At 49.2% G+C, this 70,177-nt stretch overlaps 2 protein-coding genes and 1 non-coding gene across 3 annotated transcripts; all 3 read left to right on the top strand.

Moving 5' to 3' along the window:
* The first annotated feature begins 12,201 nt into the window (after positions 1-12,201).
* Positions 12,202-28,634, top strand: Rbm34 (RNA binding motif protein 34). The gene is made up of 11 exons (XM_051168967.1): positions 12,202-12,264; positions 12,347-12,518; positions 13,132-13,271; positions 14,918-15,149; positions 17,284-17,343; positions 19,973-20,016; positions 23,234-23,317; positions 23,451-23,514; positions 25,222-25,261; positions 26,790-26,908; positions 28,130-28,634. The coding sequence occupies exons 1-11, from the start codon at positions 12,215-12,217 to the stop codon at positions 28,406-28,408; spliced, it is 1,284 nt and encodes a 427-aa protein (XP_051024924.1). The 5' UTR covers positions 12,202-12,214; the 3' UTR covers positions 28,409-28,634.
* Positions 28,635-33,455: 4,821 nt separating this feature from the next.
* On the top strand, positions 33,456-42,491 carry Tomm20 (translocase of outer mitochondrial membrane 20). Its single transcript, XM_051168842.1, has 5 exons — positions 33,456-33,711; positions 38,299-38,345; positions 39,987-40,068; positions 41,589-41,731; positions 42,213-42,491. The coding sequence occupies exons 1-5, from the start codon at positions 33,591-33,593 to the stop codon at positions 42,255-42,257; spliced, it is 438 nt and encodes a 145-aa protein (XP_051024799.1). The 5' UTR covers positions 33,456-33,590; the 3' UTR covers positions 42,258-42,491.
* LOC127209715 (small nucleolar RNA SNORA14) lies at positions 34,425-34,558 on the top strand. The gene has a single exon (XR_007833226.1). It is a non-coding gene; the product is annotated as a small nucleolar RNA SNORA14 (small nucleolar RNA).
* Positions 42,492-70,177: the final 27,686 nt, after the last annotated feature.

Genomic DNA, 70,177 nt, shown 5'->3' with positions numbered 1-70,177 from the left:
GCCATTTTAAGATACTAAAAGTACCACGGGGATCACTGCATCATAGGTCAGTCAGGCCACAAACCAGCCTACTGAAGCCTTTCACCAACGTCAAGGATGTGCAGCACCACAGAAGGCAGAACTGACTTCAGTCTGGTTGGCCTATGGCACATATGTAGGGCGTCAGTCTGCTTGGGTTAGGGTAAACGGCTGCACACCATGGTTGCCCCCATGGCCAGCTATACAGGGCGTCAGTATGCTTTGGGTGAACGGCTGCCACACCATTTTCCAGGTTCTAGTCCTACGTTAAAATGCTGCACAGTTTCTATTCTGTACTTTAAATAGAAATTAAAATAGTTCATGAGATTGAGCCTGCTGTATATTTAATTCTTTTAAGATGTGTTCAATTTATCAGCAATTAAAAAATTGTTTTGTGGTCCCAGGATTCCTTGTATCTTCTCTGCTGCTGTCTGTCTCCTTGGTGCTTGGCATCCCTGCAATCATTTTAACAAGACTCTTTGCAAGGTGTGTAAGCACTCGAATACGCTTGCTGTGCACCTGCCTCATGACGGTAATGGGAATGTTTTCTGGAAAATGTTAAAGACTAAAAAGTGTTTTTAAAGTGCATGTGGCTTTAGATGAGTGGCAGAGCGCTTGTGCGGGACCCCTGGGTTCTGTCCCAGCTCGGTAACAAAGACATCTATAGGGGGTGTCATAGGAATACGAGTCCTTGCTTGTCCTACATGGTCTAGTGAGAGACTGTGACCCTGAGAGGACGCTGAAGGAAGAGGAGGAGGAGGAGCTGGGCAAGCATCCTTAAGGGCAATCCCAGCTCCGCGTCGTGAAGCCCTCGTCCCACTCGAGCGTCACAAGCAGCCCTGAGCACTGAGCTGCGAAGGTGAGAGCACACACAAATGGCAGCTGCTGAAGAATCAGAACTCCATGCAGAGCGATGCCAGCTGGTCTCTTCCGCCCAGTGGGTGGATGTATATGTGCTGGGAGCTGACTGCTACTAAGACGAGTCTCAGAATGACAAGTAAGAAAGCTACAGTGAGCTACTCAGTTATCGAAGAAGACAATTAAGATAAGCTTAGGGCAAGCATACCTGGTGTTTGCACAGTGCGCAGCAGAAGGCTTGTGCTTAGCCTTGCACGCTGTGGTCTCTAGTGGTGTGTGTTCTGTGCAGGCTGCATCTTTGTCTATTTGTATTTTGAAACTGGCATCAACTGCCTCCTTCCATTGTGTGGGTCCCTGAGGACAAGACTCACGCCACAGGCTTGGCAGCAGGCACCTCCACTCCTGAGCCATGCCTTCATGCACGCACATACATGGGCCACCTGTAACTCCAGAGCGAGGCATTGCTACTCAAGCCGTGTGTCTGATGTGCACTTGGACTGTCAAAGGAAGCTTAGCTTTCAACTAGTGCATAACTATGTAGTCATTTTACAAACAAGAAAATAGCATATAAAACATACTGGTGACCCCACAAGTCAATCCTGCAGCCATTCTTTCATATATTTCGCTATGTGGAAATGCCCTGGGCATTAGACGCAACTTACTTGTGTGACTGTAACCCGGCTTTCTGATTTCTCACTTGGACCACAACACTCTCACTTACTGTTATCCTCTGAAGCTGGCTCAACTCTTCAGGAATTGGTGATCGTTCTCCATGACATTAGTTTCAGTTTGCTTTGAGTCAGGGCTTCATTGCATGTCTTAGGCTGGTCTTGAATTTTAGCTCACAGTCCTGCCATCCTCCTAGCGTATACCCTGAATGTTGGGCTTACAGGCATGTGCCAGTATAAACCTTGCTTTTAAACCAGCAGAGATGGGGCTGAGGAGGTGGCTCAGAGGCACCTGCTCTCCTGGAAGACTTGCAAGCACATCAGGTGGCTCACGACCTCCCGGCAACTCCAGTTCCACGTGGTCGGATGCCCTAGTCTGGCTTCTGTGGGACTCTGACAGCTGAAGTCTGATGGCTCTTGCAATCTGCCTTATGCTCGGTCTCTGATGGTGGGCTCCCTTTGCTCAGCGACGTCCTCACTCCACCTGATCTGGACGTACTCCACCCTGTGCTGAGGAGATCCTAGCCTCCAGCAAATGACCTTTAGTCATACTTAAGTTATTCCCTCACACAGGATAATTAAGTGCTGTTTTCTCCTTGTGACGGGAGCCTGCGTTACTGCATGTAAATGAGGTACTGAACCACCTGGCACCCTTAGGCCCATCGAATGGACACATTCACACCCAACCCCTCCCCGCTGCCCAAGGTTTATAAATAAAGGCTGGCTGGTGTGCTCGATCTCTCTCAACTACTGTTTCCTCAAGAAATTGCATGCATATCAATATTAAAAGGGCTAACCCAAAGGATCAATCCCAAAAGAGGACAGAAACAGATACAGTTGGCTTTTCCAGCAGTTGGCCAATATCTTGTTTTTCCTAAGGGTACCAAAAAGATGTTTTTACCCCCAGACAGCAAGAAGTAATTTTGAGAACAGGACGCCCCCATTCCCAATAGGTGGGGTGGGTGTTTTTGGTAGGTTACCAATGTTTATTATTGTCTAGGTGGGTTAGTTATAAGTTAGTAAAAGTTACATTTAGGGATTTCTTTCTTCTATCCTTCTTTCTCTCCTATCTAGCATTTGGGGGAAGGGGGGAAGAAGGGGAGGATAAAAGGGGAGGATAGAGAATAAAAGGTAGATTATTGAATCTACTAGCCTCAAATATTTTACATTGGTATTGTAGATTGATGGAAATTTAAGACTACTTTATTCAACTTTTGCTTTATGTATTGTATATTGTTTGTTGAAAAAATTTAAACTGGAGCCGGGCATGGTAGCGCACGCCTTTAATCCTAGCACTTGGGAAGTAGAGGCAGGTGGATTGTTGTGAGTTCGAGGCCAGATTGGTCTACAAAGTAAGTCCAGGACAGTCAAGGCTACATAGAGAGACCCTATTTTGAAAAAAACTTTTTTTAATTGTATCTTGTATGTTGGTAGAAAAGCAAGATTATTCTTCAACATTACTTAATGTATTGTACATGTGCAACTCATTGAAAAGGTGATGTACAGTTCTAGTCTTGAAATCTAACTGTTGTAACCTGTTCAGGATGGTCAGAGATAAAGTTGGTAGTTAATCACCTATAAATCTTACTAGGTACTAAATTAGTTAATTACAGAATAAGCTTTTTCTAGTCTCTCATATATGTTAAGCAATAGTAAATAGCTAAAACAAGCCGTTTGTTTATCTAGAAATTAAGATAGTTGAGTTAAACATATGATAGTTATAACTAAATATATATATGAATGTGTATAATAGTAAATAGAAAGTTTGTCTTCAAACACTTCAGAGACCTCTAGAATATGGCATTTAAGAATAAAGGGCTTTTCTGACAGAGACACACACCTGCTCCTGACACCTCCAATCTAGTTCACGGGAGATGATGGGCATAGAAGAAATAAGTGTGGCAGAATGACCGCTAGACAGAAGTGCTGTCCCTGTCTCTACTGGTGACGGCCGACTGACAGCCCAAACTGTGATCATAGCAGAATGACCACTGGACAGAAGTGCTGTCCCTGTCTCTACTGGTGACGGCCGACTGACAGCCCAAACTGTGATCATAGCAGAATGACCACTGGACAGAAGTGCTGTCCTTGTCTCTACTGGTGACGGCCGACTGACAGCCTAAACTATGATCATGGCATGGCACTGGGTAACTGGCTGTGCAGCTTTGCAGAGACTGATGGGACCAATTCTTTAAGACCCCTGCTTCACAATTATGTCTTTCAGATATACTGGGCCAGAAGGCTGAAGACTGGATGCTCCAATGATAGAGAAAAACCTGTGACTGTCCAGGCAGTCAACTCTCTCTGTCCTGTCTTGCTTTTGGAAGTTGCTTCCCTGGGCTTCCTTATATCAGATAATATTTCCTTCTCGGCTCTCTGATGGCATTGAAGTCTAGATAGCCACAGTGTCACTATAAGCTTTAGTTTGAGAATTAAAAACATGTTTTGTGGTAGATAAATATAATTTCTAATAAAGAGTTTCTAGAAAACTTTGGACACTAGGAAAGGACTCGCTGCGAGAGGATAATGAAATATTTTCTCCAAAATTGTCAAATACAAAAGGACTGGGTTAGGTACACGTAACTTGTACCTGATGGTTCTGCATATATGTATATTTATGTACATAGTTCTTGTTTTTTTGCCTATTTTTATCTATATTTTTAAAATCGAAAAGAGAGATGTGTGAAGAGAATGTAACCTTGCCTCAGTCTGGGCCCAAGATGAAAAACTGAAAACAATCTAGGGATGCTTGACCCCACTGAGACGTTGTCTCTACAGACTGATAAAGATCCTAGGCAGATTCAGAGAGAGGAAGGATCGGCCCAAGACAAAAGGCAGGGGCCGCTGGGCACGGTATTATTGTATTGTATTGTATTGTATTGTATTGTATTGTATTGTATTGTATTGCCAAAGGACCATGGATTAGGAGAAGGAAGCTGGGAGGAGGGGGGAGAGAGAGAGAGAGACAGAGAGACAGAGAGACAGAGACAGAGAGAGAAAGAGGGAGAGAGGGACAGAGAGAGGGAGAGAGAGACAGAGAGAGAGAGAGAGAGACAGAGAGAGGGAGAGAGAGAGACAGAGAGAGACAGAGACAGAGAAAGAGACAGACAGAGAGAGACAGAGAGAGGTGAGAGGACAGAGAGAGACAGAGAGAGGGTGAGAGGGACAGAGAGAGGGTGAGAGGGACGAGAGAGAGACACAGAGAGAGAGAGAGAGAGAGAGGAGAGAGACAGAGAGACGACGAGAAGAGACAGAGAGAAAGAGAGACGAGAGAGAGACACAGAGAGAGAGGGAGAGAGGGAGAGAGAGAGAGGACAGAGAGAGAGAGAGACACACAGAGAGAGAGAGAGAGAGGGACAGAGAGCGGGAGAGAGAGACAGAGACAGAGAGAGAGAGACAGAGACAGAGAGAGACAGAGAACAGAGAGAGAGAGAACAGAGAGAGACAGAGAGAGAGAGAGAGAGACAGAGAGAGGGGGAGAGAGGGGGACAGAGAGAAGGAGAGAGAGAGAGAGAGAGACAGAGAGAGAGAGAGAGAGAGAGAGAGAGAGAGAGAGAGAAGACAGAGATAGAGAGAGAGACACGACATACAAACAGACAGACCAACAGATATGGGGAACTGGAGACAGAAATTGGATTTACCGGCCCACAACTTGGTGGGTTTGTGTGAGTTGGTGGCAGGTGACCAGCAAGTGACAAGCTTGGTGAATTCACTCAAGGTCGGTCCACAGACTGTGTGGTCTTTCTTCTGTCGGATAGAGGATCTGCTCGACCTCCTGAGAATCACGCCAGGGGAATTGCCCCATGGAGCTGATACCCAGAAGGTTTCATTCTTGTTCTTAATCTCCTTTCCCTCCTATTTAGGGTAGGTGGGTTGTAGGGAGGTTCATGCTTTTAATAAATTCCTAATAAAGTAGAATCATTAAGGAATTGGGGCCAACAGAGACCCGTCTCTAAAGTGCTCAGAACTAGGCATAGCTCAGTGCTGGGCTGCCTTTGCTAGCACACTTGCAGGGAGGCACCAGGTTGGGCCTCAGCACTGGGGATGGGGGAGAAAACACAGGATTCCAGTTTTAATTAGTCAGTTTTTCTGTGGAGGTCTGGGATCCTGGGGACCCTGAGAAGGCCCCGTGAGCCGACGCCTGCATCCTAACTGAGGGTGGTGTGCTGATCTGCCCTGGTGAGAGTCCGTTCCTTATCTGAGATGAGGCACAGCTTTAATGCTTCTAAAATGGTGCACTATTTTCTTGCTGTTCAATAGCTTTTGTGCCTGATTCTTGTGAAAGGATAAAAGGGTAGTATACTAGCGTTTCCCTTGTTTTGAGTCAGAAAGTCAGACATGTTTAACCCCATTGTACTTGGTAATACCACTGCCTGTTACTGAACAGAGCTTGATAGTATTGGATATAAAGGCATTTAATCAGATCATCAGTCTAATTAGCTCTTGGTTTAATTTTTTTCCAATTATTTTAAGTGAGAGGAAATGGCAAAAAAATAGAGGCATATTAAGCCCCTTTGTTCTGCATGGAGGCTTTCTGTATAGATTGTTATGTCTCAAAGAAACTAAGGACAATGTTCACCAAGGTGCCTACTTAACATGGGCAATGCAAGTACCCATTTGGCAAACTCCGCCCCCTACCTTAAAGTTCCCCAGCCCCCAGCTTCTCTTCCATACATAACCCGGCCATACCTGGAACCATCACGTCCTAATTTTTCATTCATAAATAATTTTTATAGAGCAATTATTTGTGTATCTTGCATAGGATAGCCAGGGCTCTTTCAGAGCTACGTGCCCTGGTGGCTGCACGCATGGACAAGGAGCTAGTGTACTTTGGTAGGTAGGACAATGCACAGAATATGTGTCTGTGTGTGTGTGTTGTGTGTGTGGTGTGTGTGTGTGTGGTGTGTGTGTGTGGTTTCACTGTGCAGCCCAGGCTGTCCTTGAACTTTCAGTGATCCTCCTGAGTACTGGGATTACAGGCACGTGCCAGACATGTATGGCCATAGCAAATAGTTCTGTTTTTAAAACATGAATGGATTTGAATAAATTTTAAGGACAGGTAAGCCGTTTCTCTATGCACAGTCTGTCTTTTCTTGGAGCCAACCATTAGGTGGCAGTCACACATTTCTAGGCAATAAGAGCCTTGAGAATTAGACGTTTGGGAAAACAAACCATTGAAGGAAATCCTAACATTTTTAAACTTCTTCATTATTGCAGCTAAATAAATGCCAACTCAATCTATGTAATCTCCTCTGCATAGTTAGCCGTTTGTTTAGTTAATGGTCTGTACTTAAAGGATTTAGGAGCTAGGAATGTAGCTCAGTGTTAGAGAGTTAATCTAGTGTGCACAAAGCTGGGAATTCAATCTCAGGCCCCATAAAAGAAAACACACTGGGGGTGTAGAGATGGTTCCGAGGCCAAGGGAACTGGCTGCTCTTCCTGAGGAACCGGATCCAATCCCAGCATCCACATGGCAGCTCAGTCACTGTCTACAACTCCACAAATACATGAAGGCAAAACACCAATGCACATAAAATTTAAACACACACACACACTCACACACATACATACATATACATACACAGACGCACAGACACACACACACACACACGTTTCAAAAGGGAGAGGCAAGCACCTTTACCTACTGAGGCATCTTGCCAGCCCATTTTTATTTTTTCAATTTTTTTTTTTGTTTGTTTGTTTTTCGAGACAGGGTTTCTCTGTGTAGCCTTGGCTGTCTGGACTCACTTTGTATATCAGGCTGGTCTTGAACTCACAGTGATCTGCCTGCCTCTGCCTCCCGAGTACTGGGATTAAAGGTATGCACCACCACGCCCAGCTCTTTCATTTATTTGTTGTATCTAATAAATTTGTCTCCTTTGACTGTAAAGGTCACTGAAGAAGAATCTAGGAAATGTTTGGTCAATAGTAAGTGCTTACACATATTTGTTGAAGGAAAGAATATCATAGTCCATTTAATGCTAGCGTCTCTTTGAATACATTCACCAGAATACTGTTCTTGTAAAAAAAAAATCATTATGAAAAAATAAAAAAATAATGTTGAGAAATATTGCTCTCAGGAGGCGGAGGCAGGTGGATCTTTGAGTTTAATACCAGCCTGATCTTCGCTATGAGTTTCAAGCCAGCCAGGGATACAGTCTCATCCTTTCCCACAAACAAAAACACACAACAAACAGCAAATAACAAAAGAGAATGAAAGACCAAAAAAACCACACACACGCACACACCTTCCCTTAACTTTCTCCAGCTCAGGATATCCCCTCCCCCAGCTTCTTGTTCCTCTAATAACCCACATAGGCTATGCTCCCTCTTGGTCTTCTTTTGGTCTCTTTTTTCCCTCTCTCTTGGTCCTTTCTTTTGTAGAACAGGCCTGCCTCCATCTTAGGCTTAAAAGCCATTTTTTAGTAAAGACAAAGTAGGTTCATTCCTGTTTATGATTAAATCTCTGTTTCTCAAGGACTGGGCTGTGCCTCAGTTGTAGCCTTAACTACAGATGGCTCTGTTCTGCCTGTTCCAGGATTGACAACTGTGTCTTTGTTTCAAAAAGTTGTTTATAATAATCTTGTGTCCGTACCTTTGTTTCAAAAGAGGCAGGCAGGATGGCTGTGAGTTTGAGGCCAGCTATATGACCACCTGTGTGTTGGGGGTTGGTCTGGTGCTATGTATTCTAATGTTAATTATTTTGCTCACTGAGGTCTGCTTGCTGTCTTTTACAAGCAGGACACTCATGTACCCCAAAATGATGTTTGTAATCTTGACTAATAAATTATTCTTGATCGACCAAATAAAAAGCTTACCCCTGGGCAGGGCAGATGGAAGGGCTGAATGCAGGTTCCAGGGCCTTGAGGACAGAAGGATCACAGGAGGAGAGAGACAGGTACCAGAGGAAGGGAGGAAGCAGAGCCGCAAGGCCAGATGGGCATGGATGAAGGAACCGGCCCTGATGAGAGCAAGGATTTTGGGTTTATGGATAAAAAGTAGCCCAGAAAGACATAATTAGAACAGATGGCATGGGACAGGGGCTGGGAGATAACAAGCCAGCTGAGGTGGAAATAGCTGCCCAGCCTCAGGTGGAATAAGGCTTATTCTAAAATCTATCAAGTGTCTGTGTCTTTTATTATGATAGTGAGTTAGATAATACTGCCGTAATAATTACAGGCTATTTAGTAACAAACTTTATTTGCAAGTTATATATTTTCTACAACACCTATGACGACGTATTGTGTTTTGACCAACAGTTATGTTCTTCTCCTGTAAGTCTGCCGACTTTCCCCCATTTGAAAACCCCTACCCCTGAGCCGTAAATGTTTTGTCTCCATCACATTCATCTTCCTTCCTCCCTGCCTGGTGTGTACACAAGTACACACACACACACACACACACACACACACACACACAGAGCTTGCTTTAACGGATTAGACCATGATGCATGTGGTCTTTCTCCTCCCATCTTTGGGACTGACACTTACTCTTCATCTCTCACTCTCCCCTTCCATCCCCCCACCCCACCCCTGCCACCAGTCTCCTGGCCACATTCTGTCTACTACTTTCTCTCTTTCTGCTCTGGTCTCTTCCAGATGCTTCTGGATATTTTCACCTTCACATCTACAATAAAAACCTTCTGTTTAACCATGTCTTCGAGTGGTCACGTGATCAGTTTATACAGGTGCTGGAGGTGGACGCCAGGCCCATGTGTAAACACTGTGCCACTGAATCGTATTTGGAGGTGATGCACAGCAGGTGTGCAAACAAGTGTGACCAAGCCAGCATGTGGCAATGCTGGGACACTGCATGTTTGTGAACAGGCAAGCCACCAGGTGGACACGGGGACATGAGAGGCATATGAACAGGTAGGTGTACTCACACAGCCATGTGGCAGGTCTGGGACAGTCCATAGGTGCAAACAGGTATGCCTAGGCCAACAATTGGCATGAAGGAGCTGCTGCTGAAATCCGAGCCCAGAGGTGTTCAGGACTCCAGGGTAAACCCCACTCATCACAAGCAGGTAAGAAACAAGGACCCACAAAGGGGAGTCTCGTCTGAGTCATGATCCTTGACTAGTTTTCCCAACTGCATGTAATGCTGGTGGCTGACAGAGCAGGGCTGGGTCCCTCACCAGGAATGTCTCTCGCCTGAAGACAGCCCAGGGGGTCAGGAGAGGAAACGTGCACATGGCTAAGTGTGTTACACCAACTGAGCCCACACCTGACACCTCTTCAGCTTGATCATACTCATCACATGAACCTGAGACCTATGAGAATCAGTTGGAACAGGCTCAGAGGACTGTGCATACACACACACACACACACACATATACACACATATGCACGTGTGCACACAAACACACATGCATACACACACATGTGCTGGTGCGCATGCACACACATACAGTGCACAGTATAGTAACGGGCATGTACATGTGTCAGTTTGCCTACAGTCCTCCCACAGGTAGATGGCCAAGCCCTTGTGGCTTCACCAGGGCATGAAGCTGAGCTTTGACCAGGAGAAACAGCCTTGTGCCTTCAGCAACCCCCACCCCAAAGCCTTAACATCTAAAGAGACTGCTAATACACACTAAGGCACAGGATTATCATGGAACGATGCCCCGGACTTGGAGAGATTTATGTTCCTACTGACTTACTGACACAATTTCACACATGTATAAAAGGCATTTTAATCACATTCACTCTCTCCGCTTTCCCATCGAGTCCCCTTTCTCCTCTCGTGTCTCCCTAAAGACTTTTTAGAAAAGATTTTATTTATTTCTTCTTTAATTTTTGAGACAGAGTTTCTCTAGCCCTGGCACTAGCCCTGGCACTCCTACAACTCTTTACGTAGAACAGACTGGCCTCAAACACACAGGGTCCTGCCTGCCCCTGCCGCCCAAGTGCTAGAAGCTGTGAGCACCTCTATACTCAGCTTAACGATGTTTTTTTAGCGCTGTGTGGGTGTCCTCTGAGGCTGGGAAGGGGTGAGATCCTGTGGGACTAGAGTGGTAGGCAGTTGTGAACGTCAGGTCTCAAGCCCAGGACAAGTCTGGCTCGGCAGTTCACATCCTGCCCCCACCCCAAACCTCTCCTTCCCAGGGGCTGCCGTCCCTTCCCCCGGCTACTCCGTACACAGTTCAGCCATTTTGGCTGTGCAGGTCTCTTGGCCAGGGCCACCTTTCTTGGTCTGTGGCTTTTCTTATGCATTTCCTACCCCTCTGTGCTCTGGTGATGAGTTTAGTCCGCTGGCCATGTTTGGCCTGTACCTTCCCCTCTGCCTGCGTTGTCCCTTATATCTCTACAATAAACATCTTCTGCGTGCTTAGTAGAAGCTATGTCCTCCTGTCACATCACGTTTCCAGTGAGCAGCTGGCACCTGGGTCCTTTGGGAAAGCCACTGAGCCATACCTCGCAGCCCCACCGTGTCTCTTTGTTTTCTAACGGCCCTCTGAGTTTAATGAGGGTTACCTGCGTGAGGAACTTACCAGTGGCTACGGTCCTGAAGAAAAATGAATTCCCTTCCTCCCGGTAGTCAGTCACAGCCAACAGCTTCCCGAGTAGATATTTCTGTAAGTCAGAGAGTGGGCTTGAAGGGAAGGTAACAATTTCCAAGTGGAAAGAGGGAAGCTGGGGAGCAGGAGCACTAAAGAGAGGGGCGGTTGTGAGGTTTTGCGTACATGTGAACAGTTAACAGTGTCTTGTGGCAGTCAAGAGAGGCTTGGACTAGGTAGCCCAGAATGGCCTCAAACTCATGGCTGTCCTCTAGCCTGGGACCCAGAGAACAGAGATTGCAAGTATGAGCCACCATAAAAGATTGTAAGCACCAAGTATTTACTGAAAGAATGTCAAGACAGCGTTGACAACGGAATACGACATGGATGTAACTGGTTAGAGCTCTGGTCCCAACTACTAGTTTTATGAGTGTGAGTGTGTGTGTGTTTTGTTGTTGTTGCTTTTGCTTTTGTTTGTCTTCGTTTTTCGAGACAGGGTCTCTCAGGGTTAGCCTTGGCTGTCCTGGACTTGCTTTGTAGACCAGGCTGGCCTTGAACTCACAGCGCTCTGCCAGCCTCTGCTTCCCCTGGGATTACAGGCTTTTATGCCACCAGGCCCGGCCTTTTGTTTTGTTTTGTTGAGACAGGGTTTCTCTGTGTAGCCTTAGCTGTCCTGGACTTACTCTGTAGACCAAGGTGGCCTCGAACTCGCAGCAACCCGCCTGCCTCTACCTCCTGAGTGCTGGGATTAAGGGCGTGCACCACCACGCCCAGCACCAACTACTAGTTTTTGCCTACTTTAATGTCAAATTTCGCCTGGAACTCCAGCCGCCTTGGGTCCCAAATTCTGGAATTAAAGGCCTGAGCCATCATGCTAGGCTTTAGCTGACCCTCGCTCGCACGTCAGGCCTCAGGTACTCGTTAGACTCGCGCACTCCCGAGAGCCTAGACCGTCATGACAAGCGCAGGGAACAAGACGAACTGCCTCACTAAACTTTCTGTCCCACACCTGACTAATAAGCCTGGTAGGGTTTCTGCGCAGCTGCAGACTGCTTGGCGAGGAAGGGGCGTGGTCATGACCGGAAAAGCAAAGGCCCCGGAAGGAAGTAGTCGGAATCCGGAACCAGTGGGAAGGCGGGAGTAGCCGGATCCTCGGAAGCTCTCGTGAAGCATGGCTTTGGGAAGGAAGGAACGCGGGAGAAAGAAGATCCCGGAGCGGAGGTGAGTGGCGCGCGGCGTTGGTGTGGGCGGGAAGCGGCGGCGGGTGCGCGCGGGGCGGCTGAGAGCGTGCTTGTGTTTGCAGACAGAGCCCTGGAGACGCCGTGGGGGACGCGGACGCCGACTACCTGGTGGGACAGGTCGCCGACAGCCTGCGGGGCGGCCAGCACCCTCCTGGAGGCGGGACGGGGCGGCTGGCAGCTCTCTTCAGCACCGCGGAGTCGCGGGCTCCACCTGTGTTTGTGCCAGCGCCCCAGGTGAGTCGCCTGCTGCGTCCTGGGTATCCCAGCCTGGCTGTCCCTTGAGCTGGGCAGGCTCTTCACGCTCACCACGATTTATTGGTTGACAGGGTCTCCTGTAGCCCACGTAAGCCTCAAATTCTCTTACGTACCCGAGGATGATCTTTAAACTCCTGATCCTCCTCCAGCCCCTGGAGTGCTGAGATTACAGGGTTGCCCCGCCCTCTCTGACTTTACTTTTTATTTTTGACTCAGGGTCTCACTAGTTGCCCAGGCAGTCGCCCAGGCTAACTACTTTTTGCACACACGGTAGCCCAGATGCTATACTCCTGCCTCAGCTTTCCATTGAATAGCTGGAGTTACACATTTGTAAGACCAAGCCCATCAAATATGGTTTCGTGGCTAATGTCAGCCATATTCTGCTTCTCTCTATGACCAGTGAGGGAGAAGGATCAAAGTAGAAAGACGTCACAGTGTTGCTCAGGGATTTGGAGACAGGGACTCCCTGCTTGGCCTGGCACAGCTCCTGCCTTCATATCCTGGAATTACGGGCACATCCCACAACACATTGTCTCAGGGTCAGAATTTTTAAAAACTTGAGGTACTAAGTATGACTTCAAACTTTTGAAAGGAAACATCTAAAAAAAGAAAAACTGACGATGAAGAAGAGCAAAGTTCACCCAGTATTAAAAAGCCGGTTTTGCAAGAGCCTGCGAGAAAAGTGAAAGCGAAGAAGAAACTCTCTGATGCAGACAAGAGGTTGGCAAACAGGTTGGTGAAATTCTCCTTTTTGCTGTGTTAAGTACATCAGGCAACATTTTTAAAAAATGTTCATCCTGCCGAGTGGTGGCGCACGCCTTTAATCCCCACACTTGGGGGGGGGGCAGAGGCAGGCGGATCGCTGCCTGGTCTATAAAATGAGTCCAGGACAGCCAGGGCTGTTACACAGAGAAACCCTGTCTAGTTCATCTTAATTTTTTTTTTTTTCCTCATTGCATATTGAGGAAATTAAAAGACATTATATCAAGTCTCATAGTAGACAGAATTAAACCTGTAAAAGCCCATTTATCTAAGGTGAACAGTTACGGCTAGATCAGCCTGTTAGCTCTTCACATCCATGGCTGCCTCTTGTTACTTCTGGGCCAGCCTGTTGGGTCTTCACGCCCATCTCTGTTCCCTGCAAGTTGGAAGTAACCCTGTGGTTTATGTCATCAGTTTTTCGGCATGTCTGTCAAACATGAAGTTGATTTTTCTAGAAACCAAATTTCCCTCATTGACATAAACATTTTTGTAGAATATTTGAGTTAGTAATTTTTAAAAAAGCTTTATTATTACATATACAGTGCTCTGCCTGCATGTACACCTGCAGGCCAGAAGAGGGCATCAGATCACATTGTAAATGGTTGTGAGCCACCCTGTGGTTGATGGGAATTGAACTCAGGACCTCTAGAAGATCAGTCAGTGCTCTTAACCACTGAGCCATCTCTCTAGGCCCTTGAGTTAGTAGTATTCTTGTAGAATATTTGAGTTAGTATCTAAATATCTACACAATTACTATGTTTCCAGTCACCGCTCCTCAGTCTTTTCTGGGAGTCAGGTAGGGCAGGGGTTTCTTACATCCCAGGTGGGCCTTGAACTCACCGTGTAACCTAGGCTGTGCCTCACCTTCTGACTCTTCCCCTTCCGTAGCCCAGGTTCTGGGTTACAGCCACACGACACAAAGCCTTGGCTCTCCGTTCCTTTCTACTCCGTCAGGCCTATCTTCAACCCTCCCCCGCCTCCCTCACCCCTCCCCCTTCCGTAGCTTTACTATGCGTGTGTCAGTGCATTCAAACTACGGTGGCTTGTGAAAGTCAGAGGCCAGTGCACAGGAGTCCACTCTCTCAGCCCTGCCTGGGCCACAGGGGGCCTGGGGCACAGGGGCGGTCACCAGCTGGGAGAAAGATGCCTTTACCTGCTGAACCATCGCACTAATCCCCATCCCACCCTCACACATGTTAGTGGTACTTTTTTTTTTTTGGTTTTTCGAGACAGGGTTTCCCTGTGTAGCCTTGGCCATCCTGGACTCACTTTGTAGACCAGGCTGGCTTTGAACTCACAGCGATCTGCCTGCCTCTGCCTCCCGAGTGCTGGGATTAAAGGCGTGCGCCACCACGCCCGGCTTGTTAGTGGTACTTTTATAAGTGTGTGTGCCAGTGCTCTCTTAACCTGGCTAGCACCCAAAGCACTGAGACTGGACTATTACGTTTCTTTAACTAACTTTACGGTACAGTGCTGAGTGGTTATTACTCTAAGCTAGTCTGGCGTCCTCTGTCAGGTCGCTGTGAGGAGCCTGGACCGGCTTTGTCAGGTATTGGGCTTTTGTTGGCTGCTTTGTTTTTGACTTGTCTTGTCCCTGGTTGTTCCTTAAAATCTAGGGAAAGCGCTCTGGCAGGTGCCGATTTAGAAGAGGAGATTCATCAGGAGCAAGGGCAGAAGAGGAGACGGCCTCCGTCCCGTGAGAAGGCGGCAGGTGGAGGGGCCCCTGGTGCTGCCCTCAGCCTTGATGGTGGCCAAAGAACGAAAATCCCGCTCAACCCTGAGGAAGAGCGCCTGAAAAATGAGAGGACCGTGTTTGTTGGCAATTTGCCTGTCACATGCAACAAGAAGGTGAGTGGGAGGGGCAGTGTAGACCTAGAGAAGTCGGAGAGGAGATTGCGTGTCGTGAGCTCTGAGTGGTGACTCATGGGTTCTGGTGCTGATGCCTTCCTGATAGGTCACAGGTGTGTGTGCGTGTGTGTGTGTGCGTGCGTTGTAGTGGTGCTGGGGCTTGACTCCTAGCCGTGATTCAAGCTTCTTAAGCTTGTATTTTTGTTGTTTATATTTATTTCATTTGTCTTTTGTCTTTTTTAAGACTTGGTTTAACTGTGTAGCCGTGGCTGTCCTGGAGCTCACTCTGTACACCAGGCTGGCCTCCAACTCAAGAGATCTGCCTGCCTCTGCTTCCCAGGGCTAAAGGTGTGCGCCACCACTGCCCATCCTGAAGGTCGTGTTTGAAATGGAAGTGGGCTGTTTCTTTTCTTTTCTTTTTTTTCCTCTTCAGCTTCCTTCTTGTTAATGCAACTAGAGTGTAAACTATTTCTCTCTCCTTCACTGTTGTGCCCTGCACACGGTAGAGGATGCCTGACACAGCAAGGGCTCATGTGTGTAAGAAGGAGATTCCGTTCCTTCTGCAGTCAGGGCTCACACAGCCTTCTCTCTCTCTGTGTGTGTGTGTGTGTGTGTGTGTGTGTGTGCGCGCGCGCGCGTGCGCGTGGCTGGTAGTCTGTGAGCAGTCAGGGCTCACACAGCCTGTGCGTGGCTGTAGTCTGTGAGCAGTTCTCAGGCTCAAATCCTGCTCATCTTTGGAACAATGAATCTGTATTCTCCTTTAAAAACAAAGCAGGCAGCTGGGATGGGTGGCACAACGCCTGTGAGTTCGAGGCTGTGAGTTAAAGCAGGCTAGAAAACAGTGTGGCTTGTATTCGGTCCCCTAGTTTTGATTTATAAAGATACCATGTACTGTCCTTTTAAAAAGTCTACTTCTTAGATTTTTTGTGCGTATGAGTATTTTGCCTGCATGTATGTACGTGTGCTACATATGTGCCTGGTGCCTGCGGAGGTGGGAACAAAGTATCAGATCCCTGGAAGTGAAGTAACAGACGATTGTAAGCCACATATGGGTCCTGGGAACCTAACTCAGGGCCTCTGACCTCCTGAGCCAGCTCTCCAGCCCTCCCTTCTGGGCTTGAGGTAGGATCTCATTGTGTCTTTACTCCAACTCATGGCAATCCCTCTGCCTCCACCTCCCACGCGCTAGGAGCAGAGACCATGGTGTGGCCCTCCCTCTGCATCTGCTTACCTACATGCCCGAGACTAGCCTGGAGATGTCAGTCATCCCGCCTCAGCCTCCTGTGTACACTCTGCTGCTGGTCATCAGGGCTCAGAGGAGGGGAGTGTGATGGTGTGTCCCTCTGCACGAGTGTCCATACAGGAGATGGCTTCTTAGTTAGAAACAGCTGGGGAAATTGTTGTTGTTGTTTTGAGACAGCGTCTTTCTGTGTAGCCCTGGCTATCCTAGAACTCGCTTACAGCAGGCTAGCCTCGAACCCCTAGAGACCTGCCTGCCTCTGGCACTGGAGTTCTAGAAAAGCAAACAGTCTTAACAACAGAGCCATATCTCCAGCCACTGTAGAAAGTTCTACTGTAAAAACATGTATGCTCTTCACATCTTGAGATAGTCCTAAATAACGCCCCGAAATGACCGACTAGATTCTCCTCACACTGGTAGTCTCCATCGGACAGCTGGAGAATTTATTTCCCTGTGGAACAGCGTCCTTTAAAGGCACAGTGTTACGCCAGTGTGACAAGATCAGAGGGTATGTGCAAGGTGCAAGTCCAGCCTCCAGTGTCTCACAGATGACAAGCATTGACACATGCAGCTCGCCTGCAGGCCTGACTGGGTGCGCATGTGAGCCTGATCGCGTGCAGGCCTGAGGTGCTTTTTCTCTTTCCAACCTTTTGTGAAATGTTTTTGTCCATCCAGCTGAACAGGCATCTGTCTCTTCTGCTTTTTCTGTTGTTTGGTTTTTAGACAGTGGACATGAACACTTTGTCTTTTTGACTCTGCTTTGTGTGTCTGGTGCTGGGATAACACGTATGCTACTACACCTGGTTCTGGAATCTTCTTAAGTTCACATCACTCCTCTTGTGACACAGATGTTCAGGTGTTGGCTAACATGCATGTGTATATTGTTTATTTTAGAAGCTGAAGTCGTTTTTTAAAGAGTATGGACAAGTAGAATCCGTACGATTTCGTTCTGTGGTAAGTGTCCTCTCCCCTGAAAACTGCATAAGTCACTGTGCTGTGTCTGTGATCCAAACCTTCAGCCTCTTGGTGCCAGTGCCCACTGCTGAGTCTGCATGAGCTCACACAGTACGGTGACAGCTGTCACCAAGGCCATCCCTGCGGTGTGCTGGCTAGGCGGGCGACTGTCTCTGCTGTCAGTAGAGTAGGCGGAGGGTTGCTCCTCACCACCCTTAGCCTGACGAGCGCTGTGTGCACGCGAGTGTGACTGCTGCAGGCAGTGCTTGTGCACTTGTACAGCTATGCTAATGTTCTCAGAGGATGAAATTCCAGCAAAATGTAGGTTTCTGTTTGTTTTGAGACAGAATCTCACGATCCTGGAACTCACTAAATAAGAGAAGCTGGTCTAGAATTTACAGAAATTCATGTTGCCTCCTCAGGGCTGGGACTAAAAGGTGTGCCATCACGCCCAGCAGCATGTTTTTAAAAATTATTTTTAGTCTAATTAGCACATATATGTAGTGCTTCCCTTGTTTCTTTCTTTCTCCTCCACCCCCCCCCCCCCACAGGGTTTCTCTGTGTAGCCTTGGCTGCCCTGGACTCACTTTGTAGACCAGGCTGGCCTCAAGCTCACAGCGATCTGCCTGCCTCTGTCTCCCAAGTGCTGGGATTACAGGCGTGTGCCACCATGCCTGGCTGTTTACCTTGTTTTTTAACAGCTTCCTTACGTGACTCTCTAAGGGTTTCTGGAGCTGAGAGCGTATATCAGCAGTGGATGCTTGCCAGGCATTCCTGGTTTCTCAGTCTCCACACCACTCAGGTGTGGGCTAGAAGGCTCTTTTGCTGCTGTAGCTTCGTGTGGTTCAGGATGATTTGCCACATCCCTTGGATTACACCCTAGCGCTTGCAGACTCTCCCCCATCCAACTAAGGCATCCCCGAAGGTTGCCAGGCGCCCCACGGAACAAACTGCCTGTGGTCCTCATCATGTCTGTCAGTGAGCTTATTCTATTCCCACTGTTTCCACCTGTTCTGCCTGCTCTGCTGAGCCCTCTTCCCACTCTGACCCACACTAGTTGGGGCCTCCTGTGTTTACCCTGCAGCATGTGGCATGCCCTTTATTTAACTGCTCTGGCACATCTGGCCTGTTACTTCCTCCGTTTGCTTTTCACATGGCGGCCTTACCTAGCTGAGTCAGTTCTTTCTCCTTGGCCTACGTCTACTCATGGCTTCTTTTTAAAGTTTTTATTTTAAAAAAAAGTTTTAATTTTTATTTATAATCTCTTAGGTTTTTCGAAACAGGGTTTCCCTGGGTAGCCTTGCCTGTCCTGGACTCGCTTTGTAGACCAGGCTGGCCTTGAACTCACAGCGATCTGCCTGCCTCTGCCTCCCAAGTGCTGGGATTAAAGGCGTGTGCCACCACGCCCGGCTTTATAATCTTTTTTTAAGATTTATTTTTATGTGTTTCAGTGAGTGTTTTACATACACTAACAGGCGTGTCTCTGCATCATATGCTTGCAGTGCTCCAGGAGGCCAGAAGAGGTCATGAGACCCCCTGGAACTGACTGGAGTTACAGACAGTTGTGGGAGACCAGCCTGGGTCCTCTAGGAAAGTACCCAGTGTTCTTTACTGCTGAGCCATGTCTCCAGCCATTTTATTTCCTCATTAGACGAGCTGGCTGTTCTGCGGTTCCTCCATTCAGCCCTCCCCTCATCATGCCCCACCATGGGCTACAGGCGTGTGGTGGCCTGTGGGCTCTTCACCTGCCGCCCTGAACTGAAGCCACTTGTTTTGTTGGCTTGTGTGACCCTTCCCACAGCTGCTCCTTTGTCACTTTTGCTTCTTACTGTGTTTGGTGTAAGGGGCCCTTGGTCCTCCTGGGGTGTGTTCCACAGGACCACGATCAGGATTACCCTCAGCTACATCCTGAAGTAAATAAGGCAGCACTACTCTATTGCCCACGGGGAATATACTCTCTCTTAGATGCAGAGGAAACCATATTTCCTCATGACCAGTTTAGACGGTTTAAATTACACGGTTTGATGTATAAGTGCTGCCCCCGTCATTTGCTTTATAAAACTGTTTTCAGCATATTTTTCCCAGCTCTTCATCGTCTTGGAATCAGCCTGTCCTTAGAGTATGCACTGTCCATACTCACGCCTGGGTCGTGTGAGAGAGACTGTTGAGTGTGATGTTGCCTGTGGAATTCCGTGTTTTCATCCGCACGCCCCCCCCCTTCAGTTTTGACTCAGGGCCGCCTGTAGCCTTGAACTCTAACTTGTAGCTGAGGGTGACGTTACCATCCTCATCCTCTCGAGTGCTGGGATCACAGCACTGTAGGTGTGCACTGCCACACCTGCTTCTCAGAGTCCTATGCACAAGTATTAGGGTAGTTGTTTCTGACTTGATTTCCCTAAAGTGTTTTGAGTTATATGAGTTACATGTGCTTAGAATATTGTGGCTCCTTCTAAAGTTACTAAAATGTTACTTCTGTGGCTGGGGCGTAGCAGCGAGAGACGTGTTGGCATGCACGAAGCCCTGAGATCAGTGTCCAGCACTGAAAAAAAAGGGAACAATAAAAATGTTAATCAATTTGAAAAATACCTCAAATTCAAATTTTTAATATCTTTTTTTTTCTTCTTAAAAGATGCCAGCAGAGGGAACACTAACCAAAAAGTTGGCTGCAATCAAGTGAGTTTATGATACACACAATCCACCCTACTGTATCTTCTGGTCTGACTTTCCTCAAAAAGCCTGACTTCTGAGATCTACGCTGTGTACACCAGTGCTTTGTTCTCCGTCAGCACTGTCTCCTTGGGTGGGTTTGGAAAGTTTGCTCGTGCGCTAGCCCTTCAGCATTCAGGTGATTCCAGCTTTTACCTTTCACGCATAAAGGACTTAAAAAAAGCCATCTGTGTCCAGTTGTAGAATGGCTATGTCTTATAGCAGGCGTGTTTTAGCTTCCTGAAAAATAGCCACTGACCACGCTGTTGTTTTCGTACGGTTTCACTTTCTGTCAGTCCTGGGTGAGAACGCCAGGTGCCGCCAGCCACTCAGTGTCAGCCTTTCTGAAGCAGCGCTTCTGTGTTTTCTCATAATTCTAAGACGGCAAATATTTATTATGTACTTACTGGGTATTTGTGTATTTGGTCAAGTATTGTAAAATCCTCACCTGTTTTCTACTGTCTTTTTCCTCTTGTTTCTGACAGAGAGAGGGAGGGAGAGGGGCAGACACAGACAGACAGATGGGGCAGGGCAGAGTTTCATATTCTGCGTGCAAAAGCTTTGGTGTCTTTTAAAGGATCAAAAGCGTAAGACATTTCTCATTGAGGATCCAGTGTAGAGTGCTGCCGTTTGGTGCAGCTGAGGTGTGGTGGGAATGTGGGCAAGGCTTGCAGTCCTGGACGAGTCTCAGAGCATCAGAGGCTGTGGTCAGCCCCTCCTTGCTGTGGCAGCCAGTCTCCCCAGCCCTGCCGTGCTTCAGTGTTTATTATGTGTGTGTGCGTGGGCGTGCGCGTGCTGCAGCGTGCTAGTGGGAGTTGTTTCTCTGCTGCCATATGAGTACTTCAGGATCAAGCAGGTCGTCAGTTTTGGTGGCAGACATTTTCTCTCACTGAGCCATTTTGTAGGCTGGGCTCAGCCTTTTGCCTTTGATGGGTTTTCACCATCTTGCTGACGAGAGGTTCCCCTGTCCTTCTAGCCCTGGAGTCTTTCTTGTCTCTGCCCTGACTGACAGGCTGACAGCCCCTCCTCACAGCATCTCTGCCATCTGCACCTGGGGAAGGATCTGGGTGGGGCGTGGGCCAGTGACCATAGCTGGGCTCTGGGTCTCCTGCCCACTCTCCATCTTCCTGTGGACATTAGCTCAGATCAGAGTTGGGGGGACTCTGCATGGTCCCCCTCCAGCATCAGTGACCTCTAGGGCTCTGGCTGAGACTCAACTGTACTGCTACTGTCTCTGGAGAAAGGAGCCTGACTGCTGTCCCCTCTGATGGCTTCGGCCACAGTAGGAGAGCTGCTTTTTCTGGCTTCTGTGCTGTAACGGAAGCCGAGCCCTGGGTGTCAGTAGTGGTTCCTGATTCCCCATTGAGGCCGATGCAAGGCCAAGCCAACCCACCTGCCTGCCACTGGTGTCAGACAGAATAACAAAGCCATAGTCTGTTCCTTTGTTCTTGGTGTGTTGTCAGCTTTGCGCTTGTCAGCAACTGAGTGTGTTGTGGAGAGAGAATTAGGTGCTGAAGTTCCCCAGAGTGAGTTCTGTCCTGAGCTAGCATGTGAGCTTCATTCATTCATTATTTATACAGTGCTCTGCCTGCATGTGTGCCTAGATGCCAGAAGAGGGCACCAGATCTCATTATAGATGGTTGTGAGCCACTGTGTGGTTGCTGGGAATTGAACTCAGGACCTTTGGAAGAACAGCCAGTGCTCTTAACCTCTGACCATCTCTCCAGCCCGCATGTGAGCTTTTTGATCAGTGGCCCACACCTCAGCTTCTTAGAGACACATGTGAAATGTCCAGCTCAGTGCTTGGCTGTACTTCACATCTAGCAAGTCAGCCATTTTCCTCAAGAGAACAGCCAGATTGTACATAGGATTCAGAGACTCTGGCAGCACACACAGGTCCAAGCCATGTGGGTCCCAGGGCTGGGGGGGTGGGGTAGACACGAGCCCCCACCTCCACCCCACCCCAGAAGCTGTGCACGAGTACCAACTGCTCACATGGGAAAACTAGTCGTCTCAAATGGAGTCTTCCTGAGTGTGTCACATTTAGTGAGGCCTGCGGAGTCACGCCCATATCACATTACCCTTTGCAAGAGTGGGTCTTGGGCAGCAGCAGCAGCCACAGTCATTAAAGGTGAAAAGAGCCTGGGGAGATGGTCCAGTCAGTTAAATGGCTGCCTTGCCAGAGTGAGAACCTAAGCTCAATCCCTGAACCCCACACGAAAGGGTTAATTCCCGTGAGTTGTCCTCTGCCTCCACGTGAGTGTGCAACTTCATCCCTCTACCTGCAACAAAATAAAGAAATGTCTCAAAAATATACACAAATAAAAGTGGCAGACAACACAAGGGAAGAGAGATGAGATTGACGTCTGGCCTCCCCACATACCTGCTCGTATGTGTGAGCACACCCACAGAAGTACAGAGCAGCTGTCACATGCCTTGCTGAGAAAGATCACAACACTTTCTGTAGTCCTGAAAGGGGCCATGACTGAGCCAGGTCAACCTTTGGTTCCAGTAGTGAGTTTATAAGGCGCGGAAGAAAAATGTTCATGTCAGACTGCTTTCTCAGGCTACAGAGCCCAGGCCGTGGGAAAGGATGAGGTCCAAAGATGTCCAGGCTGTGGGAAACAGTGCAGGTCAAAAGATACGGCAGGGATTGACGGAGAACGATTAAACAAGTGTGTGTAGGAGACGGGGCTGTAAGCTGTACTGTAACAGGGAAGCTGGCCATGAAGAAGTGGGCGTGGTGACGACCATCAGAAGCAAGGATGGGCCCCTGGGTGGTGGCCGCTGCCGGGGCTTGGTGCCTGTGTCCTTGCCACTTGTGCTTGTGCACTTCCTATGCGTGTATCTTGAAGTGAAAAAGAACAGTTTTGCTAGGCACAGAGTTAAAGCCATGGTGACATTTCTAGCCCCTCTATTCTGCGCTGACACACGTGGGTGTCCTGTTCCTAGCACTCCTTCGCAGTGATGACTCCCAGGCACGTGTGGGCTCTTGCTCCTTTTGGTATCTTTACATGTCTGTGTTCTTTTTCGAATCATCGTATCTTTCCTTAAATGTGGAGCTTCTCCTCTGAAAGTCTTGTAATTTATTGATTGGAGAAAACAAAATTAGGTTTATCTTTTTTCTGGAGTCTGAGGTTAACAAGTTTTACATGATCTGTTTTCCCTTCTGTTTTCTCTGTAGACGTAAATTTCATCCAGACCAGAAAAGCATCAACGCGTATGTTGTGTTTAAGGAGGAGAGCGCTGCTGCAAAAGCGCTGCAAAGGTGATTGACTGTGCCTGGGGCTGAGCTGGTGGCCGGCCTCTGTCCTGTGGAGATGGGCTCGGCCTCATTACAGCAACTTCCTTAACTAAGCGCTCATTTTAAACAGCCATTTCCCCCTTGTCCTTATAATCAGAAATGGGGCCCAGATTGCAGAAGGATTTCGTATTCGAGTCGATCTGGCATCTGAAACCGCCTCTGTAAGTAGAATGTGATTTGTCCAAAGATCTTAACAGGAGCCTTGTGGAAAGTTGGGAGCAATTGTGTGAGCAGGAGGGAAATGGAGAAGGAAGCCTTTGTTCTTCAGGGCTGCAGGTACTGGTGCCCGAGGGTCACAGGACTCAGGGGAAGGTTGCTGTTACAAACAAGTCACTTTCCACTTGAAGGTGCTCCTCCCCATGACCAGATGTTAGAGAAAGTTTAGCACCTTTCTTAACAGGCTGAAGTCAGGGAAGTTGTCACTCACGTTAAGCTGGTAGCTCTCACTGTGTCGGTGCTGGGGCACAGAGGCAGAGCATCACGCAGTTTGGCCCACACTGGGCTGTACCCTGAGATCCTTCTAGAAACCAGTTGTTATTTGTTAGAGGTAAGGAGCCCAGTCTGAGGCCTCTGCTCCGTATGTTCTGGAGACACAGGGGACAGGCGGTGGCTGTTTTATGGTAAATGTATCCTAAACACGGGATGTTCTCTGTCCACTTTGGATTGGGACACCTGGGGACAAGCCAACAAGAAAGGATAAGGAGGGTTTCCAGGGGAACAAATCTCATATGACTCTTAAAAGATTTACCTGGGCCGGGCGTGGTGACGCAAGCTTTTAGTCCCAGCACTCAGGAGGCAGAGGCAGGTGGATTGCTGTGAGCTCGAGGCCAGCCTGGTCTACAAAGCGAGTCCAGGACAGCCAAGGCTACACAGAGAAGCCCTGTCTTGAAAAACAAAACAAACTATCTATCTATCTATATTTTTTTTTTTCCCATAGGCACTGTCTGTGAGGTGTAGGCACTGGGGGCTGAATTTGCATAAACTTGCTCAGGGAAGGGCAAGAGCTTGCTGTGGTTCATGGGTGCATTAGGGCTCAGCGTCCTGTTGGGTAGGTGGGTGAGTGGGCAGGCCGTGAACCCCTGCTTTGCCTCGTTCATGAAAAGTCCAGGCCTTGTCCAGGAGCAGATTCGAAGTTTCATTGCTGGAGCGAAGTGACCCTCAGCCAAGGAAGCGCTGTAGAGTCAGCTGGCCGAGCTGGGCTCCTCTTGGTGTCAGGGCTGCCTAGTTACAGAAGGGGACAGCAGTTAGAGCAGAGCCTCTGGTGTGGCTGAGCGCACGCGATGGTGCTCGGGACATGGCCACCCGCCACCCGGCACACCACATGTTGGTTTCTGTTCTTAAGCTGTTACAGCAGGGTGAGAAGTTGCAATGGAGATCATGTGACCCTTCATTCTAAGTGTTGTCACCCTCCTAACCGTGTGACCCTTTAATACAGTTTCTCATATGGTGTCTACAACCATAAATTTTATTGCTACTTCACAACTATAATTTTGCTGCTGTTATGAATTATAATGTAAACACCCGTATTTTGGGTAGTGTTAGGCAACCCCTGTGAAAAGGGGGCCATGACCCACAGGTTGAGAGCCTCTGCTTTAGAGCTCAAAGTGTTTGCACTTGGCTCCTCACAGGCAAAGCTTGTAAATTGCAGGTCTTCCCTAAGCACTGCTTGTGAGTGCCACTGTGAATGAAGTCTCTCCTCTGGTGCTCACTGTGCAGAGGGAAGGCAAGAGATAGACATGCACAGGTGTGTGACTACAGCCAGGGGATCAGGGGGGTGCCAGGGGAGAGAGGAATGTGGAGCGGGGCTGTGTAGTGGTTTCTCTTTTCTAACACACTGATGGTTTTTATTCATCCGTATTTTGTTTCAGAGGGACAAGCGATCAGTGTTTGTGGGGAATCTTCCTTACAGTAAGTTTGCTTAAACAAATGAAAGCATAACTATTTGTTAATACATGACTGCATGTAAAAATAATTTTATTCTCCTGGCTCAGCTGTGGTCTGGTAGGCTTACTCCCTCCTCCCGCTGGCCTAGGCCTAGTCCTGGAAGCTTCCAGCCTCCGTACAGTCTAACCTGGGCCTAGAGTGTTTTCAGCCTCTGAGCCTTACTGCTTAATGAGCTCACCCTGACTTGTTCTGAGCTCTGGGCTGCCTGGTTCAGCTCAGCTGTTCTGGCTCAAACTCCTCTCCCAGGTGACTGGTTCAGTCTGGCTTCTCTTTCTGCATGGAACTGCTCTGCTGGGCCTCAGACTAACTCCCCAACCTGCTCTAACCTTCTGGCTTCTCATTTCCTGGCTCACTGTCTTCACCTGAGTTCTCTCTCTGCAGCCTCTCTCTCTATTACTGTCCTGGTAAAACTGCCCCCTAAGTAGCTTCCTCTCTCTCTTCCCATGCGTGTTGAACGTATCCTATTCTGTCAAATCTTCTCTGATTTGTCACCTTTTCTGCTACTTAATTAGACATTTTCAAACAAGGGTGCTTCTTTCTACAAACTAACTCTACCTTCATTGTTTGGGATTAAAGCCATATATCCCTGCACCTGGACTTAAGCTTTTCTAGGTCACACAGACCTAGAAGATTTTTGAAGGTGATCTCTTGCCAGAACAGCCATGTTCTGAATTAGCATTCCTCTAGAATAGCAGGTCATGGGTCAGTGGCCAGGGGCCTGCCTACAGTGCATGAGTTCAGTACCAGCACAGTGAAAAACGGCAAAAGGAACTTGAGTGATTCTGTGTGGTGCTTTAGTGTGTGTCTTTCATCCCGGCTACTCAGGGCCAGTGCAGGAAGATTGAAAGGTGAAGGCCGACCGGTTTAGCTGCTCAGAGGGAACTTTAGAACGAGCGGGGCTGTAGGGGGCCGAGCTCCTCCCTGCATTTGTGGGGCTTTGAGTTCAGTGCCCTGACCACCAGAGCCCACACAGTCAGATGAGTAATTTAATTATTTGCTTATGACTGTATGACTAACTTTAAGAAGCTTGTTGTAGGCCGGGCAGTGGTAGCACACGCCTTTAATCCCAGCACTCGGGAGGCAGAGGCAGAGGCAGAGGCAGAGGCAGGTGGATCGCTGTGAGTTCAAGGCCAGCCTGGTCTACAGAGGGAGTCTGGGACAGCCAAGGCTACACAGAGAAAACCTGTCTCGAAAAACCACACCACACCACACCTAACCAAACCAAACGAAGCTGCAGGACAGTGGTGCACACTTTCAATCCCAGCTCTCAGGAAGCAGAGGCAGGTGGATCTCTGAGTTAGAGGCCAGCCTGGTCTACAGACTGAGTTCTAGTATAGCCAGTGCTACACAGAGAGACCCTGTCTGAAAAGGAAAGAGCAGCAGCAGCAGCATGTTGCGTCATGCTGTGTGCATGGGCTTCCTTAACTCAGCATTCTCAACCTCCCCAGCTTTGATGGAGAGCGCACCTCAGTTGTGCTTGGGTCTGTTGTAGAGGTTGAAGAGTCTGCTTTGGAGGAGCACTTTCTGGACTGCGGAAGCATTGTAGCAGTGAGGATTGTGAGGAACCCACTCACCGGAGTCGGCCGAGGCTTTGGCTACGTGCTCTTTGAGGTATGGGAGACACCTGCTGATGCTCTTTGAAACACTGGGCGAGGCTGTCGCTGCTGTGTCATCTTGGAGATGGGCCATCATTTCAATCCCCAGGTTCTGACTAAGGAAGCTAAATTCATAACAAGAGCGCTGTGGCTATAGCTGTCCCAAGCAACACACTGTACTTCCATTGTTTGTGCCAGCCGACAGTGCTAAGTAATATTCTAGGTGTTGGGTTATTAGAGGAACTAAAACCTCAGAATTTTACCTTCTGTGGCCCGGAGCAGACCCCTGACCGTCCACTCAGTGACCGTTAATCAGTGTTTCCTCATATTCTTTAGCAGTAAAGGACATAACCTACCACTTGATGGCACCTAGATTAATTTTTACTGTTTTTAATAGGGATGTGGATGGCCTGTGTATGGATATGTGAGTGTAGATGCCTATGCCAGAGATGTGGGATCCCCAGAGCTGGAGTTCCAGGTGGCTGTGAGCACCTAGCATGGGGCTAGGGACTGAACTCCAATTCTCTGTAAAAGCAGCACGTACCCTAAGTGATGCACCTGTGCAGCACCAGGCTCAGCTGTGCTCTGTTCTAGCCATCGTCTGCTACTGTGTCTGTGTAACTTGCCTCTTTGAGAAGCTCACAGAGCTCTTCCAACATCTCCTGAACATTCAAGATGGTGTTAATGGTGTGTTTGTTTGTTTATTGTATATGAGTGCTTTATCTGCAGAAGACGGCACCAGATCACAGTACAGGTGGTTGTGAGCCACCATGTGGTTGCTGGGAATTTTACTCAGGACCTCTGGAAGAGCAGGCAGTGCTCTTAGCCACTGAGCCATCTCTCCAGCTCTATTAATGGTTCTGTGTTGGAACAGAACAGGATTTTGGACTCAAGTAGAACTCTTGTCTCTAGTCCCACACCTCAGGGACGTGGAGAGTTTTGCTTTCTACTTACCACAGAAAATTTACAGAAAGTTGGGTGATGAGCTGTTTTCTGTTTTACCTGTGGTTGTGACTCAAGCATTTGGTGAGGCAGTTTAAGTGCCACCAAGTGACCTTGAGTGGAACGAGAGCAGCCAGGGGCTCAAGCAGGGCTGCCGTACCCCGGGCTGACCTCTGGGCTGACCTCTGGGCTTAGAGCTGAAGGGCGTCTGTGCAGGCCTCTGCTCTGACCTCACTAGGCTTCTTACGTAGGAGTTTCTGGTGGAAATTGGTGTTTCTTCTTCATCTTATTACAGAGCACAGATGCTGTTCATCTTGCTTTGAAGTTGAATAACTCTGAGCTGATGGGGAGAAAACTGAGAGTCATGCGCTCTGTTAACAAGGAAAAACTAAAACAGCAAAATTCAAATCCCAGCTTGAAGGATGCCAGAAAACCTAAGCAAACACTTAATGCTACTACCAAAGACGCAGGGCACTCCAAGAATGCATTTATTGGAGAAAAGGCAATTCTCATGAAAAAGAAGAAAGGACAAAAGAAAAAAGTACGAACGAAGAAACCGAAAAAACAGCAGTAATGACAGAAGCTGCCTCCTTCCTCTCTGTCGTGCAAGTGTCTGGGTTTTTTAAGGATTGTGTGGAAAATGTGGGAGCTTCCAGTGTATTTTTTAAAATTCATATATGTAAAGCTTCTTTGAAGCATTCTTCTTAGAAATGTATTAAAGAGTTTATTAATACTGGTTGTGCTTAGGCCAGGTGTTCAGATAGCTGCTGTGGGCATACTGATTCCAGGTGTGGTCATGGTCACTAAGGAATTAGTAAACACACCTATTCTTCAGCTTTCATTTTTCTTTCTTTCTTCCTTTCTTTCTTTTTTTTTCCATGCACTTGTAGTGGACTGTAGTGTGACTGACTTCTAATCCATAGTCAGCAACTAGAGTGGTCACTGATGGCCGTGACAGGTTGGCTCTAAGGCTGGTTTCATAGGACAGATGCTCTCCCAGGAAAATGTTATACTTAAATTAGTGTCACTCAGGATGAAACAGCTGCCCCAGAAAGTTTAGACAATTCCTAATGAGCTGTCGTAATTAAATCACCGACTTTAAAGTTGAACAACAGGACAGCACACTGCTGCATTCCCTCAGAGCTTGGCATTGTTACAGCTACTGACACTGATCTTACCAAGTCGGGCTGGATCCAGGATGTAGTGAGGGAAGCGGGGAAGCCAAGGGCTGATTTAGGCAGGCAGAGCCTAGTAAATACACACCATCACTTAGGTAGGCAAGAGGGTAGGATGAGATTTTACTCAATTTGGTTTTGAAAATTCTGTGTTTGAGCCGGGCGTGGTGGCGCACACCTTTAATCCCAGCACTAGGGAGGCAGAGGCAGGCGGATCGCTGTGAGTTCGAGGCCAGCCTGGTCATCTCGAGGAAAAAAAAAAAGAAAAAAAAGAAAATTCTGTGTTTAGGAAATACCATGTAGAAAACCTAGTGCGCATTTGAGACAGCTCTACAGGCTGGAGAGGTGGCTTCTTGCTTAAGAGCACAAACTACTCTTCCATTGGCCCAGAGCACTGCTCTTCAGTGGACTGGAGCACCGTTCTTTAGTGGAGTGGGGTGCTGTTCTTCATTGGCCCGGAGCACTGCTCTTCAGTGGACTGGGGTGCTGTTCTTCATTGGCCCGGAGCACTGCTCTTCAGTGGACTGGAGCACCGTTCTTTAGTGGACTGGGGTGCTGTTCTTCATTGGCCCGGAGCACTGCTCTTCAGTGGACTGGAGCACCGTTCTTTAGTGGACTGGGGTGCTGTTCTTCATTGGCCCGGAGCACTGCTCTTCAGTGGACCGGAGCCCACCTCCTGGCAGCCATGTCAAGCAGTTCACAACTGACTGTACTTGGAGTTCCTGAGTCCAACTCTGGCCTCTTCAGGTTCCTGCACTCATAAACATGCATGCAGGCAGGCACAGAGAGGTTTTTTTTTTTTTTTTTTTTGGCACAGAGAGTTTAAAAGTGTAGCTTTAGAGCACAGAAAGCTCTGTTCCTGTGTCCGAGACTGAAGATTGTATGGTCGGTTTCCCTCACAGTATTCAGAACCTTTACTTTTCAGTTAAATCCTGGCAGTTTTAGCTGATGATTATTGAGCATTTGTGCATAAATTATAGAGAGATGCAACATTAGATTGTGTGTGTACAGATGATAATCTGTGTGTATACTTACGACTCAACATGAGTGGCTTAACTAAAGCATAGCAGATTGTATACATATGTACATACAAACAAAACGTGTGTGTGTGTGAATGCAGGTGCGTGCACACTGTAGTGCCCGTGTGGTGGTCAGAAAACTAGTGTTCTGTCCTTCCACAGCATGCACGTGTACTCACTGAGCCTTCGCCCCGGACCCAGATGTTTTGGGATTCGTTACTGTGTAATTGTTGATATTTGTACTTTCATAAGCAGAATGTGTGTGCTACTATGAGCTTAAAACATGGAAAAAATGTATTTTGTAGAAAAATTTCCAAAGATGGCTTTGTGTAATGTTTTGTTACTTGAAAAAATACTTATTTCATGTTACATCCGATTAAATTCTTTTTTTTTTTTAATTTTTTATTAATTTATTCTTGTTACATCTCAATGGTTATCCCATCCCTTGTATCCTCCCATTCTTCCCTCCCTCCCATTTTCCCCTTATTCCCCTCCCCTATGACTGTTCCTGAGGGGGATTTCCTCCCCTTGTATATGCTCATAGGGTATCAAGTCTCTTCTTGGCGATTAAATTCTTATGGCCACAAGACTGTATGAGTGGTCAACGTGGTTAGAAGTTGGCTTTTAGTCACAAAAATACTGGGTATTTATTGTATGTAAAAGTAACGTATTCAATTGTTTTAAACGTCATCTCGGAGACTTACTGCCTCTGCCTGCTAACCTAGGCCTAGTCCTGGAAGCTTCTAGCCTCTGTACAATCTAACCTAGGCCTAGATTGAATAAGCTCATCCTTTATAGTTCTTTCCGAGCTCTAGTTGGCTGGCTCAACTTAGCTGTTCTGGCTCAACCTCCTCTCCAAGCTGATTTATTCAATCTGGCTTCTCTCAGCTTCTGACTGAATTGCTCTGCTTGGCTTCAAACTAACCCTAGCAATCTGTTCTAATCTTCTGGCTCCTTGTCATTCTCTGGCTTGTTCTGTCTTCACCTGTGCCTACTTTGTTATTTCTTCAAGCTCTCTGTAAAACTCGCCTGTCAAAAAACTGCCTCTGAACCAGGCAGTGGTGTTACACACCTGTGATCCCAGCACTCGGGAGGCGGAGGCAGGTGGATTGCCATGAGTTCCAGGCGAGCCTGGTCTACAAAGGGAGTTCAGGACAGCCAAGGCTACAGAGAAACCCTGGAGAGAGAGAGAGAGTGAGAGAGAGTCCATTGCTTGTGAGAGTGCAAGCAGTTATAACTACTGTGGAAATCAGAGAACCCCTGTCTCAAAAACAACAACAAAACCAGGGGGCACAGCAGCGGCAGAGCACTGACTTTGCATTCATGACACACTTGATTTAATCCATAGCAGCCAGATGAAGTAAAAAAGCTGCTTATCACTTAAGTCGTGCCAGAACCTTCACACAAACCTGTGCAGACCTTAGTGGTTTTCCAGGCAGCGTTCATTGCGGGAGTTTGCTTGTGGGTGCAGCCATCTCAGCAACCACACTGCATTTGCTGTACCTAAGTTCCCCGCTCTGCATTGACCCCTAAGTCACAACCACAGACAACCCCCTTGTTGGGAATCCAAGGCCTCTCGTGACACTGTTCTGTGCATCAAAGTCTCAAGAAGTTGAGGTTCACAGATAGCTTTTGGGGATGAAGAAATCGCAATGTGTGCAGGGTATAAGGAAGCAGCTCTCTGCGCTGCTCTGTTCCACAGGCCCTGTCTGTGTCCTGGGTATGCTCTGTTGTGTAGGCACTTCTGTATCCTTACCTTGCCCCAGGCCATGCCTCCAGGGCCAGCCCTGTTCTGATGAGCAGGCTTCCCAGGCTAGGTTAGGTCCTCTGGGGACACTCACTGCCTGTATTACCTTTGAAGTAACTTCAGACACCAACTACTCAGACCTAGCTTCATCAGTGCAGGCTTCAGTGCTGGACCAGCCTTTCTGTCACACACCTGGCCACCGGTGTGTGGTTGGGCGGGCCTTGCTGTTGCTAACGAGCTAGCTGGGATTCTTTTGCTCAGACAGAAATTGAGTAGGCAAAGAATAGCTTTTGTAGAGCTGGCAGTCCTGCGCCTTTAGTGCTAAAAGCTTATTGTCAGTTGGTGCTTACATATCCAGAGGCTTGGAGCGCCAAGGCCTTCGAACTGAAGACTTACGCCTCCAGGCCTCATAAACCCCGTAACTCTAGGTTCTGAAGGACAGGCGATGGCAGTAACACCTGCTGACATTATAGCCCCTATGAGGGCCTCAGACATTAGGACCCTCATCCTCAGTGGCCAGGGTCACAGCTCTGGCGGCTGAGGAGTCAGCATCCTTGCTTGGAAGGCGTGGCAGTTTCCTGGAGCTCCGGCAATGACGGGAGACCACGGTTTCTCCATGTCTTCACAGCTTTCGATCTTTCAGCCTCTGCTCTCTACCATCCCACTCTTGCTGCTCCAGCTCCCACAGAAGGTGGCAGTGTGGGAGCTGCCGTCACTCTCCACTGCCAAAGCTGCAATAGTCGGGTACGCCTGTAATCCCAGCGCTTGGAGAGGCAAAGGCAGGCAGATCTCTGTGAGTTCGAGGCCAGCCCGGGCTCTTGTGACACAGAGTAACCTTGTCTTTAAAAAAAAAAAAAAAAATCACTCCATATGGGGCTGAAGAGGTGGCTCAGCGGTTAAGCGCACTTGGCTGCTCCCCCAAAGGACCCGGGTTCAAATCCCAGCACCCACAAGGTCGTTCACAACTATCCATAATCCCAGTTCCTGTAATGTCCACCCTTGCAAACATACATGGAGTCCTAACACAAATGTAAGTAAGGTAAAATAATTAAGAAGAATCACTCCATTTCTCTTCTTTACAACATAAGATAAGGCTACATCATGAAACTATTTTGAAGTCAATCATTGTGTCCAAGTTCAATCACAGAGCCCAATTTAAAAAGCAAATGCTGCCATGTCTGGTGGTTCAGGCCTTTAAAACCATTACTCAGGAGGATTGCAGGTTTGAGGCCGGGCAGACTACATAACAAGTTCGAGACGTGACAAAAGCCACAAAGGGAGAGCCTTGTCTCGAAGAGGTAAAAAGCAAACAAAACGCGCACACTTCATGTCACGAGCTTCCTGAAGGGCACAGTGAGATGAGGTGCTGTTCTCAGCAGGCTCCCACCTGTGTCTTTCAGGAGGATGGATGGCGGATTTAAAAAAAAAAAAAGGCTTCTGACTCAGCGTGCCATAGACACGTGCTGCCACCAAACCACAGGTCGGGGGGTGGGGTGGGGGTGGAAGGAAGCGCGTGACGACGCACAAACCCCTCCGCAATGCGCGCCCCGCCCCGAGCGAGCGCGTCGTCTCCGCCGCTCCGACCACGCCGTCTGCGCGTGCGCACGGGCGCTCCCGCGCAGGCACCGCCGCGGACACCCCCGTCCCCTCCCCCGGGGGGGGGTCCTCGCGTGCCGGAAGTCGTCCTCGCGCCCGGCCTTTTCCGTGTGGACGGGAGGCCGGCGGCTGCGAGCGGCTGGCGTGCTCCGGTCGGTCGGAGCTAACCGCTGCTTGGCGGCCCGCCGCGGTCCCCGCACACGCCCCAGCCGAGCGAAGATGGTGGGCCGGAACAGTGCCATCGCCGCGGGCGTGTGCGGCGCCCTCTTCATCGGGTACTGCATCTACTTCGACCGCAAAAGGCGGAGTGACCCCAACTTCAAGAACAGGCTTCGAGAACGTGAGTGGGCCCGCGCGCCGCCGCCCCCTCCTCCCTCTCCCCCCTTCGCTCCCCCGGGCCCACGCGCCCCCGAGAGGCTCCGTGGGGTCGCGCGCGGCGGCCAGGGTCCCGCCTGGGCCCTCGGGCCTCCATCTTGGAGGCCACTTGGCTCCATCTTGCTGACGGTGGAACGCACGTCCATTCGCGGGAGGGAGGGGTAGCACTTTTTGCCTCGCAGCCCCCTCTCCCTCCCCTGCCCCGCTTTGTTTTGTTTTGAGATGGGTCTTTAGCCCAGAGTGCGCGGGGGGTCGTGGTAGTCCTCCTGCCTCGGCGTTTCAGGTTTGGATAAGAGGCAGGAGCCACCTCGCCCAGCTCCCATTCGCCGCATTCTACCTGCGCGGAGCGTGTGCGTGTTTGACATAGGGTCCTGCTGTGTAGCTCAGGCTAGCCTCGCCTGATGGGCAGCAGTAGCCCACGACCTCGTGGCCAGCCCCCTGCTTCAGCCTCCCGAGCGCTGGGATGGACAGGCACGAGCTGCCTCTCCCTGCTGGGCATTTCACTGTTGAAACTGATCGTCGCTCTCGTGTGTTTGCGACAAGGGCTTGCGGTACATTCTAGGCCGGCCTCGAGCTCTTGGTGTCTTCCGTTCCTGGCAGGGCTAAGCCGATCTTTACCCCGAAGGTGGTGCGTTCTACCTGGAGCCTCAACCCGCAGACTCAGTGCGGTGTCGTCCTTGGCATTCTTAAACCCTCTTGGCGGCTTTGCTCTGGTGCTTCCAAGATATGAGTGAATGCTAGAGAAAATGCGGGGGAGTCCAAAGGGCTGCGCTCCTCACGTGGCTCAGTCTTATTTCATACCTGCGACATCTTTGAAGAGGGTTACCGGCGCAATTCTTGGCATCTCTTTAATCGTCGTGATCCGCCCTTCATTTTCAACAGCCCAAAAGCACGTTTGTTGGAACAATAGGCGTTTTTTAAAAAACTTGTTTAGGGTGGTCAGCCAGCAGCTCCAATCTGTAATACCAGTCTTTTTCTATCTTCCTTTAGGTTTTTTTTTGTTTTGTTTTGTTTGTCTTTTGTCTTTTCGAGACAGGGTTTCCTCTGATTAGCCTTGGCTCTCCTTGACTTGACTTTGTAGGCCAAGCTGTCCTCGAACTCGCAGCGATCTGCCTGCTGGGATTACAGGACTTTGCCACTGTCCCCGCTCCTAAATCATTTTTAACTTTTTCCAGTTACATATGATCAGAGACCAATAGGTTAGATGCTGCACTTCTTTTACTCCCTACTGTAGGAGTCGGAGCCCGTTTGGGGCCCCCAGTAACTACATCATTTTCCTCTTGTGGGGAGATGCGGAGTTTGGTTTTGTCCGTGGCTATATTGTGCAGTAGGAAAGGACCGGCCTGCATTCGGAGACTGCATTTTGGGGCCAGATTGCTTACTGGGCAACAGCATCAGCCCCAAATTTTTAGCTGTAAAGTAGGTGGTGCGAGCTGCAGCTTGTAGGTTTGACTGTGGAAGACCCTCTGTAAATGCTGGCTGGGAAGCAGTCCAGTCTTCTCAAGGAAGCTTTGAGGCTGTGCATCTACACACGTGGAGGAAGCCAAGCCAGCCAATTGCATCAAGGAAAGAAAGCCTTGTGGAAATCTTGAGAAAATGATTTTTGGTTGAAGAAATCATGTTCCAGGAAAATTAGGGTTGAGGGGTTCTTTAAATACAGGGGCTCACTATGTATAGACCTCAGACATCAATCTGCCTTACAATTAAAGGTGTGTGCCACCACACCCGCTCAGGGGTGCTGTTTTCAAAATAACTTCCAGCATTTCCTTTTGCCCTTCCGTGGTTGAATCTATGACCTTTTGCAGGCCAGGCCTCCCACCATGGCCACCTATCACTTTCTGTTCTAGCCAGGTTGGTTTGTTTTGCGTTTGCTTGATTGTTTGTTTCCTCCTAGCTTTAGCCAAAACCTAATGATTTCAGTAAATTACTAACTGCAACAATGACAAAAAAAAAAAAAAAAAAAAAAAAAAAGAAGCCATACTTTCCTAGACCTTAGTATTGCTGCTGACAATGAACATTAATAAATGATAGATTGTTTGTTTGTGCAAATTTTTGCTAGGAAATTTCACAATCTCTTCAAAATGATTTTTTAAAAGCTGTTTATATAGATGGGTTATTCTTAAGATTTTTACTTTTTTTCGAGACAGGGTTTCTCTGTGTAGCCTTGGCTGTCCTGGACTCGGTTTATAGACCAGGCTGGCCTCGAACTCAGAGATCCACCTGCCTCTGCCTCCCGAGTGCTGGGATCACAGGTGTGCACCACCAGGCCCAGCATAGGTTATGTATTCTAATTCCGACTCCTGGTTTCTGTAAGCAAATGGCCACATCCCTGTTCTCCCTCACACACTGTGAAGGTCTGATCTCGGGTACCTAAGAGTTACTGTGCCCACTGCAGCTGCAGTTCACTTATGCAGCTGCACTGTGAAAGGTGACTTCGTTCAGGAATATATTAAGTTGGTGACTTATGTAAATAACAGCTTGGATTTGGGGGTAGTTCTGAACTTATGCTTTGCATTTTTTTGTTTGGTTTGGTTTGATTTTGAGACAAGATCTACTGCTGGCTGTTCTTGAACTCTAAAGATCCCCTTCTGCCTCTAATGTGCTGGGATTAAAGGGATGTACTTGGTTGGCTTACGTTTTGTTTATTTATTAGTGGATATAGTTGTTTAAACTTGGCAGGCTTACAAGTGTCTATGAGACTAATATGAGCAAATAAAAAACAGGGTCTGATTTTGCTGATTGAATGTATAACTTGTTTTTAGTCTATTAATGTCTGTCCCTTTATTACAGAAACACTCTTATGAAACTAAGCACAGAACGTTAATCATACTGCTAAAACTGAAACACAGTGAAGATCTTACCAGTCCCCCACGCCTGTGCTCTGTGTTAATCTGTTAGATGGTTTTGTAAATTAACTTTCATTCCAGTGCAGTTCATTGCCTTCTTGTTATTTTCTCAAAATTCTGATTTAGCACATTGTAATTTTTTAAATTATTTACTTATTTATTTTTGCTTCCTACACATTTTTGATGTGTCTCTGGTGGTCCAGGTAGGATGAGAACAGGTCTACAGTTCAGCTACTTGAGTAGCTGTCATCACTTAGACAGCAGGTCTCTCGGTCATGAGTTTGATACTTTAAGGTTTTCAGAGACCGTTTGCTTGGTTGATGGTTTTTGCTTTTCTTGATAAGACTGATCTTGGAGAGTTAGATTTTCTTGCTTACAACTTACTCATCTAGTGCATAGGGAAAGAGCCCTTCACTTCCACCTGGTTATTGTCCTGGTCACATATAGTATTGAGTGATTGTTACTTTTTAGGTATTGGATATTTAACTGTGGGATGGCAGAACATGAGCCTAGGGCACTCTTTATAGGCTCAATTTTCTTAACCAGTATATTTTATTAACAACTTAGTGACCGAGTATATGTCACTTATAACCCGAAAAAACAAAACAATAGGAAATGAGGATTAATGGACACAATAACAAAACTATAAGGATATCAGTTCCAAGGAGTGATTCTCCGGGCATGAGCCACAGGATTTCTTCTGCTGGAACCTGGGGTAACCAGAACCCAGAACCTCAGCAGGAGCCGGAGCCCAAAGCCTTCCCTCGAGTGGTTCTCTCTAGGAGCATCTCGAAGTGCAGTGATGAACAGCCAAATCTATCCCAAGTCTCCAAAAAACCCCGCCTCCAGTTCTAGTTCATTTATATATCTCCTCCCAGAGTCTGGTCACGGGATCTTTTCAGCTGGTAGCAATCAGGCTCCTGCACGAGGTGGTTGTTCTTTTAGTGAATCAACCTCACCTGTTCTCTCACAAGACCGTACCGATCCCACACTTGGGATCATAAAAAACAGGTTTCTCTCTCCGCTCATAAAAGATGCACATTTGTTCATTAACAAGTCTTCTGTCAGCCTCGTAAGTATAGATACCATTATTAGATCAGTTTTATTGAGGCCCAAGTCACTGTCCCTTAGACGGGCATGTTGTCCCACAGGCTTACAACTCCTCCTTACTGTGCTCACCATGACAGCAGTGGTCTCTGACCAGCCTGCCCCTAACCCTTTCACAGGGTATTTTGGAGCTCAACCTCTTGCCCTTTTCTCCTTTTTTGGTCAAGTGTATATAAATACTGCTGGGCCTGTGTTGTGTGCCTGTAATTCCTGCAGTTGGGAGCTGGAGGCCAGGAGCCTCAGCTGTGTTGCAGTCGCAGGCTATCCAGAGTATACAGAACTTGCCTCAAAAATAACAACAAAACCCCTACAATCTGATATATTTCAGTAACAATGGCTGAATTCTTTCCTATTGGAAAGGGGCTTTGCTCTGCTGGTGTGCAGCTCTTGGGACATCTCCCGTCTTTTGAATTGCTAGACCTGGTGATGCACAAGAAAAGAGAAAACTCTCCAGAAGCCGGCAGTCACTTAGCAGGAGCCGGGGAGGCAGATACCCTGTGGTTAGGAATGTTTGGTTGACTTAAGGACTGCTGCAGCAGCTAGGTGTTTGGATCTTTGTGATGATAGCCAAATGAAACTTTGTTTTGTTTTTATTGTAGGAAGAAAGAAACAGAAGCTGGCTAAGGAGAGAGCTGGCCTTTCCAAGGTAATACAAATAGTCTTGTTTTCTTGTGTGTAAGAATAACTCAGACTTGAGGCTCTCCGGGCCTCTGTTACTGTCCTTTGATGGTGGTAACAAAGCATCTCACTGCATAAGCAGAGGGGTGAGGGTCTCCTGAGGTGGACACCTAGAGTTCAAGTGTTCTTGGCTACTTCACATGGGAACACACAGCCTTTGGTGGATCTTCCTTTCTCTAGTGTCCTTTAAATGATCCATACCTGTAATCCTAGTTTGAGAAGATCTGGCAGAGGAATCCTAGCAACATAATGGGCTGTCTTCAATAGCAAAAAGAACTGTGTGTGTTTAGTCCCAAAGCTCTTTAAAGTTTCAAACCTGTGGATCAGAATTATACCAGGTTCTGATGAATTTTTAAAAACAAATTGTGGGGGTTGGGGATTTAGCTCAGTGGTAGAGTGCTTGCCTAGCAAGTCCTCAACTCTGGAAAAAATAAAAAAAAAAACCAAATTGTGACTTGTAGAATATAAATTATTCCATTTTTTTCTTTTCTTAGGTCCTGAGTTCATAATTTTTAATGGCTACATAGGTTTTTATCTACTTGATTAAAAATGTTCTGTGGGGGCTGGGGAGATGGCTCAGTGGTTAAGAGCGCCGCTTGCTCTTCCAAAGGTCCTGAGTTCAATTCCCAGCAACCACATGGTGGCTCACAACCATCTATAATGAGGCTTGGTGCCCTCTTCTGGCATACAGGTGTACATGCAGGCAAAACACTGTATACTTAACAAATAAAAAAACTCTTTTTAAAAAAATGTTCTGTGGTGTAAGTAAACTAAGCAAGTCACTTCCCCTTGGCTGGCACTCCTTCGCTGGGCGCATACAGCAGAGCTGCTGGGTCACTAACGGGCCTTGTGTGTGCCAGGCAAGCTCTCTACCTCTGAGCTGTGCCCTTTTTCTCATCAGATGCTTATGGTTGTTTATCATTTAAAAAAATAGAAGTAGCTGAGATGACCAACACATGCACAATGACTGTGGCATTCTTTAGTGGTGACGCAGGTCTGCAGTCCCTTAGGCCAGAGGTTTCGGTTTGAGGACTGCAGCTGTAGCTCAGTGGCAGAGTGCTTTTCTAGTATGCAGGGGGAACCTCAGTGCAGCCTCAAGCTCCATCGACACAAATGTTGTGTGTCTATGAATAACATGTACACGTGTGTAACAAGTATGCAGAAATCCTTTTGGTGCGTGTGAAAATCTGTGAAATACTATTAGAAGAACGAATGGAAGATAGTTGTTTAACAATCTATAATGGTTTGGGGGACAGAGGCAGGCAGATGGCTGTGAGTTCGAGGCCAGCCTGGTCTACAAAGCGAGTCCAGGGCAGCCAGGGCTACACAGAGAAACCTTGTCTCAACCAAAAAAAAGTGTGTGTGTGTGTGTGTGTGTGTGTGTGTGTGTGTGTGTGTGTGTGTGTAAATATATATGGGTGTGTATATAAATATATGGGTGTGTATATATGATGGCAACAAAATAGCGTCGTATGGATGATGGCGATGCCTGTGCGATGTCTTGGGCTTCTCTTGGTTCAGGGTTTTTGTCCTTAGACTGAGCTCCATTTTAGTGGCTTCTCTATGTTGATTATACTCTCGGCTTAATTCCTCCATGTTCCATTTCCAGTTACCTGACTTGAAAGATGCTGAAGCTGTTCAGAAATTCTTCCTTGAGGAGATACAGCTTGGTGAGGAGTTACTAGCTCAAGGTAATGATGAAAAGGACTCAGAAACAGAATTGTTCATAGTAATAAAAATTGATGGCAGGATTTTCTTGCACAGTTGAAGCATTCTAAACAGTTCAAGGTGGGTTTTTAGGTACTTAAGACTGAGGCTAGCCATGGTGGCATACTCCCTTAATCCCAGCAGAGGCAGCGGGTCTCTGAATTTGAGACTAGCCTGGTTTACAAAGAGTCCAGGGCAGCCAAGGCTACACACATAGGAACACTTAGGCTGGCTCCAGAGACAGGCTGGAGCCATAGTCTGCCTCTGGTTAAGTGAGTTTTAGGTGTGCTTGCTCTGTCATCAGATGTGGGAGATAAGGGGACAGTTGAGTGAAAAACTAGGAGGGAACTTCATTTTTGCAGAGGAGACTCTAGGTCATGTAGGGTGTGTGCGTGTGTCCGTACTGCAGTATAAGTAGAAACAGTAGATTGATCAGAGTTTGCCGGCGTGGAGGGAGTGGCTAATACATCTAAAAGAGAGTTAATTGACCTCATCAGCATCACTGGGCGTGTTGGTTCTCCCAGAACAGAGCTCGTGCATGTGATTGGCTGGCGGGGCCTCAGCATCTCATCTCATGTCTGCTCAGTTGTTTGTATGGTCCACATGTTAGATAATTACTTTGGGCCTCATTTGTTCAATCACTTGTATTGAAAGGTTGTTTTTGTTTTGTTGTTTGGTTTTATTTAATTTTTGTTGTAGAATTGGGCAACATTTTGTTCTGTACAATAGGATCGTTCCCGGGAAGATAGTTTATCAGCTTGTATCTCATACAGTTCTGAACTTGTTGGAGCTCTGTCTCTGAGATGGTGGCACAGGCCTGTAAACCCTCAAGGCAGAGGCCAGCCTACACAGAAAGCAGGGCAGCCAGGGGCTACGGAGAGGACTTACCCCTGAAAAACAGACAAAAAAAAAATGGTATCATTTTTGTCTCACTGGATTCAAATAATTGAACTTCATGCAGAATGTATGTTTATATGTTCTGTTTGTTTTATGAGGAAAGTTTATGGTGGTGACCAACTTCACCTTTTGAAAATTTATTTTATGGTTCAATGGTTAGAACACTGGCTGCTATTCTGAAGACCTGGGTTCAATTCCCAGCACCCTTGTGTTGGCTTAGAACCACCAGTGACTCCAGCTCCAGGGTATCCAACATTGTCACACAGACATACAGGCAAAACACCAATGCACATAAAATAAAAATAAATTTTTTAAAAAGTTGTTTTGTATGTGGAGGCTAGAGGAAATCTTCCACCTTTATGTGAATCTAGGGATTGAGCCAAGCTTGCTTAGCAAGTACCTTTCCCTGCTGAGCCATGTAAGTCAGAGTGAGGGGTACACAAGCCCAGATGTCAGCAGGCAGCACAGTCTCCTGGTGAACATGTTCGTGTCCATGGGGGCAAGGAAGTTCCCTACCAATGTTTACTTGGCATTGATTTGGCTAGGACGACGAGTTGGTGACAATTCTGATGGCTTCAGATAACATGTAGTTTGGTGCATCTGGCAGGTGACTACGAGAAGGGTGTGGACCACCTGACAAATGCAATTGCTGTGTGTGGGCAGCCTCAGCAGCTGCTCCAAGTGTTACAGCAGACTCTTCCACCTCCAGTGTTCCAGATGCTTCTGACCAAGCTTCCCACCATTAGTCAGGTAAGTGGCGCACAGGGCAAGTCTGCTGAGCATGGGCTGCTAGATGTGCCAGACCTAGTGTCCTAGTGACACACTGTCCACGTGAGCCTCAAAAGGTCCAGGCTTGTGTCGATGTGAATGACAAGTGTGCATGCTTGTGTTGAGTGTAACAACGCCCTTAGGATTGAGCCCCCAAATTCAGGCTGTTCAGCTGCTACTGCCGGGATGCAGTGCATCTGGGAGCCCTCGGCCACTGCCTCAAGGCTCTTGGCCGAGTGTGGTGTCACTCCCAGGGGCCGAGGAAGGCGGGTCACGAGATCTTGTCCCAGGACATCTGTTTTGTTAATCACTCAAATCTGAGCTAGTTTTGTGAAAAGGTAATAAAAAATGTGGAGTCATTGCCAAAGTGGGAGAATCCAAGCAAGTGTTGGTTCTTTGAATGTGAAGAGCAATTTAAGTTTAAATTAGACACTTCTCAAAATTATTATTTTTTTTCTTTCAGAGAATTGTAAGTGCTCAGAGCTTGGCTGAAGATGATGTGGAGTGAGCCAGATATCAACATCATAAAATTTCAGTAAAAATGATTTAACAGTTAGCTGGGAAGCTGATCAGTTCTGGGGGAATAAGGGCAAATACGCTTGTTAAGAACTGTCCTACACTGAAGTCTACCAAAGTGAATGTGCACTTTGAGTAGATCCATTGTCTGTCCTATTTATTTTTTTCCAGTGAAAAGTATTTTGATAGAGCTTTTCATTTTATAAATACAGTGAGTTAACCAAAATATCATGAATTTCGTTTGTTCTTAAGACACACAATTCAAATGTAAATACAGTAGAGCATTACTTAGGTAGAACCTCCTCGTGATGCGTATTAAAAGAATGGAAAAGAGTATGAAAGATGGCTGAGTAATGCGCATTTTAAAAGACTAATACATTTCATTGTAAGTCATAAAATAAGATAGAAACTTGTTTGTGAAAATTGAGCATTAAAATCTTGCAGAGACCGTTTATTTCGGTTTACTCAAACTGCAGTGTGTCACCTTTATTAGCAATTCCCTTCCTTCCCTGTGTTTCCGTGAAAGCTTCTGTCCACGTCAGTGGCTTACTGTGCTCTGTGCTCCTGTTTCAAGCACCTGGCTGAAGTGGCAGCAGGAATTAGACCCATGTGCACCCTGACCTTGAGGGTGCACTTCGCCTGCTGCTGGTCACTTAGCTTCTAGACAGAGGAGCCATCCATCTGCTCGTCTCTGGGGTGTCCCCTCTCAGCGTGTGTGGACTGGTGTCTGCTCGTCTCTGGGGTGACCCCTCTCAGCGTGTGTGGACTGGTGTCTGCTCGTCTCTGGGGTGACCCCTCTCAGCGTGTGTGGACTGGTGTCTGCTCGTCTCTGGGGTGTCCCCTCTCAGCGTGTGTGGACTGGTTCTGCTGAGGGTCTCCAGATCCATCTCCAGCTGAGGATGATTTCAGAACAGCCAGGCCTTGCGCTTGTTTATATTCGAATTGCATGTTTGCCTGACTTAGTATTTCTCAATTAAACCTCTAAGTAGAATACTTTCTTTGCCAGTTGTTAACTGGTGTGAAGTGATTGTGTTGTTGTGTAAATTAACCAGAAACTTGTCTTTAAGGCAGTTGTGATGGTCTACTTGTGCAAGTGTTGGCTCCCTTTTTTCTTTAACAGTCTCTTCAGTCCTGCTGTGGATGGATTAATTTGGAGTATCATCTTGTCTGGAAACGTGGCTGAAGTGGGTGGAACTCTTCTCAGATAGTAGCTAATCACCTGGTGACTGAGGTGTCTGCTCAGCAGCGTCCTCAACTTGTTTGGCTTTTCTCACCTTTCCTGTGGTTTTGCTTTGATGGTAGTGGGTGGGAAGAATCTGGAATGAGGCGTTAGCTGGCTTCGGCCTCTGCTTGCTGTGTGGATAATTACTCTGGTATTTTCTGGTAGAATGCCACACCTGAAGGCACACATTTGAGGCCTCTTCCACAAGCCCTTTCCAGGCCTTTTGATCCTGAACCCTTAAACATTGCTTTCTTGGTAGGTGTGTGTGGTTTGGGGGAACGATGCTCCAAACATGCTGGTTGAGTTTCGTGGGTGGGATCTTGAGTCCCAAGCACCAGAAAGGTGGCCATCAGATTGACTGCACTGCAGAGGACGGCCTACCTAAGCCCAGGTGTGGATAAGAGGACCAAAGAGAGAATGGAGGTGGGAACGGGGCCAGGAAAGTGAGTAGTAAGGCACTGCCTGAGAGGTGCTGTTCTTAGTGTGCACTGGCGGCCTGTCCTGGAGTGCAGAGGTGGGCATGCATTCTTTACTTTGAGGCTGATTAAACCATGTGGGTTTAGTTACCGGCAGATGTGGGCCTCCCACATTGTCTCTGCTGAGCACTGGCTATGTTTGGCTAAAGACAGTGACTTCCTCTACACAAACAAATGCTGAGCACCATTTCTTCTTGCATGAAGCTGAGTAGGTGAAACCAGAAAGCCTTGGTGCTGGTCAGTGATGGAGGAAGGCAAGACTAACACTCAAGTAGATGAAAACAGCTTGTGTTGCCACAGGCACTCTGGAGAGGGCCTGCACATATTACGGCGTGTTGCCATGCTGGGCAGAGGTGATTGTTGGGTTTTACTTAACTGAAAACATTTTAAACAGCTGCTTGGAAAGGTGGTGTAAACCTCCTTAGCAGTGTAGTGTGCACCCTGAGCAAAGTCCAGGGCTATGTTCTTTCTATCTGCAGCAGTGTCAACCTGCTTTTATGACCACAAACCAACCTATGGACCAGGTGTTGATGAACTGAACTGTTACTGTTACCACTGAAGAATTGGTGTTTGATGGTGACAGCATTAACAAATCCTTTCTTCTGGCCAAAAAAATAAAAGCTGTTTATTGCTTTTGCCTCGATTGTATTAAAGGGTTTGGAGAACGTCTGGCTTGGTATATGTTTGCAGACCTGAGTGTTGACTTTGGTGACCACCTAGAAAGTACACTTTTTAGGCTAACATCCCTTTAAGAAGAGCTATCTGGCCCTCACCCCACAAAAGCCTGTTTACCTGACTGCCAGCATGGAAAGTATCTCACATTACAAGTTAGGAAGCCCCGCCTTCATGCCAGTGGGTGAGGGCTCTGTAGCAGTGTCTGCAGTGGGGTGGTCATGTTTAGTGTTGACTGCAGAACACCAATATGAAAGCTTGACTACGGGTGATGTGCTTGGTGACACAACCTAGTCAGGGTTCAGGCTCTGCAGCACTGTGACTCAGTAGCACTTACTTAGCATAAGAGAATCAACTAATTTTACCCTCATCTAGTATAAGTTGGATACCCCCCCCCCCCGCCCCCCGTGTGTGTGTGTGTGTGTGATAAATACATATATAGAGAGACAGACAGAATTAAAAGGCTACACTTAATGGCATTGTGAAATAACCTTTTAAGCCAGTTAGTACATTGGGAGCCTGGCTACATGGTGAAGCTTCATGCAAAACCTGCCTGAGAGTCAAATAGTTCTGCCAAGAAACAAGAGGCTGGAAGATGAGGAGTTGACCTTTGTTGGGCAGGCGGTCTTGGCCTCAGTGTGCAGGTGTGATGTGACGTTGTGGGGTTCTAAACCCTGCAGGCTTTGAAAGTTTGGCCTAGCAGTGTTTCTCTGTAAGGCAATCTTTGGGTTCCAAGATTTAGCCCTGCATTTACCGCAGTGACCAGGATCTGCACAGCTTGGGCTGGTGTCCACATCGATTCCCTAAAGGCGCTCGGCTTCCTTCCTTGTCAGGACTTCACTGGCAGAGCCACCCTCTTCCACATACACCCCCTCAGTGTCCTGCCGCACCCCCCCCCCCTCCCCCAAGCTCTGGCTGGCCTGCGCTTGCTCTGTAGATGAGGCTCTGCCTCCCAAGTGCTGGGAATAAAGGCGTGTGCCACTGCTGACCTGTGGGCTCATCTCTTGCTTCAGTCTCCTAGTGCTGAGATTTCTGGAATGTATCCAGATGCCCATTTTAGGACCCAGGTTTTGGATTAAGGAATACCAGTACTAGTTAGTACATGGTCATAGTGGGACAGTTCCCTCGCTGCTTACACTGATAGAGGGCACCCATGGGTTGAGTTTGAGGCCAGCCTTGGGCACACAATTCTAGGCCAGCAGCTTTGGACCCTATGGAGACTGGAAGATTCAGGATTTGAATTAGGGTAAGTTGACAAGATTGCATTCATTGGGAGGATACTGGGATACACACACACACACACACACACACACACACACCATGTATTTTTGGCTGGCTTTGAACTCTTGATCTTCTTGTCTTAATCTGTGGAGTGCTGGATTAACAGGTGTATCCTGCCATGCCCGGCTAGTTACTGATTCAGGACAGGGTCTCACTATGTAGCCTAGAACTCAAGAGATGGAGCTGCCTGTGTCCCCCAAGCCCCTCAGTGCTGGACAGGACCCCAGTAGTGCCCATCTTCCTTCCTCAGGGTCAGCATCAGCGTCTCACGCCTGACTTTTGTCTTGTTTCTGAGTCAGCCTTGCGTTTGAGTAGCTTAAAGATGCAGTAACATTCAAGGGCTTGGGTCGCAGACATCTGCTTTTCAAGAGTTTGGGTTTGTTTGTTTTGTTTTTTGAGTTTCATAACAAACTTTGGAAATGTTTAACTTGGTGTTACAGCAGAATTTCCAGCACATTCTGAAATGACCCTAAACACTCCTCCCATGTTATGCTGTGCTCGTGTGAAGCCGTGCCCTCCTGGATCCATGATTGTATGAAGTGCTGGCCGACTCTCAGAACTGCTGAAGGCGCTCTGCATTGCAGGGTCAAATGCTCCACCCGCTGTTGTTATGTAAGAAGCACATCCATCTCTTTCACATGCACCGTTCAAAATAAATGCCCTTACGACTTATTACCCGTAGTGTTTAATTTGTCTGTTTCATAGACCCAGCGCTTGGGGTCATGTAGGAATTTCTTGTATTGAAGGGATTGGCCAGTGGGAAAAGTTTTAAGTCCCAATTTAAACAGCGATGTAAACTGGTGACTCCACAGCAGATTTGCCCAGCTACTGTTGTTTTCCGGAGTATAAGACAACCCCCAATTCTTCCAGTTAAAATGTAGTTTGGAATATACTTGCTGTATAAGACTACCCCTCTTCCAGCGCGCAAACTGTGCTGCAGATGTGTCTGCTTTCAGGCAGCGCACAGAGCCAGGTGTTTTATTAAATGTTGGCAGACAGGTGCCAGCCCACACTGCACCCCTTTAAGGCTGGCTACAACTCAACTGTAAGACATGCCATCTGAGTCAAATGGGCACGTTCTGGTGGAGAGCTAATCCACACATTGTCCTTGAGGAACAGGAGGATGTGTGCAGCTTGCTCCTCCCTTTTCCATACTCCCCACAGAGAGCGAGGAATTGGCTGTGGACCACCCCCACCCCCACCCCCCGCAATTGTGTCAGACCTATGAAGACGGGAAGCAAGCTGCAGGTAAGTGCCAGGCGTATAAGATGACTCCCAACTTTGGCATCTTACACGCTGGAAAATACGGATTTCTTGTGTGCAGCTTCACCTGTTTGCTGAGAGGGTCCTGAGTCCACCACCCTGCCGGAATGCAGTCTGTTGACACCTGCGTCCCCACCTCCTGCAGAGGCCAGGATAGCACCCTTGGGAATTCTGCTTAGTGGGTATGGTGGTATGCAGCTGTGGTTCCTGACTGAGACCAAGGCAGGAGGATCACCCCAAGGTTGAGGCCAGCCTGGGCCTCTGAGTTGCCTTCTGGGTGTGGTTCGGGAGGATGAGGGAAATGCCTTTGCTCCCCTGACCTGTGCTCCTAGGAGAGGGAAAGGCAGAAGACATGCTAGACCAAGGCTTCTCAGCTCCAGGGTGTGTGCAGGTTGAGTCCTCGGAGTGTGTCCTTGCAAGACACTCTAATCACTGGGTTGGCCTGTGCTAAGTAAAGCGGATTGCCCAGTATTGTGGGTGGGTGACCTCCAACCCAGTGAAGGGACCTGCATAGAGAAAAGAAGACAGCCTGTGCTGGTGGTTTTTCTCGTTGGGCACTGTAGCACAGGCTCTGCCTCTGGAAAACATGGCGGTGACGGCCCTTCAGCTAGGAGACCTTGACTGTGGACCAGGGCAATGTTAGAACCTTTCTACTTAAGTCACAACTTGCACATGTCTGCAGCAATGTCTTTGAGTGCTTGTGTGCCATCTAGTGTCACATACAGGAACTGCAGGGTGTTGGCCTGCCCACTTTACATCCCTAGAACCACAGAATAGATACCCACATTATTTTTTTATTCATTAAACCAGTACATGACAGGTACTTTATGCACAGGGTGGTGCAGTTGGAGACAGAATAAAAGCAAATTCCAGTTCAGCAAGAACAGGGCCAGCACAGAAATGTGACAAGGGGCTAAGGCTGAGCCAGGATGAGGACTGAAGGCTAGGCTACTGTTGCTGTGTGTTTTTGCTGTGTTCCAGGCTATGTGTGGACTTGCTGAAGAGCCGGCAGGGTGTGGAGGGGGGTGAGCAGACCCTGCTGTACTAGGCAGGAGAGCTTGAGAATGGCCAGGAAGAGGGGCGCTATGGGACTGTGCTAGTTTATGAGAGAAAGTTGGGGTGGGCGGGGATGGTGTGAATCGAGGTTTCCTCCTGTGTCCCCAGCCCTGCAGTTAGCCAGGCAGGCTGCTGAGTGAAGGCTTGGTGAGACTGGCCTGGGAAGTAATGTTTGAGCTGACGGCCTCATCCGCAAACATTCCCAGCTCTGCGTTCTCAGAAGGGCTAAGTGCAGGAACGCAGAGGGTTCTGGGTAGCGGATGAAGCCTAGCTAGCTCCAGGATCCACCTCACACCACACATTAGGCCCTGGGCAGATCCACTCCTTTTCCTGGTGGTTCTTTGAGGGACAAGGAGCTGAAGACAATAGTGTCACGCTGTAGCCCAGGGTGGGCTTGAACTTGTGTGGAAGAGACCTTTGGTCCTCTTGCCTCTCCTGACTGCTGGGATTTCAGGTGTTCTAACCACTGCCGCCTCATGAACCAAGCCTGTGTATCTACTGCTGAGCTGCATCCCCAGCCACACTTCCTGAATGCAGCACGGAATGTTAGTAACATGGGTTTGTCACCACAGAGGGAGAAAGGGCTTCAGAGACCACTGTGGACCTGGGGACTCCTTGCTGTAAGACTGGAGCTTGCGTAGCTAATGATGCCTACCTCACTGACCTGCTCAGCTGGGCTGAGCGGGCAACATCCCCCAGCGGCTTGGGGAGCTCCTGGAAAAAGCCAGCAGTCCACTCCCAGCCTTCGCTGCTGGACGTCACGAGTCTGCACATTCCTAACACATCTCAGTTCCTGACAGCACCTGACATTGTCTGCTTGGGAGTAACCCTTTATTAAAGGATGGTGTGCTCTCGATGGCCGCCCTCACCCCGTTTCACCGAGGCTCCTTGCCTTATCTCTCCACATGATTCCTTTGGACATTTAGCTGCCACAAGCACTGCCATTGTGTACAGGCCCTGGAATGCTGGGAACCCCAGGACACTGGGAACAATGGGTCATGGCCTTTGGGTAGTTGGTGACTGATCAGGGCTTGAAGACTGGCCGGCCAGGCCAGAAGCTGCTAGTTTCACACTACAACCCAGGCTTCTGCTGGCTTTGTGTAACTGTGTTTACACGTGTGTACATACACTTCCACACAGTTTCACCCAGGCTGGCCTCAACTCACTGTGATCACTGCAAGGGTGCACTGCTGTACGTGGCCTCTTTCAAGTCTCCTTGCACCAGGCCCTTCCTTTTTTGTCACCTCACACCACTACTTAACAGCATCTTGTGGTCACGTTGTGGTGTCTTCACCTTTTATTTGTCTCTTGCTGTGACGGGCAGTGGTTATTTCTCTAGAAGACCAGCTTCGTGTGTTTGATCAGCAGCCAGAAGTTGCTCTCTCGCTGTTGATATGCTGAAATGCTAGGTCCATTTCCCCAGGATTTCATGTCCAACTTGTCCAGCCATTGTCTAAGTCTTCCAAGCACATGGGGCATCCACAGAAAGCCGCTGGTGGTAGTTCCGAGGGCAGCTGGGTGCACAGTGCACACAATCCAGGGCTTGAGCCAGCGCAACTGAATCCATATGGCCATTCCACATTGACCTGCTGCCTCCTGTGTGCATGTGTGCTTTGCGTGTTGCATGCATGTGTACTTGTGCTCAGAGGCCAAAGAATGTGACAGATTCCCCTTGCAACTGGAGTTACAGGCAATTGTTCTTTGTTTTGGTTTGGTTTTGACTTTTCGAGACAGGGTTGGTTTCTCTGTGTAGCCTTGGCTGTCCTGGACTCGCTTTGTAGACCAGGCTGGCCTCAAACTCACAGCGGTCCACCTACCTCTGCTCTGCCTCCCAGGGTGCTGGGATTAAAGGTGTCCGCCACCACGCCCAACCCCAGTTGTGAGCTTCCTGATGAAGGTTCTGGGAACTGAACCTAGTCCTTCCGGGAGCAGTAAGTGTGCCTAACGGAGCCACCTCTGGCCTTTTCTTTTTCCCCCACTCCCTTTTTGGGATAGGACCTTACATGGCTCGGGTGCTTTCAGGCTTGCTATCTAGCCAAGGATAAGCTTGAGGTCCTGATTCTCCTGCCTCTGCTAACCAGATGCTAAGATCACAAGTGTCCATCGCTACATCCAACCTCCCTTCTTGTTTCCCTCCCTCCATCCTTCTTTCTTTCTGGATCTTACATTTTTGCTCAGCTTGACCTCAACACTTCCACCCCGGTACCTCGGCCTCCTGAGTGCTTGGTGTAACTCATGGGTACTATGCCTGGCTGCATCTTAAATCTCCGTTTGGGACATATGCTCCTGCTCCTGCTCTGCTTTAGAAGGCACTAGATTGGACAAGACGTTTCTGTTTGGTAGGATCCTGTTGGCTCTGCTTGTCTTGGCTGTTCTCTCCGTTTGTGCTAAGAAGGGAAGAAGGCAGGAGTGGTATAGTTAACATATCTTACTTGGCCTCATGAACATGTGAAATAAACCAAGGAGTCCCATCACGGTCACTACCTAACCCAGTTACATCACACACACGCCGCCCATGGTACTGGGGATTGAACCCAGAGCGCCACGTGTGCCAGGAAAACACTCCAGGGCTGAGTTACATCCCCAAGATGAAAGGCATTTGCTACCATGCCTGGCTACTTTTATTTACTTGTTTGAGGCGGGGTCTTGCTGTGTAGTTCAGGCTAGCCGTGAGCTTATGATGCAGCCTAGGAAAGCGTCACTTTGAAGCCTCTGGATTCTACCTCCTGTTTAGCTAAGGTTGCAGGCATATGTCACGAGGCTTGGTGCAAAATTTTAATGGCAAAATAATAGTGGGAAGAGGAACCAGCAGAAGGTAATTCTGCCACATGGGTGTGCTGGAACTTCACTGTGGGTGCCTGGAGAAGCCGCTCAGGCCTGTGTGTGGCAGTCATCCAGGGCCCTTGTTCATGGCAAAGCCTCTTAATAGTATGTCCAGAAAAACCTTTCAACAGACTGGGTGAGCCAAGTGCTGCTGTTGGCTGTTACATGCTTGAACAGGAAAAGCCCACACCACATCGTGCCAGAGATGGGAGATGGAGTGTCCGGAGAAGTGCTCATTGGCCAGTCCAGCCTACATCACAAGTCCCAGGCCACTGAGAGGTCTCAAGGGGAAATAAAAAGTTAGATGTCACCTGAGGTGGCCCTCCAGCTTCTTCAGGCATCTGCATGTATGTGCATGTACACATATGCACATACATGTCCCACATACATGCATGTGTACCACATATATGCACAAAAGTTAGCTATAGTAAGATGGGCATGGTAGCACATGACCAGCAGAGGCAGGTGATCTCTGCGAGTTCAAGGACAGCCTGGCCTACAACAGCAAATTCTAGGATAGCCAGGGCTACATAGTGACTTTTATTATTAGTATAGTTTTTTGAGACAGAGTTTCTCTGTAGCCTTGGCTGTCCTGGACTTGCTTTGTAGACCAGGCTGGCCTCAAACTCACAGCAATTCACCTGCCTCTGCCTCCCAAGTACTGGTACATGCGCCACTACCACCTGGTACATAGTGACATTTTGTTTCAAGACAATAAAAATAAAAAGTGAAATGAAATAGTTATCTTGAGTCTAATAAAACAAAAGCACTTTTCAAATAAAGTCTCTGCTGTTGCGTCAACATTGTGCATCACTAACAGGCCACTGGTTGTGCCAGGGACTAACGGAGACGATGCCCGCTGAACCCCCGTGTCCCGTGAGCGTGGCCAGGCAGGTGAGCTAGATCAGTGAGTAAAGGCACTGGCTGACAAACCGGACAATCTTGAGTTCAAACCCCAGTAGAAAGGCAGAGCCAACTCCCAGAGTTGACCTCTGATGTCTCACATACATAGACACAATAAATGAATAAGCAGGGAAAGAGATAAACAGACAGACTGTTGAGTCATTTACACTTTTTCTTATATCTGTTTGTACACGGTGTGGTGGTGGGGGCACATGCCAAGCCAGCTTGCAGGAGTCGGCTCTCCCCGCTCTGGGTCTCAGGCGTGAGGCTAAGGCCATCAGTTTCAGCAGCAGCTGCCTTTACCCACTGAGCCATTTCAGGGCCTCCCATTTACAGACCTTTAAGCCCTTGGGTGAAACGTTTAGGACAGACACATTAAAAGTTTCACTAGCATGTATTAATTATATATAATGTCAGGTCTCTTCAGGGCATTTTACCACGCACACATAGTACACCATGCTCACTCCCATCGCCCTCTCTCCTCCCTCTCTTCCTCCTCTCCCCTGCTACTTCTTGTGTGTCCCAGTGTGTGGTTGGGGGCATGAGAACCTCGCTAGTGCCTACACTGCCACACCAGCAGCTGGTAGCATCCTTAGAATCCTCAGGGAGGAGGGGTGGTGTCCCATGAACCCACCCCCCACCCGTGACAGGGTGTTGGCCAGCCTCACTCACCTTGTGCAAACAGATGAAGCTAAAAGGAACACACTGGTGTTGTCTGCAGGGGTGGTGCAGTTAGGTACAGCTATAAAGTGTTTCTAAGGTTACATTTGGCGGGATTTGTAAAGAACAGTTGCAAACAATGTCAGTATTTGCTGAGTCTTTACCTGCTGTGTTGGGCTGAGCACTGTAATTCATAAGATTGCAGTCTCTTTAGAAAGCACTCTTTTATTTTTGGAAATAGGATGTGGCCCTGGCAAATGAGGTGTGTACTGCACTGGGCCAGTGCCTTAGAGCTGGGGAGACCTTTAGGGCAGTCTGCCTAGTGGTGTGTGTGTGTGTGTGTGTGTGTGTGTGTGTGTGTGTGTGTGTGTGTGTGTTACTTTGAGATGAGGTCTCATTTTGTACCTCTGACTGCTGTGGAACTCACTATGTAGACCAGGCTGACCTTGAACTCATGGAGATCTTCCAGCCTCTGCCTCTCAAGTGCTTAAATTAAAGGCTTATCACTACACCTGGCTTGCCTAGGGTTTTGGAAGCTGAGTGTGATGGTTTAGGTCGATCGTCTCAGCTGCTCCAGAGGCTGAGGCAGAAGGATTTGCAAGTTCAGAGGTCAGCCTGCCTGGGCAACCTGGTATGACCCTCATCTCAAGGGCTGAGATTGGCCGCGAACACCCTGCAATTGCTAAAGTGTTTATCTTTCAAACATAAAGATCTGAGTCCAACCCCTTCACCCTCCCCAAAGCCAGAACGATGGATCTCTGGGGCTGACTGGCACATAAATACACACACACACACACACACATGCGCGCGCGCGCACACACACACACACACACACACACAGTCACACACGAGATGTAGCTCAGTGGTAGAGCACTTGCTCAACATGAAGACCCTGACTGATCTCCATAACGAGGGAAGGAGTCCTTGTGAACCAGGGAATGGGTGTGCACAGTGGCAGCCGGCTGCCTCTGCTGCCTTAGCTCTTGCCTAACGTGTACAGCTTTAGACTCTAGCAGAGACTGACTCACCAAATTTGACTCAGATTTGGTCTGTAGGAGGGAGATTTGAATGGACTTCGGTGGGATACGTGTCCACTCCCCGTCCAACCAACAGTGGCGCAAGTCTTGAGTGACAGAGCAGAAGCACGACCTGATGGCTGGGACTCTGCAGGCATGACAGGAGTGTCTAAAGCAACGGACAGTATGAACCCAGTCTAAATGTGGCTGTGCTACCGTAGAGCCTTGCTACCGTAGAGCCTTTCGTTCAAAAGCCAAACGTGTAAGGTGAACGGAGATGCCTGTCTGGGAAGGAAGCTCCCCGGTGCCACGTCTGTTGCACTGAGGAGAAAGGGCTTATTTAGTTTTCAGATCCCAGATAACTGCCCCAAATTGGTGAGAAATCAAGGCAACCAGACATAGCATTCACAGTCAAGAAGAGAGAGATTAAATGTATTATGTTCTTGTTTGCTTGTCTGTTTGCTGTTTGGGTTTTTTGAGACAGGGTTTCTCTGTGTAGCCTTCCTTGGCTGTCCTGGACTTGCTTTTGTAGACCAGGCTGGCCTCGAACTCAGAGATCCACCTGCCTCTGCCTCCCTGAGCGCTGGGATTACAGGCGTGCACCACCTCGCCCAGCAGCTTGTTTGCTTGTTTGTACTCACCTGGATTTCTCCATTAGTTTAGGATGCCTGCCTAGGCTATGGTGCCCCAGACAGTGGGCTGGGTGTTCCTGTATCCGTTTGATTAAGATGGTCTCCCACAAACAGGCCATTCCCTCACTGAGGCTCTTCCAGCTGATTCCAGGTTGCGTCAAGTTGACAGTTAAAGCTGACCACCACAGGGAGGGAGGCGTGAAGTCCTCCCCTAGTGCTGGCACACATTTAGGCCTGAGAGCTGGATCTTGCCCTGTTCCCTGTTTTCTCAGGTGAGGTCTCAGAGACACAGCAACAGAGAGCATCCAGTCTTGAATCTTTAGGCATCTGTTCCCCTCATCCATACCCTAGTTACCCAAAGGTAGGACTGCTGAGTTCTAAGTTCCCCTTTTTTTGTTTAGGGTTTGTGTGTGTGTGTGTGTGTGTGTGTGTGTGTGTGTGTGTGTGTGTGTGTGTGTGTGTGTGGTGTGTGCTTGTAAGTGTACTTGTACATGCATGTGTACGTGTGTATTCAGAAGCCAGAGGTCTGGGTCAGGTGTCTTCTATTACTCGTTACCTTATTTTTAGGATGGTGTCTGTCTCTAAACCTGGAGCTTACTGACTCAGATGCCCCCTGACTCTTGCCTCCTCAGCACTGGGATTACAGCTCACATAATGCCCTGCCTGCCCCTCCCCCCCTTACACGGGTGCTGGGGACCCGAACTCAGGTCCTCGTGTTTGTGCAGCAAGTAACACACCCACTGTGCTCTCTTTTCATCCCTCCCTTTCATTTTTGAGACAGGGTTTGCTACATAGTTCAGGCCGGCCTTGAACTTGTGACCAAGACCTTCCTACCTATGGGGCTAGAGAGTTGGCTCAGCAGTTAAAAGTGCTGACTGCCCTTCCAGAGGGCCTGGTTCCTTTCTGGCACCCACAGCTGCCTGTTACTCCAGTTCCAAGGGATCGGATGCCTCTCCCTGTCGTCATGAGCAATATGGTGCCCAGACATACACGCAGGCAGAATACCCAAAACAAACAAGCAAAAACCAAAAAACACCCATAAAAGAAAACCATAAATGAAAAGATCCTTCTGTGTCCTGTGATCATAGGTGTATGTCACCATGCCCAGCTGAGACAGTGGCCAACAGGCATTTGGTAAGCTTGCTTGCCCGAGGGCATGAAGGTGATTGATTAGACACTGTGTCCTTGCCTGGAGAGGCTTTGCACACATCCCTGAGGATGCTGCTAGCGACTGGCACTTACCCAACAGCTCTCAGCTGGTCCTCGGTTCCCAGGGGAGCTCCTGAGGCCCTCAGGAGCTCAGAACGTCACAGCCACCCTGCACTGACTCACTGGGCCGCTTGATGGCAGTGTGAGAATTGGGAAAGGAGGCTCTTCTCCTAACAGTCTTGGCAGCTGTCCCCAAACTGCCACTTCCACTCCTCAGCCACCTAAACCAAACAACGTCTCAGCTCAGCCTATTGCTGTGCCGTGCCCCTTGGCCCTGATACAAGCCTCCCCAGTCTCCTACTCCCCCCCCCCCCCCTCCCCTTTCCTGCCCTCAGGGTCAAAGCAGTCCCTCCTGGGTTAATTGTGAGTTTTTGTTTTAATTTTATTTTGAGTCAGGAACTCCATATGTAGGCCAGGCTGACCTTGAAGTCACAGATATCTGCTTATCTCAGCCTCCCAAGTGCTGGAATTACATGTGTGACCCACCACCTCAAGCCATTTGTTTTTAAAGCCTTGTTAGTCTGTATTTTCAGAGTGCCCTGGGAAGAGGTGCAGAAAATGTTGTAAGAGTTTGTGGCTTTAGAGCAAAAGCTGTGGTGCCTGAGCCCCTTCTGGCCTGGGAAGGAGGAAATAGCAAAGGGGAGGGGGCACACTACAGGAGTGTGCAGGAGGGCAGGATGTGGGGCCTGCTGCTCCGTTCCTGTGGAATCTGACACTGGGTTGCATCTTAAAGGCTGTCTGTTCTTGGCTTCCAGCTGTGGTGTCAAACCCCTCCTGAAAGGGTCAGAGTGCAGGGCATGGTCACAAGGGCCCTTCCCCCCTTCCATCCTCCATCTTGGTCTCTGGTTTCTAAACTGGCCTAGCAGCCTTCCTGCTGGCCTTCCCTCCCGCCCTTCCCACCTCCTGCCAGCCTGCCTGCCTTTTTGTTTCTCTTTTAAGACAGCGTTTCAGGTAGCTCAGGCTGTCCTTGAACTCCTGACCTTTCTGCCTCCACCCCCTGAATGCTGGGATGACTGGCATCTATCATGATGCTTGGCTGGCTCTCTAATTCTTTCTCCCATAGGCAGACGGAATGGCCAGGCATCGCAGAAGTCTGGGGCAGGCGAATTATAAAAGCTTAGCTTGGACTCCACAGTGAGTTCAAGGGTCAGCCTGGTTTGAATGGTGAGACTCTGTCTCAGCCATCACTTCTGCCCTCAGTGAGAGGGTGCCTGGGAGAAGGCCAAGAAAAGCCACAAGTTGCCCACATCTTTCCCCCAAGACTTAGTCCCACAGCACCGCCCTTCCAGCTCACCGGCCACGGACTGAGGAGGGAGGTTGGAAGGAGAGAGACAGGCTGTGGCTCATGAAGAATTTGCTGTGGGGAAAATATTTTCTCTAAACAATGACCAGGAAATACTGTCTTGACCAAGATTTGCTGCATGAGCTCTCTTGGCAGTGAGAGCCAAGAACTTCTGCTCCGCGTGACCGTCAGCAGGGCCCAGTTCTCAGGCTCGGAACAGCCCACCCCACACAGTCCACCCAGAGCGCTCTGCCTTCCTTGGTTGGGGCTGCTATGCCCCCTGTGGGACAGCCTTGACCTTGGGCAGAACCTAGGCTGGCTGGCCCAGCCTGTGTGCAGGTGGGAAGCCAATCTCTGCTGACTCAGGCCTGGCCTAGGGCAGGTGCATGCCTCCAGCCTGTGAGTAACACTGGTGTTTCATCTTCAAAGGGCCTTCCCAGGATTAACCAATTAGTCACCCACGGGGAGAGCTGCAGTCCAGGTTACTGCTGTCTTCACTGAGCTGGAGCTGGGGGAGGGAGGGAGGGAGTAGGATCCCACTGCGGGACAGCAGGAGCATCAGAGGATTGCGTCTGTGCAGAGCAGGATGTCCCACAGGATGAGACAAGACCCCCCAGTGTGCTGCTGAGCTGGGGAGGAGAGGACTGCCGAGTCTCTCTTCCATGCAGGGTATCCTTGGGATGGGAAGTGGCTCAGCAGATAAAGTGCTGTGTTCTCATGAGGACCTGAGTGCAGACCTTCCACAGCCATATAAGAAGCTGGGCTTTGTGGGTCACATGCCTGTGGCTGCCAGAGCTGAGGCAGGGGCATGGAAGCAGGGAAAGCTTTAGAGCTCCCTGGCCAAAGTTTAGTGAAAAATGTTAAGCCAAAGCAGTGAAGTCTCGGTTCAAGGAGAGACCCTACCTAAAAAAAAAAAAAAATAAAGCGGCTAGCACCCCTGAGGTCAGTGTCTGGCCTCCACACATGCACACACAGATGAACTCACCCATGCACACACAGACGAACTCACACGAGCACACACACAGATGGACTCACACGAGCACACACACAGATGAACTCACATGAGCACGTCGCGCGCACACACACACACACAGAGGCGGGGAGAAGGAGGGGAGCGGAGAGCTTGGTAGGGAGCTGACCCATAGAGGTCACCATGTGTCCTCACTGTTGCAGTCCAACCTTTCTCTGCCCTCTGAGCCTTCCAGGCATCTGTAACATGGGTCTTACAACAGTTTTTTTGTATGTGTGTGAGAAAGGATCTCACGTCTCCTAAGCTGGCTTTGAACTTGCTGTGTAGCCGGCGGGTGGGGTGGGGTGTGTGTGTGTGTGTGTGTGTGTGTGTGTGATCTTGAACTCTTGATCCTCCTGTCTCCACCTCCCAGGTGATGGGATCACAGGCGTGTGTGTCATCACAGCCAGTGGAGCAGGAAGGTTCGGAGGCCTGAGGGACGACACAGACCTGCCACTCAAGTGCCTTGCAGATAACCATTGTGACAGAAGGACCTAGAAGGGTAAGAGGGGAGGCATCCTTCCACGAGTGGTGCATGTGACTCTCAGGTTCGCGATGGGGAAAGTGAGTCTTACAGGTAAGTTGTGTCGTGGAAGCCCGAAGGGATAAGCCTTTCCCTTAAGCCTCCCTGCGGCCGCTTTTTATAATCTTGGCATCAACATGTGCTTGGCAGTGCCAGCACAGTGGGTCTGAAAAATATTTTCTGCCATTTGAAAACACACACACACACACACACACACACACACACACACGAGGCGTGCACGCATGCACACACATGTTAGGATGCAGCGTGTCTTCACCACAGAGTGCTTCCTGCCCTGATCCCTTTTCCACTTCATCTTCCTGCTGCCAGTTTTAGAAGGTCAGAAGTCATCGTCATCTGTCGTTAAACTTTGCCAGTAAAAATGTGACTCTAAGAGGAGAGCCCTGTGGTAGGCTGGAGGCAGAAAGCCCGAGAGCCGCCCTGGTGGAAGGCACCTCCCGCTGGGAGCTGGACGCAGGAGGTTTCTGCTTTGTGTTAGGTGCTATGCTCGGGAGTGAGGGGCTGCCTAAGGAAATCTTCAGAGGACCCCCTAACAGGAAAGTCTTAGGATGCACTAAACTGTCATCCTTTGTTCCCTGCAACCCAGAAACAGGGTGGCCCTCCTTAAGGGCAACCTGCTGCACAATCTCCTAGGTATGGCTGTGCTTGCTCTCTCCCAAACCCCCTGCCCCATCAGAACCAGGGAGCAAGAGGCCCAAAGACAGCGACTCCAGCTGTGGTGGGCGGGTGACGTAAGAGAGCTGGAGTTGAGAGCACCCTTGGGTTGGTGGGGTCCCCTCTCTGAGCCGTACATCCATCAGCGCAGCTGACTTACGATGCGCTGTGGACAGTGGTGAGCACGGGAGCCCTCGGGATTCTGTCCGTCATCTGTTCATCCCGATCCTGGGTCTGATTTGTCTTCGCTCCTTGATGACCTGACTTATTTGTTCATTGGTTGATTTTTTTTTTTTTTCCAGACAGGGTTTCTCTGTGTAGCCTTGACTGTTCTGTACTTGCTTTGTAGACCAGGCTGGCCTCGAACTCACAGCGATCCGCCCGCCTCTGCCTCCTGAGTGCTGGGATTAAAAGGGATGTGCCACCATACCCAGCTCATTGGTTGATTTTTAAATGAAACAAATCTCACCATGTGCGTGGTGCCATGTCACGAGAGAACATTTCTTTGCAGATACATGTTGTATGTTGAGCATGTTTCCCACAGAGCCCCATTGTTCCCCTCAATCATCTTGCCTCAGCTTCCACATAATATATGCATACATGCTTTCATATTTCTGTATATATCCAGAAACTGTATGTCTAAATGCATATTTGCTTGATACGGCTCTCTCTCGTTGCATCCATTGTCCTGCAGACAATGTAACTTATGGACTGTGTGTATGTAATGGCTTGGAAGAATCCCATCATGTGCTCGAGCCACAGTTTGTTCTTGTTTTTGTTTTTTTAATCCTCAATTGCTGGACACTGAGATGGTTCTAGAACTTACCTCCTGTGACTACACAGCGCGTGTTGGGAGTGCTGGCTTGGCGTGCTTCAGCAGATCGTCTGGGAATGGAAGAGCGAGCTGGGTCACATGAGAGAGCTATTTTAGCTTTTGAAAAGTCCTCCATACAGATTTCCATACCGAGCAAGGGGACCTTGCTATGTAGCCCAGGCTGGCCTCAAACTCAGGGCAATCCTCCTGCTTCAGTCTCCTGAGTTCTGGAGTGCTATGCCACACTTGGCTCCATGAACCTGATTTAACAATACAAACAAACAAAAACACCAAGGGGAACCCTATCCCTTAAATAGGCCTCAGGCTAGAGCAGGAATTTAAGGCCAGCCTGGACCACAATGGGAGTCTGAGACTGTCCTCAGCTATATATAGCAAGACCCTGCCTCAAAAAGCAGAAGTAGCATTTTCTTTAAAGGCTGGGGTGGGGTTGGGTGAGAAGGGACAGACGCTGCCCACTGGGTCCCTCAGCGCCATCTGATTGCTGAGTCAGCTGTCCAGCAGATGGCTTGCTCCCATTCGGCATGCACAGTCTGCCGGAGACCTCTCTGTCCTCTGGCCCCAGCATCTGACGACTTGAAAAGAACTCAGGAAGCAAACTAGAATTTAAAAAATGCCCTCCTCTTCCTTTTCCAAGCCAGAGATGCCTTCCTGAAAGAGACAAAACAAAAGAAGTGTGACTGCCTTCAGGTGGAAAAGCCCCTCCTCATGGGAGTCGCAGGGTGCCCCTCCTGGGTGGACGTGCAGGAGAGGCAGGTGGCCATGGGTCATAGGAAGAGGCAGTGGAGGCCCTGAGACAGCTGTATGCACCAGACACACAGACAGTGACAGATCCGCTTCCTCACGTGTGAGCGCCCCGTCCAACTCGCCATGACCCAGACACATTTGTCTGCACGGGATGGCCATTTGGAGCTTCCAGGTGTTTGTGTGTGACTTGTGACACTGTGGGGGCATTGTTATTAATAACATGGCTGGCGGTACAGAGGCGGAGGTCAGTTCCCACCTCATGCAGGACACAGTACTCAGCCGGGCTCTGAGGCCAGAGTCTGTTCTCTCTGTAGGGAGCACACTGCCCACTGACTGTGGCTTGCATGCAATTTCAGGCACCAACTTGAAGGGACACCGGGCCAGCGTGTACCAGTGGCCGTCTGTGCCTCAGGTTTTGCACTGCCAGGTGGTGATAAGTGCCACCAACTCCCTCAGGAGACATTTTCTCACCATCGTAACAATAAAGGATGTTTTCCTGAGCCATCTTCAGAGAACCTCTCTCCCCATTTCATTTGACAGTAAATATAATTAGTAAGAAGAGGCCGAGCTGATTGGCAGCCCTTCCTATCCTATCCTGCGCCCTGCTGGCTGTGTCCACACCACCTGCAGGAGTCACTTTTATTTTGAAGCAGTCCCAAGGACCAAGGGGCAGATGTGCCTATGAGCTGACACACACTGCCTGAGCCTTACTTTTCCCGTGTTCTTGGCTCTGGCGTGGGCCAGATAGCCCTGGGACATGTGTGGTTCATGTTGGGGTCAGCTCCTCTCGGGGCCAGAGTGTGGTTGAGGTAGCAGTGAGGTGACCACTGCCATAACGGCCTGCTCTGAACTGTGGGGCTGTGAGGGGTTCCTGTGTGCCTGCGGGTCAGATCTGGCTGTCCCAGGCTTGCAGCCAAGACTGGCTGCCTTTGTTGCCAGATCCCTGAAGCAGAGCCTGGCATGGTAGTGTAGACCCTCCTGTGTGTGAGGGACACCGGCCGGCACAGTCTGCCTGACGCTCCTCTCCCTGATGGAAGGGAAGGCTGCCTGTTTGGGCATCACCGTCCAGCTGTGGAGAGCATGCTTTCTGTGGAGAGCTTGAAGTTGGGCACAGCTCATGGGCAGATTCTGGGATGAGAGCCTAGCCAATGGGCTTCGTCACACCTCCCTGGGGCAGGCGGTGGGTAACCATGTGGCTGGTTGGCCTGGCCTCCTCTGGCCTGGATCAAGTGTATCAGGCACCATCCAAGCTGTAGCACCTTTCCCCAAGTTGCTCAAAGTGTTTTCCGAGCAAACAGTTGTTTCCTCACACCGTGAGAAGTAGGTGGGGAGACAAGGCAGTCTTTGTCTATTTTCAGATGGGGAAATTGGAAAGCCTGCCTGGTCTGGCGGGGAAGCTGAGGGAGGGAGAAGGCACTCTCCCGCCCTAAGCTCCTGAGTGCAGAGGGCTGGGGCCAACTGTGCTCAGTCACCAGTTCCCGCAGTGGGACGGGGTGTATGAGGAAGGAGGCTAGAGGTGGGAGAGGCACAGTGTCTCTGTTTGCACCAGGAGGCCTCCCTGTAGCCCTCAGTGTTGACACTGGCTACCGATGACATCAGGGTCCCCTGGCCTACTTGGTTTGCTTGAAGCTCCTGAGAGTTAACAGTGACATTCTGAGGGCCTTATCCTGTCTCAGGGACTATTCCAGGCTTGGGGAATATGGTGCTGAATGGGTCACGTGTGGCCCGGCGTTGCACAACGGTGCCCGTTGGAGACCCAGTTGATGTAAAGTTATGGGGCGATCATTTTGGAGAGTAGCACGTGCCATAAGGATGGTACAAATGGGTCAGATTGTCCTGGGGAGATGGCCCAGTGGTGAGATGCTTATGGTAGGAGAGGGCCTGACTTCAAGCCCCATGTACCCATGTAAGAAGCGATGGGTATTATGCATGTCTATTACTCTATTGCTGTGCAGGGCTGGACAGAAGGATCAGTCCAGTTTGTAGGCAGGCTGCCTCGTTCTGACGAGAGACCCTGTCACAGGAGAGGAAGGTGAAGAGGGATAGAGCGGGACACGGGGTGTCCTGTGGTTTCTGCACAAATGAATGACCACAGGCACCTCAAAACATGTGCACATACCCCACACTCTCACACACTAGGCCCACGCATACCCTATGCTCATGCATGTATGCACAGCTTCTCTCTCTACAGGAAGCAGAGGGAAGGAATAAAGGAAAAGCTTCAGACAGACTCTCAGAGGAGGATAAGGTGGGCCAGACCTGAGAAGCCAGCTTCCAGGGGGAGGGACAGCAGATGCATTCTGATCTGGAGTAACCCGTCCAAAGGCCAGAGAGGTGATCGCTGCTCCTACAGGTGGTGAGAGGTGACTTGTGGGCTGTGAGAAGGGCCCCGGTGAAGCAGGAGAGCCTGGTGGCACGGGCATGTATGGTCGTGAGTGCAGGGACAGGAGAGGCTTTGTTGGGAGGCCACCTCAGCGGCTTTGCTCACGGGTGTGGCTGTGAGGGGGAGAAGGGGTGATTTGGGGGCATTCATTTGAGCTGGAAGGTAGAACTGTAGGTTGAGATTGAGCAGATGGGCAATAATTCTGTGTAGAGGGAGGTGAAGGGAGCTTTGGAGCTGGGGCTGGGACTCAGGCAAGTAAAGGAACTGAGTTTGATTCCCCGGAACCCATGTAATAAAAGCTGGGTGCGCTGATATGCACTTACAATCCCAGCGCTGGGGAAGGCAGGGGCAGCTGAGCCCTGAAGCTCTCTGGATAGCCAGTTTCTTCTTGGTGAGTTCCAGGTCAGAGAGAGAGAGAGAGAGAGAGAGAGAGAGAGAGAGAGTCCTAGCACCTTCTACTATTATTGGCAATGTCTAGAAGCAGGAGCAGAGGACAAGGCCTGGGTCACACAGCACGGGGACAGCTGGGAATTAGGCCCAGCTCTCAGCTTTTGCCTGCAGGCTTTCCCAGGCCTCAGTTGTCAGGCCTTTTGGTGGCATCGGGCCAGAGTGGTTCCAGGCACCTGGACAGATTGTGTGACCAGGAGTTTGGTAAGCTGGGAGGTGCTGCAACTCTCTGAGCCCTGGGAACCAGTTCTGTGCTCACAGAGCTATGCTGCGACGTGACTAATGGGCAAGAGAGAGAGAGAGAGAGAGAGAGAGAGAGAGAGAGAGAGAGAGAGAGAGAGAGAGAGAGAGAGAGAGAAGGTTGGGACCAGAAGACATTACTTCATCAACGTGAATCAAGGTTGTTTGTCATCGTAGGAAGTGTGGGGGAGCTGTGACACTCAGGAGGGAAGGGAGGCGCCTCTCCTGAGTCCACTCCTCAGTGTGGCTTGGCGCTTGTCCCATGTGGCAGCGAGCAGGGACATTTTCAGGAAGAAGAAGGTTCAAGGTAGTCAGGTCAGGAGCCAGAGCGAGGGGCCCTGACTGTGCTCTGCAGCTTTTCTTCAAAGAAGAATTGTCAGGAGCTGACTGGTGACCACCACTGCCTGAGGGCTCCTGGACCCTGCGATGGGTGGGATGGGATGGGAGTTACCTGAGGGGAGCAGGTTAACGCCAAGCCTCCGGAGAGTCCTCAGACACGGCCTCTCTCCTTTGTGAGCCTTTGTGGCTCACAATGTTCCTCAGGTTCATGAAGTTACCCACGTGGTCCCTAACTGGCAGTGCTGTTTCACGGCTGCCCCTTGGGCTCTCAGCCTCAGCCCTGAGCTGTTCCCACAACCCTCACATCACTCGTGCCCGCCAGCTTCTCCTCCCCCATTCTCGCTGTGATTCACAGTGCTTTGCGCTAACGTGATCTGAGGTGTTGATTCGGTTGCTCGCGCCTGGTGTTTCTTCTCACAGAGAGAGGCAAGTTCCGTGAGGGACAAAATCTCTCCCGATACAGGCCGTAGGTTCACATCCTGCGGACAGAGGACATCTATATCTATGTATCCTTTGAACGAATGATCAATGTGTGGGTATCAGGAAGCAGCTGGGGTGGAGATGGGACCAGGAGGCCCAGAGCACACATAAGTGGATGCCATGTAAGGGCCATCTTGTCTAGCAATAGCTGAAGCGCCTGTAGGGAGGACTTCCTGGTGTCCTGCAGACCCCTGCTGGGGTTGAGCAGGAGGTCGCCTCTTGAGTGCTACAGTGCTGTCTGGTAAAGGAGTGGGGTTGTGGGTGAGTCAACAGGACCAGCCAAGAGGTCAGGAGTAACTCACCCTCAGAAACTGCACGTGCCGTAGGAATGGAGGGAGCCAGGAATGTGTTTTGCACTGATGTCAGCCTGCCCTGCTGGACCACACCTGCCTCCCAACCCCAGAGCGTGGGGAATGAGAAAAGCGTGGCTTGTTTTGGGAGAGGTGGAGCACTGGCCTGAGTGGAGCATGCCCCTTCCCTGACTCAGAGCCTGGGGACTGTGGTATGTCAGCCTGGGCTCCTGGCCCTTCCCTGTCAGGTGCTCCAGTGAGCGACTTGTTGGGACAAGCGGGCTTTCTTCATGGGACAGCTTCCCCTCTGTCCAGCTTCCTCCTGACTGTAAGATGCAGGGACTGTCAAGGGAACCAGGACCCAGAGGCTGGACGCTGAACTCCCTGCTTTGGCCCCCCCCCCCCCCCCCCGCACCGCCTCCTGCCTTTTTGGCTACCGGTCCTTACAACTTCCCCCTCCAAGGGTGTCCAGGTCCTGGTCCCCAGACCTCTTCCTTCCCTCCCCCCAGCCTCCAGCTGCCCTGCTAAGGGATCGTGTTTTCCGAGACCCCTGCAGCCAGAGTCTGGGCCGTACGGAGACCCTGCCTGCACCGCAGATCTCCAGGCGCCTGTGTTCAGCAGCCCACGGAAGCATGGCCTCCATCGTCTTCCCACATTAAACCTCAGCCCGAAGGCTTGTGTGACTGAGTCATTGAAGGACCAGCTCATCACTGGTACCAAGTGACAAGCAGCCCACCTCACTCCACCCCCGTTACTGAGACATTGGGGCTCCCTCTTTGGGGTTCTTAGAAGATTTTATGAGGCTTGCAAGGTGCCCCAGTGGGTGAAGGCACTTACTGCCAAGCCCAATGACCTGAGTTCATCCCCCAGGACCCATGTGGTAAAAGCAGAGAACCGCTTTCCGGAAGTTGTCCTCTGATCTACACACATGGGCCCACATGCATGTATGTATGAAGTCAGTTTGAAAATGTAATAAAAAAAATTTAAATGATGTAAAGAACAATTTTATTAAAGTTCGAGAGATAAAAAAGGAGAAACAAACTCAAAAATCCTGGCTTGGCCACCGGCATTGGGAGATGGAGAAAGAAGAGTCAATCAGACCTTTACAGTTAGGTATGGAGGTCAGAGAAACAGCAGGGAAGTCCTGAGCATCAGGGGACTCGGTTCCAGGCTTTTGTGTCCAAGACCAAGTGATTGCACCAGGGACATGTGATTAGAAAAAGAAATAGAGAACGCTTATGATAAAAAGAAAATGGGGCGGGAGAGAGGGCCCAGTGCTCCAGAGCATTGGCTGCAGCTCAGAAGACCAGAGTCTGACTGACGCCCTCTTCTGGCCTCTGTGGGCACTGCATCCACATGGCTTCCCAGCTACACATGCAGGCAAAACATTCCACACACATAAAACAAATCCTTTGTTTGTTTGGTTTGGTTTTTCGAGACAGGGTCTCTCTGTGTAGCCTTGGCTGTCCTGGACTCGCTTTGTAGACCAGGCTGGCCTCGAATTCACAGCCATCCGCCTGCCTCTGCCTCCCCGAGTGCTGGGATTAAAGGCATGTGCCACCACACCTGGCTAAAACAAATCTCTCTCTTTGTACACTGGTCAGCAGGGGCAGGGTGGTTGTGGGAGGGGCTTAGGAATGCATTGTAGAATGTCAGGACCCCCTAGGAAGCTGTTAGTCACAGCATAGCCAGTGTTGTGTCACCTCCTTAGGCTCTGGTGCTTAGTAGCTGTGCAGTAAATGGAATTAGTGTAGCACTGGGCACTCAGAAAAAAAAATGGCCAGATTCCACACAACTGTCAGTCTCCATAGCACTGGTCATGGTGCTGGTCTGACTTTGCTCCAAAGTGAGGTTGGGTAACCCCTCACCATAGCTGACAAGGTTAGTCATTGCTGACACCCGAGTCTGTCTTGTTTTCCAGAACAATCTCTATAAACAGGTCATACGATATGCCACTTGTTTGGTGCCAAATTCCTTTGTAGATACGTGACTTTATTTTGCATACTCAGGTGGTTCAAAGGCTGGCCTTGCTCTGTGAGTGCCTGCTCCTAGTTGCTTCAGCCTGTGGTCCTGACCTTTGCCCCCAGGCTTTACCCAGGGCAAGCGTTACTGTTCTGCCCATCCATGTACCTCTCACCTCAATTGTCACCAACCCCCCTTTCCAGGGCCAGAACTCTGCTAAGTCCCGGGGTGCAAAACAGATGGAGGTTTATAAGAAGCAAGCACAGGGGCAGTGCTGAGGACTAAGTACCCTGGACAAGCAGAGGACTGACAGCTTCCTAAGCAATGGGAGCACCCAGAGCTACTCAGTGTCTTTCCTAGAGGAAATGTGTCTTCATCCAGCTGGTCATAAGTCATAGGGAGTACTTAGTACACAAGCGTGAAGCACCTCTCAGTCATAGGGAGTACTTAGTACACAAGCGTGAAGCACCTCTCAGTCATAGGGAGTACTTAGTACACAAGCGTGAAGCACCTCTCAGTCATAGGGAGTACTTAGTACACAAGCGTGAAGCACCTCTCAGTCATAGGGAGTACTTAGTACACAAGCGTGAAGCACCTTTCAGTCATAGGGAGTACTTAGTACACAAGCGTGAAGCACCTCTCAGTCATAGGGAGTACTTAGTACACAAGCGTGAAGCACCTCTCAGTCATAGGGAATACTTAGTACACAAGCGTAGAGCACCTAGAGGGCCCTCCCAGACAGGTGCATGTGTGTGGGTATACATGTGCACATGTGTGTGTTTTTTGTTGTACATGTCTGCGTGTGTGTGTACATGTGAGTGCATGCGTGTGCATGTGTGTATGTGTGCATGCATGTGTGTGTGTGTGTGTGTGTGTGTGTGTGTGTGTGTGTGTGTGTGTAAGTGCAGTTAGATCCTTTGGAACTGGAGCTATGGGCAGCTGTGAGCCTCCTAATGCGAGTGCTGGGAACCTAATTCTGGTCTTTGGCAAGGTGCACAGCCTCTTCTCTGGTCCTTAGAGCCCTGGTTCTCAACCTGTGGGTGGTGACTCCCTTGGGGCTGGGGGTGTCGAGCGACCCTTTCACAGGGTCATGTGTCGGATCCCTGCATGTCAAATGTTTACACTATGATTCACAGCAGTGGCAAAGTCACAGTTATGAAGTAGCAACGCAGTGATTTTCTGGTCACAGCAACACGAGGTATTTTGTTAAAGGGCGGCAGCGTTAGGAAGGCTGAGACCCACTGCCTTCCAGGAAGATTTCTTCAGGGTACTTGTAGCAAGCCCAGCACTCTCTCAGCACTGTCTATGGATTTATTCTGTTGTGTGAGGAGCTACGTAGACAGTGAACCCACAACTAACCCATTCTCTTTCTTTCTTCCTCTTTGCCCAGCTTCTGTTTTTCCCCTTTGTTTCTTCCGTGTGTGTGTGTGTGTGTGTGTGTGTGTGTGTCCCAGAAGTTCTCTTTCAAGAGTGTGCCAGATAGGTGGGAGAACATTGGTGTAAAGTGACCTAAAGAGCGAGGCTCTGCCAAAGCCCTCTCACAAGGTGCCCCACCTGAGCAAACACCGTCTGCATATCATTGTGTGGGTTCCAGGCTTTTTCTTTATGGGAACAACCCGCTGCTCTGTTACTCACACAGGTGGACAAACATCTAGGGAACCCTCAAGCCCCGTGCAATGTGGGAACAGGCGTCATGTCCTCAGAGCCCAGGCCAAGGCCATGCATTCTCACCTGTCTGTTGCAGGCGTTGTCATACACTGCTTGCAGCCCCCACCCCCCACCCCCGGCCTGGCCCCCCACCGCCCTTCGCAGGTGACCTGGCTTCCAGAAGGCTCAGAGGTGCTGCCTCCTGCAGCCACATTGGAACTCAGGTTCCTTCACTTGGCACTTAGTCTCACAGATGAAACAATTTAAAATGGATTCAAAAGAAAACTCGAAAACAGTTTGCCGTTCCTGGGCAGGAAGGCCCCTGCCCTTCTCATCAAAGGGTGTTGTGGGCCACTGACCAGGCCTTTGGTGATGGAGGCCACTGGCCACCTGGGAGGTGGCTTTTCCTTTGGCCATGTGGGTCCTGGGGACAGGTGTCAGGCTGCCGGCCCTGGCAGCAAGTGTCTTGACGTGCCCTCGTGCCCTGTCTCTTCCCCTCCAGAAATCATTCCATTTTTACCAGAGGAAGATGACACTGGTATGCATTCAGTCCCAAAGGCGCTTGGGGAGCACGTGGCTGCAGTGTTATGTGTGGGTTTCTGTTTGTTTGTTTGTTTGTTTGTTTTGTTTTCACATTAAGAAAAGGTGGCTTGCCAGTTGGTGGCGGCGCACACCTGTAATCCTAGCACTCAGGGAGGCAGAGGCAGGTGGATTGCTGTGAGTTTGAGGCCAGCTTGGTCTACAAAGCGAGTCCAGGACAGCCAAGGCTACACAGAGAAACTCTATCTTGATTTAAAAAAAAAGAAAGAAAGAAAAAGAAAAGAAAGAAAGAAAGAAAGAAAGAAAAGAAAAGGTGGCTTTCACAATGGTTGGAGAGTTCTCCAGACATGAGTGCCAGGCCTCACATGGGGCCCCCGTGCTGCTGCTCCAGTGAAGAAAAGGCAGGAGGCTCTGACAGTATCAGATGGGTGCAGAGCAGGGTAATCCAATTGTCCCAGGTGCCTCAAGGCAGCTGAGTCACTGTGGGTGATAGATTACCCAGGGGAGCAAGCGTCACCAGTGGGGGCAGGGTAGTGTAACTCGGAGTCCTGCAGCATCTGGTAGTTGTGAGGCCAGCAGGTGTCACCAGATCGGTTCCTGCAGGAAGGACAGACAGGCACTCATTGCTGATGCAGATCCATGTGGCTCCCTCTGCAGCGGTAGTTAACCCTGAGGCACCTCTCTGAAGCTTGCAGTTTCAGGAGCATAATGCCGGCCACGTGGAGGGAGGTTAGCATTTTTTTCTCACTCTCTTTGATGTAATTGACAGTGCTTTTCGGAGTGTGTCCAGTTCCAACTAATTCCATTAAAAAAATAAGCCATAAATTCAGTCATCAGGCTGAGAGTGGCAGTTCCATACACACAGGTGGTTTGAGGGTTTGTGATGCTGTTCCGGGCATTGTTAAGGTTTTAGCCTGGGTCCTGGCAGTCCCCCAGATCAGGAGGCTGATTAGAGAGAAAAAAATCGCAGTGAAAAGCAGAGAAAGGAAATTTAGCCAATGAGGCCGTGCTGGGAAGAGGAACAAAGAATCAGTCCGAACCCAATTTGGCTTCAGGGTCCAGGTGAGGTTCGGATTTACATAGAGGGCAAGCGTTGCTCACAGCTAAGAAGGCCCGGTGAAGGTGTGGTCCTGCCGGCCACAGACAGACCCGTCACCGACAGACCTCTCCTGTAGGGAGGTCTTACGAGGACTGTATGGAATCTCTCTTCCTGGGACATACATCCCCTCTCCGGCTGAACCTGGTCTCCAGCCTTTTCCTTCTCCCAGTATGAGATTCCTGGGGAAATTCAACTCCTTGGGGA

Source organism: Acomys russatus, chromosome 26 (genome assembly GCF_903995435.1).
Source record: "Acomys russatus chromosome 26, mAcoRus1.1, whole genome shotgun sequence".
Classification (NCBI taxonomy): Eukaryota; Metazoa; Chordata; class Mammalia; order Rodentia; family Muridae; genus Acomys; species Acomys russatus.
This window is presented reverse-complemented; position numbering and strand designations above follow the sequence as displayed.

Coding starts and splice junctions, on each gene's coding strand:
- Rbm34 (XM_051168967.1), top strand. CDS start 12,215: ATGGCTTTGGGAAGGAAGGAACGCGGGAGAAAGAAGATCCCGGAGCGG. Junction 17,344..19,972: donor CCGTACGATTTCGTTCTGTG/GTAAGTGTCCTC, acceptor TCTTCTTAAAAG/ATGCCAGCAGAGGGAACACT. Junction 25,262..26,789: donor TGTGGGGAATCTTCCTTACA/GTAAGTTTGCTT, acceptor GGTCTGTTGTAG/AGGTTGAAGAGTCTGCTTTG.
- Tomm20 (XM_051168842.1), top strand. CDS start 33,591: ATGGTGGGCCGGAACAGTGCCATCGCCGCGGGCGTGTGCGGCGCCCTC. Junction 40,069..41,588: donor TGAGGAGTTACTAGCTCAAG/GTAATGATGAAA, acceptor TGCATCTGGCAG/GTGACTACGAGAAGGGTGTG. Junction 41,732..42,212: donor AGCTTCCCACCATTAGTCAG/GTAAGTGGCGCA, acceptor TTTTTCTTTCAG/AGAATTGTAAGTGCTCAGAG.